The following is a 72,089-nucleotide window of genomic DNA, read 5'->3' on the forward strand; positions in this document are numbered from 1 at the left end:
CTTACGACTCAATCTGAAAAACATCGGAAGAAATTCAATCTCATTTAAGCCGTTAGTCTGAAAATAAGAATTATGCCTCATTTGTTTAAGAGTGAGCAGGATTTTAATGAATTTCATCTCAGAAATGATCGATTTCAAATATTCTATGTGATTAGACTCAGAGTGCATTGTGTAAATATTTAATTCAGTTTGAAATCTGAAGTACTGCATTTTGGAAAGCACTTAAAAATTATGGTTCCAGGAAGAACCAAAAGAACCATTTTATTTTTTGCTTCCAAAAAAGTTTTTCTGTCAGAACCTTCCGTTAGTTCTTAAATGATGCATATTTTCTACTACAAAGAATCTTTTGTGGAGTGGAAAGTTGAACAAATGTAAAAGTGTCTTCATAGAACCATACTCCCTGAGAAAAATCCACTTTAGCATCGTTATTTTTAAGAGCATATGGCAACGTCTGCTGACATAAGTGACCGTGACTAGGTGTGGACGTGTCCGGCGATGTGACACGGTGCGGTGACTACCAGTGGAAGTGAAGACTTTAGAGAACATGTGATCTGTGACAAAAAGCACACACCACTTTTTCGTCATCTCATATGATATGATTCAGATAAACACTAATGAATCTTATAAACAAACTCAACTTCACCCTTTAGAATATTTCATTTTAACAACAAGCAAAATGATTTGTTGTCATTTTGAATGCTACTGTAGTTGCTCCACCCACTGATAACTGTTATTATTATGGCCTCCAATAGTAGGAAATAAACACAAACCGGCGACCTCATTGTACAGCGACTGCCGACTTGCAGAGATACAACTGTTGTACGTGTGAACGTGGCTTAAGAAGGAAGGAAAAAGAAATTTGAGCTAAAGCGACGTGATAAGGGTTTTTCTTCTTTTCTTGTAATAAAGCAATACTACTTTTCCTTTATATGAAAACCCAGTGTTGTTGTATTAATCAGAGATAGAAGGGCTGTTCCGCTTTGGCTAAAACCTTCCAATGTTTTTCAGATTGAGTCGTAATGTTTTCATCAATAACACACAGCATGCAGCGGCGTCTCTTATGCCCGCTTTTCATCCTGTACTCAAACCTAGTCATAGCTGTAGTGAAGTAGCCCACTCAAGTGTGCATTCTGATGACCTCCACATACATATATATATTCAAGGGTACATAAGTCTTCTCTGCAAAAATGTGAAGAGCTCGTGTTCGTTTTACTTTTATCGATTTTATGCTTGGGTATTTTCCCAGCTGACTCCTATTCTAGGCTCGTCCTTAACCAGCATACTCCACTCTACAGCTTCATCAACTATACCAGCCTGACTACACACACACACACACACACACACACACAGTACAGAACAATGTGACCTATGGGTAGAGAGAAAAAAAACTGAAACTAACTTCATTTTAAAGATAGATAGATAGATAGATAGATAGATAGATAGATAGATAGATAGAACTTTATTGTCCTCATAGAACAGGTACAAAGCAGTGAAAGGCTAATTTGTAATGCAGAATTAACCATTTAACAATTACAATTGAATTCTCATTCCGATTGGTCAGAAAGTTATATTTTCGTAACAGCAGCTCTAATATTAAAATAATATTAATATTCTCACTCACTCACTCATTTTCTACCGCTTATCCGAACTACCTCGGGTCACGGGGAGCCTGTGACTATCTCAGGCATCATCGGGCATCAAGGATACACCCTGGACAGAGTGCCAACCCATTGCAGGGCACACACACTCTCATTCACTTACGCAATCACACACTACGGACAATTTTCCAGAGATGCCAATCAACCTACCATGCATGTCTTTGGACCAGGGGAGGAACCGGAGTACCCGGAGGAAACCCCGAGGCACGGGGAGAACATGCAAACTCCACACACACAAGGCGGAGGCGGGACTCGAACCCCCAACCCTGGAGGTGTAAGGCGAACGTGCTAACCACTAAGCCACCGTGCCCCCCTAATATTAATATTAATGCACTTATTTTAATATGTTATCATTACTACATAATTTAGTTCCCAAGGCATAAACAAACAAACAAACAAACAAACAAATAAATAAATAACATTACTACTGTTGTACTTACGTTGAAGTTCATTTATGATTATAACTGCTGTATAACTGAGGAATCCTGTTTGTTAGTTATAAAGTGTAACCAGAGTGTAGCCTATTTCCAACAGAAATCACTGCAAGCTCTCTTAAGTTGCCACTCCCCACCCATCAGATCTATAGATGATATACGCAGCAGGATAGCGTGAGCTGAAAGTTCCATCTGCTGAACGGGAAATCGATGCAACAGATAGCGGACGAGCAGAGGATGGACGGGATTTAGCACCAGCATGTAAAGTAAGCGGCCAGTGATGTCAAGGAGATGCTTTTAAAGCAGCGGTAATGAATACAAATCTGACTCTTGAATGCAAGATCCAGCTCTGTGTGTGTGTGTTTGTGTGTGTGTGTGTGTGTGTGTGTGTGTGTGTGTGTGTGTGTGTGTGTGTGTGTGTGTGTGAAAGGGCGAGAGAGAGAGAGCATAGTATAATGTATGTATAATTTTTATCTTTAATTTTAGTGTGCATGCATTTTAAAATCAAGGTGGGATGTAATGTTTAATCAAAGAGAAGATGGTATCTTTCCTCTCTCTCTCTCTCTCTCTCTCTCTCTCTCTCTCTCTTTCTCCATCTCAAATTTTCTTTACTTAGCTTCTGTATTTCTCCATCTATGAGTCTATGAGCCTACTTGCAGACTGCATTACCACAGTAATGACTTTGCCATCGTGTTTGATTAAAATTCTGTTTACAGAAGGCTTCTATTACTCACTGATCAAGGATACAACTAAAGTGCCGATATCAAGCACTAGAAAGCAAGCAGTACAAATCAGGTATATTATCAACACTAAATCTTGGGCCTTGGCCGGGAAATCTCTGTCCACATCAGTGTAAAAAGATCTCTGTGGCTAAAAACGCTAATCTTATTCTGAGCTTTCTAATACTTTCCAAATTACTGGATAAGATCTTTTTAATGAGACTTTTCTGTAAATCATACTCTAAATCAGCCAGCGTGACCAGTCAGGGTTAACACCGAGAACAAACCGCAGAAAATCTTATTATTGTCTGCCTACGGATTACATGGCAATGAAACAGTGTCTTTCAGTCCATATATGGAAATGCATGAGGCTCTGAGTGGGGGTGTCTTTATGACCGTACATGAGACCATATATGGAAGTAGAAGTTATTTACACTATCAGTGAGCTATCGTGAGCTAACCTGACAGGATTTCTCAGAGTTTGTAACTGATATTTATAATTATCATAATATTCACTGCTGATATTAGCCATCTTTTTAAGATGAGCTAACATGACAAGATTTCTGAAAGGATTTAAGTCATATTCCTTAAATATCTATAATATTCACTATTATTGTTAGCCCACTTTGCTAAGATGAGCTAACCTGACAAGATTTCTGAAAGGATTTAAGTCATATTCCTTAAATATCTATAATATTCACTATTATTGTTAGCCCACTTTGCTAAGATGAGCTAACCTGACAAGATTTCTGAAAGGATTTAAGTCATATTCCTTAAATATCTATAATATTCACTATTATTGTTAGCCCACTTTGCTAAGATGAGCTAACCTGACAAGATTTCTGAAAGGATTTAAGTCATATTCCTTAAATATCTATAATATTCACTATTATTGTTAGCCCACTTTGCTAAGATGAGCTAACCTGACAAGATTTCTGAAAGGATTTAAGTCATATTCCTTAAATATCTATAATATTCACTATTATTGTTAGCCCACTTTGCTAAGATGAGCTAACCTGACAAGATTTCTGAAAGGATTTAAGTAATGTTGTCATAGTACGGGGGTGTCTCAATGGATAAAAAGACCCAAATGCAGGATAGCAAAAAAAAAAAAAAAAAAAAGATTTATTAAACATAACCAACAAAACCGAACCTCAAAAATAACGACACAAACCACGAAGACAGTACAGATACAAAACAAAAGACAAGGATCCTGACAAATGTTTTTAAGAAAAATAATAATGGTCTTCTCATTAAGAAGAGGAAACTTGACAGTATTTCTGAAAGGATTTAGTCATATTCCATTGTTTGAATATTAAAACCTAATAATTGGAGTTGTCTTGTTAGTAAATTCTAATATTTGGCACGGAACCTAATTGAACATATTGTGCAACTAATTGGCTACTGTGTCATCATGAAGTGGAACAGGAAGTTGAAATCATCAACATTTTAATCAGCTAAGATCAATGTACAAAAGACGAAGATGAAGTTAAAATACGGGCTGGAACATGTTAAGCTAATAATCAGATCAAAACTTGAGTATAAAAGCAAAAGTGCCAACTGGCTTCCTCTCTGTGCTGTTTGTATAGATCAGAACACATGCAAATGAACAAACGCTGGCCCTGATAAAGGAAATCCCAGGATACATAGTGCCTGGTTGCTTTGGGCATTTTCCTGGGCACATCAGATTACATGATTCAACTGCTCTGTGTTGACATATCTGTGTTTTTTTTTCTCTCAACCATCATTTGTAAGTAGGTAGAATAGGTTTAGGTTTAAAATGATGTAAATTGTGTGTGTGTGTGTGTGTGTGTGTGTGTGTCTGTGCAGGTCAGAAGACCACATCAGGTTTAACATGCTAAGATGCTGAGATGCATGAAGTGGAACTTCATGACTGCCCTTTCACTGACCCTATAAGGCCCTGACAAACTCTGTTATCAATCAGTCACAGAATGTAGCAATCATTAGACTGAGAAAAAGATGCACACAATGCTGCCATTCAGTGTGAAAAATGCTTCTGTATGTCATAACAACTCTTTACATCTTCTATTCATCACACTTTTGTTTGCTTGCTGTCCCTGTCTTTCTTACATCAACAAAACCAATTACATTACATTGTCCCGGTCGCAACATGTCTGCAGCCCTCAAGTACGACTCGCATACCGAGCCTCACCCCAGAAAAGCCATATTTAAAGTCAATGCAAACACGATCAATCAAAATCATAAAAACAAAAGGACTAAAATGCATTGATCCATATCATTCTGCCGTCTCCAAAGCCACCTAAAGTAATTGTGCCTTAGGACAGAACTTCTCAAGTCAATTAATGTTATGGCTCAGCTGATGGCTGGCCCAGTTAAACAATGATTGGTGGCTGCCATTAGGCACTCGCAAATGCTGTTTGCTTTCTACTTTGATGCACATGTGAAAGGGATGAGTGATGACTTTCGTTGGCAGTAGATATGAACTAATAAACAGCGACAGGGAGGAGAGAGATCTGCATGATCTGCAGTAGGTAACGGCAGAAGTCATTCTTTATTAGCATTAAAAGCAGCCATGTGATACGTGTCAATATACGTCAAATAAATAAATAGCAAAATTAATTCTATTAAATAAAGAAAACTCCTTGGGGACATGTGGCGCAAAGCCTAATTGACAGGAAGCTAAAAATGAGATCTGAATTGTTGTTGGTGGTGATGAATTATCTCAGGTGAAACTGAATAAAAAACCATGAGCTATAAAAAGAGAAAGTCAAGAAAACTCGAATATAATAAACATATTCATTCCTCTGCAGGAAGTGATTTATCCCGGTCAGTGTCGGAATGGAGCCGGAGCCTGTTCCTAGAACACTGCATGTAAAGCAGGAAAACATCCACCACAGGGCACCATTCACTTGTTCACACACTCATTTATACCTCAGGGCAATGCAGTACCACTTACCGGTATGTATTTAACATTTTTGGGTGGCAAGATGATCAAAATGAGTATCCTGGAAAGCAGCAGCACTTTTACTCTAATTTACAGTCTTAAAACTCTTAATAATCATTCTATGTGGAATCATCTGCTCTGGGGTATTCCTTAAAATCTTTAAAGTTTTTTTTTGTTAAAGGCTCCATTAGGAAACACTGGGGCTTCTGTTAGGTGTCATTTTCTTTTAAAAACCTTACCATGATGGTTCCTGGAGAAACCTTGAAAAAAAAAGACCCAAAAGAACCTCTTAAAGTATAGCTAACCTCCCATAGTATGGATATACCAAGAAAAATTAAATACAGATTCATATTCATACTCCGAAAACACAAAAAGATCAGACTTTATACTCATTATAAAAAGAACTTGTAACAGGAGCTACAAGTGATCAAGGACACAAGGTCATAGGGCTGAGAAATATATCACAGACCCATGAAAAATCACACAGCAGGCAAGAATGTATAAATCAATTAGTGTTAACAGGATATAGTGAAAACGATCAATTATTGAGCTCAAGATCGAAAGCGGAACACACTGTTGCTAGGGTAACACAGAAAACACAGAATAATACAAAGATTAAAATGATATTCAATTGACTGGCTTTATGTAGCTCCTATAATGGTAATATCTGACTACTTCTGCCTTGCTTATGGCCTTCTTTATGTGTGTGTGTGTGTGTGCGTGTGAGAGAGAGAGAGAGAGAGAGAGAGAGAGAGAGAGAGAGAGAGAGAGAGTACCCTTAATTGGAGAAGTCAAAAGCAACTGAAAACAATTACCTGTGTGGATGTGACGTCAAATTTTTGGTTTCTAATGTTAGGCTGAAAGTGTGTCGAGGGCCAGGGATGCTCTGCAGTCAGCTTGTACTGTGGAATCCCTTTGCATTTAAATCATACCTTCTTGGAAAGCACTTTACAAAATGAACCTGCTTCAGGAAAGAGTGAAGAACCGCAACATGTCTAAACATCCGACCCGACGAGTTATAAATCAAGATTAAGCAGCAGATTTTATAGGGAAGGTGCTTTACTGTCAGTCAAGACTGTTACATGAATACAGTTAATCAGTGGTACAGAATAAAGACAGAGTGATTTACATCTACTCACTAACAGGCAGCCTTGTTCAGCCAGCGACCCTCAGGATAAACTCCGTCCATTTCAATTAGCCATACAAAACCGCTATGTAATTGAAATATACCACCGAGTTGTTGAATTCGTGATTCTGATTGAGTCTGAAAGTGTTGAGAAACAGACTCTGTGCATAATGTATGAGTAATAATGAGTAAAACATGTTATTTCACGAAGAAAATGATTCATACACATGGTGAGGTTTTCTGTAAGAAGGCTGAATTTGTGCATTATCTTATTTTGTTCTATTAACATCACGAGAGAGAGAGAGAGAGAGAGAGAGAGAGAGAGAGAGAGAGAGAGATATGCAGGTGAAGGAATAAATGCATATAGCTACTATAATGTAAGTGATAACTCACCTTCACAAGCAGTGCAGAACCTCATACTACATTTATATGACATATTCTATAAGATTGTATACAGTCATGTATTTTAAATGTTTAGACTTACTGTAAATCAACAATTTTAATTTTTATACTTTTAATTAGCATTTTAAGAAACATTCTCCTTAATGACATGCATTTTTTTTTTTTCAAAATCTGTTCACAGAAGTCGCAGAAAGTGATGCAATACAAAAGGCAGATCCATGTTACATCCTTACATCATGGCACATGGCATCACACGGCATCAGAGTACACACACAAGTCCTGGGTTGTATGTGACCGCATGTGAGAAACGTTTCATAAAGAGAAGAAAGATGAATACAGGGTTCTGCCTTAATAGTGAATTTGTATTAATGCCCACATGTGTTAGACATTCCATATTTCATATGGAGTCCACTTGTTCCTTCAATTTCCAGGTAAAGCACACAATATGGGATCTGAAATTCAATCTGGTGCCATTTTATACTCTTGAGAGAAGGTACACATTAAAAGGTTTTTTTTTTGGGGAACAATAAATACACGTATTAATTCTCAACATATTCTAAGGCTGATAACAGACAGAAAACATGTTGTTATATAAATAAAGAAAACCATTCTGAGGATGCGTTTAGTCAATGTTTTTTCATTACATTTTCCACCATTTGGAAGCTTCTTAGTTTATATGTACCATTATATATTCAGTTTTCACCTTGTTAAGATAAAAGGAAACACATGAAACACTCTTTAAAGCTGCTATAACATAAGTAACTTGTTTCACTAGCGTTGCACCACGTTAAACATACTGTAACTATAAACAGATAGAAACTATTATGTTCTTTAAGGGAAAATGAAAATTTTCCCTTAAAGAAAATTGCTATTGTATAAGAAAAAAAAATAATAAATAAGAAACATGCTAGCATGATGCTATAGGAAAATAACACCACTGCACTACACCACTGTCAGTGATTATTTTTCTTTAACAGCATGGCAAAATCAAAGCAGCTTTGTCTGTTAGCTAGTTTACATCTCACTATTTAGCTGATAAAAGTATGATTAAAATATGTGGAAAAAGAAAAGTTCATTTAGTATATTTTCAAATATTTTAAACACGTAATACACATGAAAGAGCAAATCCTGTTTTCCAACATGCTAGAAATAGTAAAACTAGTTAAAAGTTAGCATATTGCTACATCTCCTTTTCCTACCTGCAATTGAAAGAATAAATACAACCCCCCAAAAAATGTTATTATAGCTTCCAATATGAAACACGTGATATTATAAACAATGAGTTTATAATGTCATTCAAACCTCAATCAAAGTGATATAGAAAATGACTAATTCTATACTCCATATAAATTCCACCTCCTTTTTCATTTCCTAGTGTAAACATATACTTCCTCGTTTTCTTCCCTTCCATTTAACAGGCAGCTTGGTCTGTAATTAAAAATCAGGAGAAGCCACAGCGAGTGCTGAGTGCTGTAATCACAATTATTATCATTAGAGAAGATAGGAGAGCGCTTTTACATTTGAAGCATGCAGACCTCCATCTGGTTAATTATTATGAAGGATCGTATGTGTGCACGTGCTCGTGTCACAGCTACACGTACATGCACACCCCTTCGGTCTCTGTCATCTTCAAGAAGGATGGCTGTCACATGCTTTACCAGCTCTTAATATGCGCTGCTGGTCACATGTTGATTCCTCCTGCCAGTCTCTCGTATACTACACCAAAGCTAACCATCACACAATCTCATGATTACTTTATGACTTCTGTCTTATCGAGGCACCATGTGGCCCACATTCCAGCATTCAGACCTGTGATTTCCCCCAAGTCTGCACTTTTCCCCACACGTTCCAGCGTCTTTCTCTATTACTAAAGCTCACCTTGGGCTTCAGAGAAATTCGAAGGCACCGCTATAGCTTCATTTCCGCACGACTTCTGCGAACGGGAGATATGGAGGCAGACCTTATCGTTTCCCTTTCTTCCCAGTCAGTTTAGATTGCAATTGATTTCCCGCAGCCTTGATATGAATGTCAGGAGTTAGATGAACTAATAGATCATGGTTTGAATGTTGAAATCTCCCAGACTGCAAAAGAGCAAGAGCAATACTAAGATCTTATTCTACATCAATCATTAATTATTACTTAAAAATTAATTATTATAAATAGTCTAAGTCAGATGAGTTACTGTATACACCAATATAGTTTATTATCTCCTTACAATGGTACTTGTCAAGGCTTGGGATATATTAGGCAGGCAATAAACCGTCAGTGCCTCATTGTACCACCAAACTGAACACTGTTGTAGACCAAGTACACCCTTTTATTTCATGGCAATGGTATTTACTAATAGCAGTAGTCTCTTTTAGCAAGATAATGTTCCCTGCCATACTGCAAAAATTGTTTCAGGAATGGTTTGAAGAACTTGATGAGTTTAAGGTGTTGACTTGGCCTATTTATCAGGTCTAAATCCAGTCGAGCATTTGTGAGATGTGCTAGCAAACAAGGCCGACCAATGTAAGCCTCACCTCACACCTTACAGAATCTGCTGTTAACACCACACATTCCTTATGAAGCCGAGAGAATGTCATTCTGTAATCTGGGGACACTTTAACCAAAATTTAATTTATACAAATAGTTTTCATTTATTTATTTTCATATTCTGGTCACTGTAAAATTCCATGTTTCATCATGATATGTTCGGTATTTTTTGGAAATAATGGAAAATTGCAGTAAAGTAAAAATGTTTGTCAGATACTAAAAATTATATTTATTTAAACCGAATTAGGAGTTAATGTTTTACTTCAGGTAGCCTGCCACCGCTTGCTGGAAGTTAAATAAAAACTGGCACAAGCCACCAGGATAAATGTAATCTTCCCTCTTCACTCTGGTGGCTCAGAGCTCTGCTTGCTTGTCTGAAATCCTGCTTAGTAATTCAGGTTCGGTCCAGGCGGCGGATTTGAATATTGAGTGTTTTTGTAGCCTGATGAAATGAAAAGCATGCCTTAACGGTGAAAAGTGTGCCTTTTTAATTGGAGCTCCAGTTAGTTTGTGTGAGTTAACTTAGACTGTGTGTGTGAGAGAGATGGAGAGAGAGAGAGAGAGAGAGAGAGAGAGAGAGAGAGAGAGTTCTCCATTTTCCTGATGCCTTTTAAAGAGGCTTATCTTTATTTGAGAGAACACAAAGCCTCTGAATTAAGTGGACAGGGGAATAGCAATATCCTGAATTTATACTAGACTGGCACGTAACCTGAATAGCTGAGGTAAATGATTCACACTGAAAGCATATTCTGTTACAGCCATAGTTTGGGCAAATGTCTAAAAAGTTGCCAGCAGTCTAGACTCTTTTTACAGATGCTCAACTTGCAGAAAAAACGTCTTTCTAATAGGATAAACATAATATAAACAAAGTCCACTCATGTCTAGTGCTGCTTTCAAACCTAGGGTTCAGTCTTGAGCTGTCTGTGTTGAGTTCTTGCAGGTTCATGTAGGTTCCATTTGAGCACTCATCAATTCAACTCAAATAGTGAAACTTGTTTATTATATTAATTCAGTACACACAGACTGAAGTAGATTAAGTCTTTGGTTCTTTCAATTGTGATAATTTTGGCTAACATAGGGATGTGGTAGCCTAGTGGATAAGGCGTTGGACTACTGATCAGCGGGTCATGAGTTCGACTCACTGGTCCACCAAGCTGCCACTGCCAGGCCCCTGAGCAAGGCCCTCAGCTGTATAAATTAACCCTCAGTTGTATAAATTAAAATAAAATGTAAGTCACTCTGGATAAGGGTGTCTGTTAAATGCTAGAAATGTAATGTACATTTATCAAACGCCCACCAATTCACTTTTTCAAAAAATTAGAATAATTTATAAAACCAATAAAAAATATTTTTAATAAATTGTTGGCCTTCTGGGAAATATGTTCATTTACTGTATATGTACTCAGTATTTGGTTGGGGCTCCTTTTGCTTTAATTACTGACTCAATTCGGTGTGGCATGGAAGTGATCAGTCTGTGGCACTGCTGAGGTGGTATGGAAGCCCAGGTTTCTTTGAATGTGGCCTTCAGCTCATCTGCATTTTTTGGTCTCTTGTTTCTCATTTTCCGCTTTGGTTTTCAAAAAACACAGTGAACCTAAACCGGCAGATGACATTGCACCCCAAATCATAACAGACTATGGAAACTTAACACTGGACTTCAAGCAACTTGGGCTATGAGCTTCTCTGCCCTTCCTCCAGACTCTAGGACCTTGGTTTCCAAATGAAATACAAAACATGCTCAATACAAAACTCTGACGTTGTCTGTGGTTCAGTAAAGGCTTATCAAGAGGAATACGACAACCGTAGCAAAATTCCTTGACCCCAGCCTCAGTCTATTCCTTGTGAAGTTCACCCAAATTCTAGAATCGATTTTGCTTGACAAACCTCTCAAGGCTGCGGTACTCTCGGTTTGTTGGTCTTTTTCTTCCACACTTTTTCCTTCCACTTAACCTTCTTTTAACATGCTCGGATACAGCACTCTGTGAACAGCAATCTTCTTTGGCAATGAATGTTTATGGCTTACTCTCCTTGTGAAGAGTGTTCAATGAGGGTCTCCTGGACAACTTTTAGATCAGCAGTCTTCCCCATGATCGTGTAGCCTAGTGAACCAAATTGAGAGATCATTTCGATGGCTCAGGAAACCTTTGCAGTTGTTTTGAGTTGATTAGCTGATTGGCATGTCACCATATTCTAATTTTTTTAAACTACTTCAGTCTGTATGTACTGAATTTATATAATACATGAGTTTCATTAATTGAGTTGAATTACTGAAATAAGTGAACTTTTTCATGACATTCTAATTCATTTACCTTAGCCTTTCCATGTGTTGGTGTGTTCTTGGAGAACCCAAGGGAAAACTGCAGAGACACAGGCAGAGCATCCAACACTCCACACAGACAAGATCCCAAGCTCAGGACCCTTGAAACATGAGGCAGGAGCACTTTGCAATGCCCCATAACTTCACTCATGTTTAATGTCTATAATATCACACTTAAAGCTACATAATGGTGATTAGGCTGTCATTTCCAAATATTATTACAGTACAATCTTTATAAGGCTGAAAGCCAAAATAAACAAATATACAGTCAATGTTGTTATATCTCTCTTTCTCTCTCTCTCTCTCTCTCTCTCTCTCTCTCTCTCTCTCTCTCTCTCTCTCTCTCTCACACTCCAACACAGATAAATCTTCTCTCCCAGTGCCCCACTGCATTGACCCACACTACAGAATCTCTTTCCTTGCACTTCTTCTCGCTTCTAAAGCGTGATTGCTAATACCTCTCAAGCCTAAAAATAATTGCCAAAGCGATGATACCAATCAGCTCCTCAAATTAGCGAGCTCATTTGCATCACATAAATAGTTCAGATGTTAATTGCCTTCCGTTTGCATAAGAGGAATGGTGTTGGTAAAAAGAGTTTCGTTGTTTGCTCAGCGATAGCAGATGCATTATGAATATTTCATGTGGGATACATTAATATCCTCTTTTTTCCTCCAAAAACAATTGTCTGTTGTCATTGACTGATGTAAAATAGTCACGGGCTGAATTGCGATGAGCAGAATTGGGTTGTGTTCCAGTGCTTTTTTTTTTTTCATTTGCTTTTACAGACTTGTCCTTGATGCTTTGCCTTCCAAGGATATTCATCACAATCTTAAGGCCTCTACTAATACTTCATCAGCTCAAGCTGGTCGTTAGGTTGCCATTTGCAATTTTTGCCTCAGAGAACAGGGGGAATGTGTTAATATGTATAGACATCTGATTTTTTTTTTTTCAAACCACACTGTCAATTCACATTATTAATTAGACCAGAGAGGGTAAATAAAATAAAAAAAATCTATGAAAGACCGTAAGCTATTTCTAGCCCTGTAGCTAGTCTCTGGTCTAATGAGCTGCCTTCAGCGAACCCATTTACATAAATGCCGTGTGATAGGATAAACAGTATCAGAGGACCTGCTACATTAGCCGACCTTTTTCACGTTTAGAAAACTAAAATCTTTTTTTGAATACAATTATCTGTGTTCTTTTCCAAGATCGATATGTTCAGACTGCTGAAATACTTCTGCATCCTGACTGTGATCCTCCAGCCGATGACCCCTTTAGGAGTTTGAGCTTTCTTTTAATTCCTGATGTAATCATTTGAAAATGTACCTGCTATTTTGTGTCAACTTTCTAAGTGTAGATTTCCTGTTCTTGATGGACAGCCAAGCTCTTCAGCTGCAAGACGTGGTATGTTGTGCCTTCTGGAGATGCTTTTCTCCTCATCGTGGTTATAAAGAGTAGTTAGATGAGGTAGAGGAACCTTTTAGGCATTCTCCTCTGGTCTCTCAGGTGTTTCAGTCTGTGGAACTGCCAATTGCTGGTTGTTTTTAGGACCATTTTATACTAATTCTAGAGACCACTGTTTGCAAAAATCCCACACAGCAAATTTCTGGAGTTAAATAGTCTGGTGTTAGATGTAAACTTGGGTAAGATGTAGCTTTTGGGAGTTTATTTTTTAACTTAAACTACAGCCGGTGTTTAAGGGTACTCTAAAGCAGTGGTCCCCAACCTTTTTATCGCCGCGGACCGTTGAAAGTTTGCTAATTTTCCCGTGTTGATTGTTTATATTTTAGATTGTTTTCATTCATTCATCTTCTACCGCTTATCCGAACTACCTCGGGTCACGGGGAGCCTGTGCCTATCTCAGGCGTCATCGGGCATCAAGGCAGGATACACCCTGGACGTAGTGCCAACCCATCGCAGGGCACACACACACACTCTCATTCACACACTAGGGACAATTTTCCAGAGATGCCAATCAACCTACCATGCATGTCTTTGGACCGGGGGAGGAAACCCCCGAGGCACGGGGAGAACATGCAAACTCCACACACACAAGGTGGAGGCGGGAATCGAACCCCGACCCTGGAGGTGTGAGGCGAACGTGCTAACCACTAAGCCACCGTGCCCCCTTTAGATTGTTTTAATAATTTAAATTTAATTGTATTTAAGCATGCCTTCAAAATAAAATACATTAACACCAAAAAATGAATATAAAGTGATTTAACATTTTAACTCACTAGAACGCTAAATCAATGAGAACCCTGAGCTTGTTTCCTTGCAACAAAACGGTTCCATCTGGGGGTAATAGGAGACATTGACACCCGAAGTGTGTTGCTTATGTCCAGTTTATTCCGTTGTTTTGTTTTGGTTGCTGTCACTGCAGAAAACCCTGCTTCACACAGGTAGCATGTCAGAAATGGCAATAGGGATTTTTAGTGCTGTGGTGGCAATCTCAGGGTATTCCGCCATGACTTTAATCCAGAACACCGGCAGAGTTTCTAACTTTCTAACGACGTCTGTTTCGTACTCATTTTTGCTAATTTGTGGGTTAAATTTGAGCAAACACAATATACACGTACACCAAGTACCGTTAAACATGAGAAAGTACTGGTGAACAGAGAGAAGAGCGATACACACCTTCTCTCCACCAAAGCTACAACGCCACTGCCGCTTGCAGCCGCTCAGCTCCAGACGTCACCTAAAACCGCCCCGATATTTTGCAAATGCACGGTATTGGTGAGGCTTTAGGTGACGTCTCTCAGCTCCCGGTTAACCTCTCGTCCATGGAATGTCGCAAAAAACCCAAGAGAAATACACCACAGTAAATAAAATGGAAATAATTTAATGTTTATTGGGCGGCCCGGTACCATTTGATCCGCGGACCGGTACCGGTCCGCGGATCAAATGGTACCGGGGGTTGGGGGTTGGCCCGGGGGTTGGCCCGGGGGTTGGGGACCACTGCTTTAAAGCACAGTACTCTTGGTACTCTTTAAGGGTTAAGGGTACTCTAAAGCAGTGTAATATATTGGTGTTCATTCACTGGGGATTTTCAGAGAATACTGCGGTCACTTTTTCATTTTTACATCGCCAGTCAGACACAATTACAGGACCAGATTCCTTGCTTGAATTTAACATAGAACACTTAACATGGCATAACTTAAGCATAATACAAAATAAACACACCAATACCATAAACAAGACATGCAACAATCTCTAACAAAGACAGATACAAAAGGGCAGGTATACAGTATATACACAGCAACACATTAGGAACAATGAGAAACAGGTGACAATACTTATGGGAAAGCAAGCAAACCTTCAGCAAGCAAAACCCTTCTGGTGGTTCTGTCAGGGACTTGCCGTAATATTCCCAAACAACTGCTCTTTGAGTTTAGCTTGAACTACTGAAAAGAGCTGAAACTCCCAGAAAACAGTTAATTTAACTTGGTGCTAGAGCATATTCCATGGTCACGCATGTACACTCAAATGTAGAACACCAAGCTGCCACTGCTGAGCCTTTGAGCAAAGCCCTCAACTGCACATGTGTATAATGTCATACATTTAAGTTGCTCTGGATAGCATATGCCCCGTTGCCACATCTTTTTTCTATGACCCTTCTCTGCTTTAATTTTTTGCAACTATTCCTCAGTTCCATGCATTTTCCTTCAGGCATCTGTCAGAAATGTCCTGAATGTATCTGATTCTTGCATGTGAGTGTGCTGATGGCAACCTCAGACTATGACAGTGTACATCTGGGCTGTTTGTGTCAACTGTAAGCCGCCATCTCCTGCCTCTTCTCCACTCCCCAGAATCAGCATTTGATCTGAAGGAATAATTTATAAATCAAAAATTTAAAAAAATTGTGGTTTAATTATGATGTGGCATCTGTGATCTTTTTATCTTGTGCATTGGGTTGTATACAAAGCTAGGAGAATGTTTACTGTACAGTATATTGAAATATTTGCCATGGGTTTCATGGTTCTGGTGCAAATTGCTGCTGTATTTTCTGCCCGATTTTCCTGTCAGACCTTCAACATCATGTAATATGTAATCCAGCGTAGACGTAGTGAAGGCAGCAGACGTCAGATGCATTTGAACCGAGGTACAGCAGAGACATCGCTCAGCTTCTTGCCGATCTTTGAGACAAAGAGATGACAAGCGTGAGAAGTTGATGCAAAACATTAGTGTGAACGGTCAAGCTTTCTGGATCATTTTGATTCAAGTCAAAATAGAACAAATTGTTATTTCAGCAGTATTTAATTACAAAATAAATCCTAGAATGAAAGAACCAAATTGATAAGACTTCAAATGTCTTTGAAGTCTCTAGCTGTAATATTTACAAAACTCTTTGAATGACGCACAAAGAACAAGACGATCGAGATAAAGCTGATTCGATGCTATTTTTTTCATTTGAACGTATTTCAGTAATCACTTTATTTGTAGATAAATAATAAGATACAACATAACTTTATCCTGAATAACAGATTATATACACTGAAAAAAAAAAGGAATATGTAATCATTATGATATAAGAAAGAAAATTTACATAGTTTATTTTTTTCGAGTAAAATGAATGAGCAATGTGTTTTCATTGTTTCTAGTTAACACTGTGTAAACAAGTTATTAATGACCGGGTTGATTTATGTAGCGCAAATGTGATTGATTCAAGTCGTAAAAAAGTAAACCAGTTACAGTTTGAATCACACAAGGACGTTGGTGCTGATCGAAATACACTATAACTACAGTGTTAAAACACTCACGGTAGAACAGCACTGTGGTAATGAGTGTGTTACAAAACACCAGAATTGTGGTTTGATTCTCAGCTTAGATGGAAGTTTAGTGTTTGATTTTATTCAGAGCTTTAAAAATAGACACTCAAATCATGTTTGATGATTCAATATTTTTCCATTGTGATCTTATTTTACTGCAATTTGGTGAAAGACGACCAAGAAACGTAATCAGGAGCAATCAAATACATATTTAATTTGCTGTGTCAAGCTAGTTAATATAGACTATTAGCTAGATTGAGAGATAAAAGAATTCTTGGGAAAAAGTTCTTCTGATGTGACAGGAAGTCGATTGGGCGTTCTGAAAACTTGCCATGGCTTTTTGTAACTCACAATAAACATCAATGCTCCAAATCTGATTATCTGCTTGATTTGGCTGGTATAAAAGTCAACAGCCAGATTCAGTCTTCATTACTTATTCAAAAGATTAAGGAAAGCACTTCTACATGAGCTGTGCAAATTAGCCATGTTAGCTTCACCTCAGTCAACATTGTCTATTGACTGTGGATAGCCGGGTAGGTTTCAGTAACGATTTAGTCAAACATGCTAATGATTAAGTTTAATATGCCTTGTACACCGATCAAGGTCAGTGTTCGGAGGCTTCCTGGAATCAGTCTAAATTAGATGGTAATTCTCATCCGGCCCAGCCGAGCGGATCGACAGATTTATCTGTTTGTTATAAGACCGAGCGTGTAATTAATCACAACAGAAAGAGACGCCTTCTGCATACGATCCGACTTCGACATTGAAAGTTGAGCAGCACAAGCCATGTACAAACATCAAAGTCCCCTCGAGCAGGCTTTTAATAAAGAACGCTTGTGCTTAACAGACAAATCATATACATCACTCAGTTCAGTTCAGTTCAATGTTATTTGTACAGAGCTTTTAACAAGACATTGTCTCGAAGCAGATTTACAGAAACAGAACAGTTTTGAATAGAAAAGGAAATCGACAAGGATAAAAAAAAAAATCATGTGAAAATAAACTGTGTAAGAATTACATTTAAAAAAAAACTTGAAAATAAATGAACTGTGTGTAAAGTAATTGTGTCTAATATCCATGGAGGGGAAAAATTACATGTAAAAAATGATATTAAAAAAGCGAGTGAAAATAAATGAATTATGGAAAATGTCTGATGTTAAATAAAAAAATTAAGAATAAATGAATCATATGAAGAAAATCATGTGAAAATGAATGAATTGAGTGTGGAAAAAGTTGAATGCAGACATTGGTCTAAAGTATTTAAAAGTTGCATAAAGACTGATATTATTAATGTTATTAACTATGAAGGACTGATGAAGATCACAAGAGTTTCCCATATTAGAATTCCACTTCATATAAATATGGCAGCATTACTAACACACACACACACACACACACACACAAACAGGTTAGCGTCACACAAAGATGGTTCAAACGATTATATTGACCTCTGCATGCAAAAGAAGTACAAAACCTCAAATCCTCACCATCGTGAAGGGAACACGGTAAGAGAGTAAGGTCGAAGGCTGAAACTAGAGATAGATAGGCCGTGGCTGTGGAAAAAGAAGTTCTAGCATGAGCACACCACAAATAGCACTCGGTATCGAAATACTGTAAAGGGACGTGTCAAAACACAAGCCATTCTCTCTCCATCTCTGGAAACGCAGAGTCAGCACGGTGAAGCTACAGCCAGAAATAGATTCCCAGAGAAAAAAAAACAGTTTTCCTGGAAGGAATCATGAAGTCTACAGCTGAATTATATATATATATATATATAATTATATATATATATATATATATATATATATATATATATATATATATATATATTTTTTTTTTACACTATCACAAAATGGGTATGAGTTGGACATTTGTGAAGCAATTTATTGTCAAATGAAATTGACTAAACTTGGTTTGTGCCACACGATTAATTTTGTCGAGTCGAGTATTGAGTGCAAGTCAAACAGTTCACTTGCTGATCATGACATGAAAAAAAAATTTACTAAATTAAAGGTTTGGTGCCGTGAATTTCCCCCTCGTGCAGAGCGCGGTGAGCTGAGCCGAGCTGCACGGCACACACAGCAACTCTACAGCAGCCGCTCCAACGCTCGTGTCTGCTCTGTGGCATGTTTTCATGTGTTTTCTGTTTTATGTCACATCTTCGCCCCTGGATTGTTGCCGCTTGTTGCTCTAAAGTGGCTCTCACCTGCTTTGTGTTTTTCTATTAAATAACAGTCCACGTCCACAGTTACCTATTAATGATTCTTGCTACAAATTGCCTCTGTTTTAATCTTGCCTACCCTTGTATAACCTGTTCGTTGTTCTTCTGACCTACTTCCTGTTTTTCTTTAAGATTTAGCCGAACATCATTTGGACTGTCTTGATTATATTAAATATTCTCTATCTCCACTTTCATCTACTGGAAATCCCCAACATTCCTCGCTTTATATTTACATACAACACTAAAACACATAATAAAGTGAAGTGAAGGATATACGGCTAAGTATGGTGACCCATACTCGGAATTCGTTCTCTGCATTTAACCCATCCAAGGTGCACACACACCCGGAGCAGTGGGCAGCCATTTATGCTGCGGCGCCCAGGGAGCAGTCGGGGGGTTCGGTCCCTTGCTCAAGGGCACCTCAGTCGTGACCGGCCCGAGATTCGAACCCCCAACCTTCGGGTTACGCGTCAGACTCTCTAACCATTAGGCCACGACTAATAACCATTATAATACAACATAGACAACATGTAAAGACCTGGAAACCAAAACACAACATGCAACAAAGATGGACAGAAACAGATACAAAAGAGCAGGTATAAATCGGGCAACACTTTAGGGATAACGAGAAACAAGTGGAACACATGACCTTAAACAAAGAGCAAAAATGCCTGCCAGCACCCCCCTGTTGGTCAGACAGGGAATTGTCCCAGTAGTTCCTAACAGTAACTTTTATATATTTGTACGTATTGATATATTTCTGAAAATAATTACAGAATTTTTTTGCCAATTCAAAACATAAAATAGAATTTTGCAACAAAACAATGTATTTGTATAATTTATAAAATGTAAAAAAAAATAGGTAAAAACTTTCATTTGTTTGTTTTTTATTTTGTATTTGTTTTAGAAAATGCAATGAGTGCAGCATTGTGTGACTGTCGTGTCAAAGGTAAAATAAGTAAGTAATAAAATATTCAGTTAATTAGTTTAGTAATCAATTCAATTCAAATGTATTTGTACAAAGCATAACAATAGGCATTGTCAAAAAGTAGCTTTACGGAAATTGACAAAATTATAAAAATATATCTTTAATGAACAGAGGTGAGGATTGCAATGAAATCTCAGTTGAGTTTTACCACAAAGTTTTTTTTCTTCTCTTAATCTTCGCCAAGTCTTCATTCATAACGATGTATTTATTATTAACGTACAATACATAGCTTATTAATCCATTTCTAGTCACTTGTGAAGCATCCAGGAAACAGGTTAGATCCTGTTGTTACTTATGCTACAGCATCCTGAAAAAGTCAAGACTAGCTTTCCTAGAATTTATATATTAACGGATTGAAATGTTACTTTTACTTAGTCCCATAAATAACTTGATATTTTTGTGACGTTTGTTTACAAACATATCCGTAGCAAGTCCAGAGGATTGAACCAATCAGGTTCAAGCTTTTAGACATCCATGTCTTTATGCTATTATAAGCTGTAAATTATCGGCTGAATAAATCACAGCGTTAGCATTTGACAGGTTTATATGTCAAAGCAATAATTTTCTGTCTGTTTTTTTTCTGTCATAAGTCCCTCGAATGCTGAGGTGTTTTTCTTTTCATTAAGCCACATTCAATTCATGCCTATTTTAATGAGCCATTGTGAACCTTATATGCTGCTGGTCAGGTATTAAAGACCCATTTACTCTCAAACACATTCAAATACATACATACATACACATACATACACAGGCTTGTTTTATGAGGACCTGCCTAGACCTAAATCTATCTCTAAACTTAAACTCGGTTACCAGTTACCACAAATAAACCTTTGAGCGCTTTTAGTTTGATTCAATAACCATCACAAACATCATTTTATCTTCCCAACCAACTATCACTCCATCATTCCTCTGCTTCACCAAACCCTATTTCCTCCAGTCCAAAAAAGGAGCGATTCCTTTTTTCCTCTACACCATCACTTCATCTTTCCTCCACAGTATTTTTGTCATTTTTCTCCTCACCTGCACTCCACCAGTCAATCTTTCCTCCACTCCACTATTCCACTGCACCACCAATCCATCTTTCCTCCACTCCACCATTCCTCTGAACTATCACTCTATTTGTCCTCCAATTTACAATTCCTCCGCATCATAACTCCATCTTTCCTCCACTCCAACATTCCTCTGCACCATCAATCCATCTTTCCTCTTCACCATCACTCCATCTTTTCTCCACTCCAACATTCCTCTGCACCATCAATCCATCTTTCCTCTTCACCATCACGCCATCTTTTCTCCATTCCAACATTCCTCTGTACCATCACGCCATCTTTTCTCCATTCCAACATTACTCTGCACCACCACTCCATCTTTCCTCCACTGCATCACTCAAATCATATCTTCCACTGACAGTTATATGAGTGCTGCATTTCTGCATTATCTATCACAGCCTCCCCAATTAGATGTAGAATCCAGAGCCTCATTAGCTACTCCATGTAGGACGATTCCTCCCGTTCCCCAGACGTAGCCATTCCCCCTCCCTCGTCCCATTAATGAGACACACTCCGTTTACACTGCGCTCCCAATTACCCAGCGGAAACATGATGAAGTACAGAATGGGGTCTGTCAGGTTTGTTGGCAGAACCTCAGAAAAAAAGAAAACTTTTCCCCTGACCGTGACGCAACCAGGGGAATTCTGAGTAGGTGAGTGTGACACAGAGCTTCTGCTGACCGAGTTACACATCAGTGTCAGAGCAGAACCCTGAAAGCACAACACAAGCTCCATGTTTTCTTCCGTTACAGTGAGGAAATTAGCAGGTATCTGTTTAGGCCTCAAGTGGAAAGAGCTTAATGTTCTCGGTGGCCACTGATTATGGATGAAGAGCTGGGTGTTTATGCTAGGAAATGATTAACAATAATTATTACAGGAAGCTGACTAACACACATCTATGTTTATATATAATTATTAATTAAGACTCTTTTGTTTGTTTGGACTGAATGCAACAGCCCAGTGTTGATATATGCATTTTTGAACAATCTCACAATCTTATTATGCAGGTATTTAATGTATGTATTGTATATATGTATTCAAATTAAACTAACAAACAAAACAAAGAACAAAAAATTTTTCGTTTAGCATTTTATGTATTTGAGATATTCAGTTTCCTTCTACGTATAAGAAGGGGACTGCTGCAACTACATTTCCCATAATCCACTGTGGGGAAAAAATGTTGGACCACTGAAAATATCTCAGTGTTTCGTACAGACTTTTAGTTCTGTTTAAACTAGACATATTTTTTAACTTATATGGTTAGGTTATAGGATTCAAAAGAAAACCGCAATGACCTGAAAATGAATTGATTTGTTACTATTCATCCAATTGATAACAAATTATAGCTTAAACTAGACATTTTTTGACCCGCGTTAAGTTTTGTTTGGCCAACACATTTTCGGTACAATGGATCTCGCGCGCATTTCCTATGAGCTTGTATACGATTAGAACCGCTTCTACGTTTTTGTGCGTGAAAAACAAAGTTTACTGCTTTACAATGGCATCTTATAAACCGGTCTCGCATGTGCTTTTCGACATGGACGGGTTGTTGTTAGGTGGGTGAAGTGTTTGTTTAGTTTCTGTGTTTTTGACGCCGTGTATTTGGGCTGTATCCTAAATGACTCACTACGTCCGGAACACGTGCACTACGTCCCTTATGACGTCACCATATCTAGTGCATTTCGTGTCTGATAGGATTGGATTCAGCCTAGAATTTCTTGGCTGAATTTTTGTACTAGATTTTAACCTGCTCCACAGGTTTACCAGGTTTTGTGTGTGTGTGTGTGTGTGTGTGTGTGTGTGTGTGTGTGTGTGTGTGTGTGTGAAGAACACTTCAGATATGCAGTGTAAGTGTGCCACAGGGCAGGCACATGCACTGATGGATGTCCTCTGCCATTTTTGCCCATAAACTACCATGTGCTGTCTTGGCTGGTGTGTATAATAATTGTATTTCATTTAGGCTACAGGTGGCACACAGAGTAAAGTCATTTGCCCAGAGTGCAGTTGCGTGTCCTGTCACTGGGGTCTTGCCCTAGCCTGGGCCGTTTTCCAAGAACTGCTTCGGTGAGGCACAAGAGTAATATAGCCGATGATCAATGGGTTTGAGTGGGCGAGAGGAGAACCTTTGGTGCAGTACATGGGGTGTGTGTGGAATTCACCTCAGCAGCGTTGCTGAGTCTTTTCAAGGGGAAGCAACTAGAAGCAGCTAGAAGTCACCAGATGACAGCTCAGAATAATCTGCATATTAGTTGACTCATCATGGTCTTTTGCATATCAAGAGGTGTTACGTGAAGGATGTTTTTTTTCTAAGACACTTTAAATAGAATAGAGTTTGATCAGAATATACTATTTAGAAATATACAATATATGAATATATTTACGTAATACTACAAAAGACTATCAAGAAAGCAGGCAAAAACACACAGGAAATAGATACCAAGGAAAATGGTTTTAGTAAAAATTGACTTGTTTAAAATTGACTGGTTTAAAACGGAGAGCAAAGACATGTGAGAGAGAAAAACTATGGTGATCGGTGATTAGTCATTAGGAACAATTTGGATCAGTGGCTTGTCTTTTAGGAACAATGTTGGCTAATGATTAGTTGTTGGGGAAAATGGTACCCAGTGATTGGTCGTTAGGAGCATTTGTGATAAATGATTAGTCATCAAGGACAGTAGTGATAAGTGATTTATCTTTGGGAGTAATGGTGGTCAGTGATTGGTCTTTGGAATCAATGGGTAATCATTGGGAACAATGCTGATCTGTGAGTGGTTGGTAAGAACTCTGTAGATCAGTGATTGGTTGGTGAGAGCTGTGGTGATCAGTGATTGGTTGGTGAGAGCTGTGGTGATCAGTGATTGGTTGGTGAGAACTCTGGAGATCAGTGATTGGTTGGTGAGAACTCTGGAGATCAGTGATTGGTTAGTGAGAACTGTGGTGATTAGTGATTGGTTGGTGAGATCTGTGGTGATCAATGATTGGATTTTGGGACAGTCATGTGTGTGAAAGAGTCGCTATGTTCCTAGGCTCTCTTTTTAAATAAAGTTACTTATTTAGCCTAATTGCTATTTTTTTAGTAATAATATAAAGTTAAAGGACATACAAAAATGAACAATTGTCTTGTTTAATCTGCGTAAAATGTTAAAAAAAAAAAAAAAAAATCGTAAACAGCTTTTAAAGACAAAACCTTATCAACTCTTGTTAATTCAGTGACTCTCCAGTTTTCCTGTTGAAGGTCTGTAGTTAAATTTTGAATAACTTGTAAGATTTCAAAACTGAGGTTTGTGGCCAAATAAATGTTTGTTTGTTTTTCCTTTCTGACACCTTTTTTTTTTTTACAATATCAGCAAGGTTTATTGACCATGCTTCTCTTACTCTGCAGATACAGAGAGGTTGTACACGCTGTCGTTCCAGGAGATCTGTGATCGGTTTGGGAAATTATACACCTGGGAGATCAAGTCCACCGTGATGGGAAAGAAGTCACTGGATGCAGCCAGGATCATCCGAGACGCTCTGGAGCTGCCCATGACGAGCGAGGAGTTGCTGGAAGAGAGCAGAGCAATTCAGGAACGTCTTTTCCCCTCTGCTTCCCTGATGCCAGGTACTTGACAGGAGATTTTTTTTCCTTTGCTAATGGCTGGAAGGATATGAATTCAAATCCCTGTACTACCATAGAGCCATTTTTAGCCACGTGAGCGAGACCTTTAACCATCACTGCTCAGCTAGATGCTTCACGTTGGATAAAAATGAATAAATGTAAATGGAATGTAAATGCGACATGGTCTTTCTTCCCTTCTTGCTTTCAGGATCTCATCCACCGCTTCGCAATTATACATGCCGAGAAACTCGCATTTGATGAATGAGTGTAAAACCAGCCCAATCGGAGAGGCTGCTGAAATAATTGGGAAAGGTCATGACAATCGCTGATTCTAGTGCTCGTGCTTTCTTAATTAGCTCTTAACTAACTTTTGATAAAGCGGTGTGCGTTATGCAGAGCGCTTTCGTGCTCCAGCAGCCACTTTGACCTTTTCTGCGATTTTGGGCAGGCACCCCAGAGCTAGCTGATTTTACCTTTTGTTCATCGAGCATGAATTTCCGAGGAAGAAAAAAAATAAAGGGACTCCGTGACCGGTCTAGGCTAATGTGTATTCCAAGAACATTGGAGCAGAACAAAGCAATCTTAAAAAGCCATTGTCATCAGTTCAGTGTATATGATAATTAAAAATGGGTCAAAGAGCCCTTCTGATTTAGTGACAGTTTTTAAATCCATTCGGATCAGACGCCATCTGTTTAGGGCCTCTGGTGTCCGTCCTGAGTCCTGATCGTCCCATTTCTAACAGGCCATGCCTCCATTTCAATCACTAGGTGTGGAGAAGCTGATCACACATCTCCACAAGCACAAAATCCCCATCGCCGTGGCCACCAGCTCCGCCGGTGTGACCTTCGAGATGAAGACAAGCCGCCATAAAGACTTCTTCAGCTTGTTCAGTCATGTCGTTCTTGGAGATGACCCAGAAGTGAAAAACGGGAAGCCTCAGCCCGACTCCTTCCTGGTGTGCGCGAGCAGGTTTGACCCCCCAGCTAATCCAGAACAGGTATGACATTCACAACTGTCACAATAATTTAAATCTATCTCACAGCCTAGCTGTGTTCTTGATTCTGTCCAGTCACAAGGTGGGGATTTTTCTATCACTGTAGCTCTGTCCGAGTTTCCCACTGCAAGACAAACAACAGGTTTATCCCGAGACATGTGCTCATTCTAACACATTGCTGTTTCTATACTAACAGTTCATTCACAGGGCTTTGTTTAGCAGATGTAGTATATTATTAATATTATTGTATATTAGTCTTAATAATAAACAGATTTAAAACGTGTTATATTAAACAGGAAAAAAAAACTCAGAAGATTTGACTTCACTTTTTGAAGTCTAATCTACAGTAAGTGTTTAAGATGGAAAGGTTTCCTGAACTTTTTTGGAAGGAGGCTCCAATATCAGCACTTGTAATAGTACTAAACTCTGGTTAAACACAATTCTGGGATATCTAGTTTTTACGTTACAAACTGCTCAGACTTCTTAAACCCTAGCTTAAGGTTCTTATTTGCAAATTTGTGGCGTTAATACAACCATTTTAAATAAACCAATTGACCTGAGCAGGTATCGTTATCTTTTACAGGTTTTTAAACTTTATTGGCCTTTTTAAATGTGTCGTGGTGTTGGTGTTTTGCTTATATCTGGCTTCTGCTAATTTTTCAGTGTCTGTTTTTTCAGTGTTATTATGAACTCGGTTTTTCTCACATACAGTAGCAGTGGTGGAGAAATTAAGAAATCAGACTGAATTTAGCAATAAGACAAAATTGTTTTTGAATTGTTTAATCGACTTTTGGTAAATTAAACAGATTCAGTGCTTTATTTCTAATTACATCTGACTTGATTTTCTCACCGTATCATCTGTAATAACGAACCCACCATTTTAAGGTAACACTCCAACACAAGAGCAGAATTTGTTGAAGGTAATTGGTTAAAGTTTAGTGGTTGTGTTGTTTAATTTAGCCCACTACATGGGTAACTGAGAGGGGGAGGGGGGGCTGCTGATTTATTCTGCTCGGAGCCTCTATTTTTCTCTATTTTAATTGCCTTGTATAAATGCGCTAAGAAAGTCTGACAGGAAAGTCATCTGCAGATGGGGATTAACAAGACACACGTTTCAATTTACAATGCTGTAAAACCCAATAAAAAAAGGAAAAATTCACCACCGTGAGAGGAGTAAAAGAGAGCAATAACTGTAACAGTAATGTCAAACTCGTTCTCTCTCTCTCTTGCCGTCTTTATGATAATTATGTCGTAGTAACACGTAATAATTCAACATTCATTCAACATTGTGACACTGAGTCCAGATCAGAGGAAAAGATCTGCTAGCAATATATTTCTCTCAGAATGGGCTCACTTGAGGTATTCAGACCAACTGAGTTTTCACCACAGATTTCTAAGCTAACGCTTTTAAAACGTTACTGCTTACCGTTTCCCTTCAAGTCCTTTTTATTACCATGTAAGAAAAATGGAAACAGAATTCATTAAACTAGCTGTGTGCTAAGAAATGAGACTTCCCAATGGCTAAATCATTTCAGGATTCTCAAGTATATTCAATCATTTCTGTTCCTAGTACAGTGATGCATTTTCCTTTTTTTTCAATGTCAGTATCTCATTTTCAAAGCACAGATTTTTAGCAGACTTTCCACCACAGATCATTCAGGCTAAACAAGCTAGCTACACACATGCTAAACTAGCCAGTTAGTCAGCTTATGTAATGGCAGTTTCTATGTCTTCTCTTAAATAAACTAAGAAATATATGATACTGAAATGATATTTGTGTTTTCCTGTGACAGATTTGACCTAATTTGCTAACTGGGTAGCTCTGTGCTAGCAATACAGACAGTAGAAAATATAATAATAGTAAAGTTAAATAAAATTTAGAAAATTAAAATGGTTAACTGTCCTTATAATTCCCTGATGTTAGTAAACAGCTCTTATGAGTGTTAGAGGTTCATAAATATAGAGGCAAGTTTTCCCAATATTGCAAATATTGTCTTATTCTAACAGCATAGCATACAGTCATGTAACCAGGTCGGTGGGAGTAGGCTACAGTGCCACAATACCATAAGCACACTGAGTTGATGGTTATTCTACAAAAACAGCTTGATGTATGTTATTTTTCTGTATTAAATAGTGGTAGCTCAGTGGTGTGAGGTGAAAGCTACCTATCTTGAAGGTCTAGAGTTCAAATCCCAGAATTTCCAAGTGCCCCAGTTGGTTTTTTAAGCAGTTGTGCAGAGGTACTTCCAATCCATCAACCAAGGGAGTGGAAGTGTAAAATTATATACTATATAATAGTACTATATAATACTATATAATATTGCTTGGACTTTTCCACTCTTTATCTGTCCAGTATCAGTGATCATGTGCACACTTTAGCCTCAGTTTCCCATTCATGGATGACTGAAGTGGACCCCAATGTGATGTCCTGCTGTAGCCTGTCCATGACAAGGTTCTGTTTTCTGAGATGCTTTCTCCACAGCACAGTTGTTATGAGTGGTAGTGGTTAGATAGAGTGGTTAGACTAGCCATTTTCCTTTAAGGTCTCTTATAAACAACCTGTTGCAGGAGATCAACAGTTTCTTTACTTAAACCAGCCCATCTGGCACAGCCATGCTATCGACAAATATCTGAAGAGAAGCGTGTAGAAAATTTATAAACATTTTTCTTTAAAAAAAATAACAGAATAACGCAGTAATCTACGGCATACCTGTAGTGAATAATGAAGATGGCACATTACTGTGAGAGATAAAGGAGTAGCACACTGTGTATTTTTTTACATTTATAATGTTCTTGGTCAACAGGTTTTGGTCAAATTGCTCATTTCCTCTTAATTGTGCAGTTTTCTTTGTTTGTAGCACTGCGAACTGTCATTTTGAACTCAATAAAAAGTGTAGCCCTCTTTAGGCCACTTTGTTCTTTCTGCCATTAGTGAGTCTTCTGCGTCAGTGTAGATGTTCTGTGAAAGAGTGTGTGTGTGTGCGCGCAAATGTACATAACTATCCACTTATTGAGAAAGGGAAAGAGAGACAGAGAGAGATTGTTGAGGTTTAATAAATCTTTTTTGTTACAAGTTACAAGTAAACATTACCAAAAATATCTCAGGATAGATAAAATTAAAAATCAACAGACCGTCATCAATTACAGATGAAACATCACTGACACACCAAATGTCAAAAAACACATCTTATCATTTATATGACCTTAATATGCATATTCTGCATGTAGCTTTCCAGCTACCAGACTCCTTAAAGATTCTTTCAGCATCAGTACTAACCAGTTGCAGTCCCTTATTCTTCTGTTATTCATATAACTATCTTTGCACTTCCTATCAGGTAATTTAACACTTTCCTTCTAGCTAAAGAAAACCCTGAACTTCACTCTTCCAGTAAATCCTTTTTTCCTGGGAATTCCACCTCGAATTCCTGAAACCAATTATTAACTTTTGCATTAAAAGATCTTCAACATCTTAAAATGCTCAAAATCTTCGACCCTTCCAAAGAACCTACAATTTACAATGTCTGTCCATAGCTACTGCCTCATAAATAATCCTCCACTGTAGATCAGCTGTTTGCTTTTCCACCAGAGGTTTAAACATGGTCCTTCAACTTCAAAAATCCAGACCATCCTAGAAACTTTTTGCCTTCGGAGTAAGTCTGGACATATTGCTTTCTTAGATGGGGTTCTAAAATATTTTGACTGAGAGGTCTTAAAAAGATAAGTTTGAACCCACAACTGCACCTTCTTGCTTCTTATTTATAACAGACCTTTTAATTCTTGGAAATTCCTGCTCACTTCTCATGTCTGGCATGTGTTGCTTTCTGATGTACTTCCTATAACCACTTGTTAATGTGTTATAAAACTCCTCCTCCAATTTAAGCCTTTTGCTGTAAGGCAGAAAGACTTCAGGCCTGTCACCACTTTAAGGGCCTCCACCAATCTCCACTTAACCCTATCCAAGGCATGGGGCAAGCTCAGACAATTTAAACTCCCCCTTCTTATTAAAAAGAGATGCCTGTACAATTTAAGATCACCTTCTGCGGATTCACTCTTGCAGTCTAGTCCAAGTCCAAGTCAAGTCCTTTTGGTACAAGAACCATGGTTCTTCTTGTATTCTTAAAGTACAGATGCAACTCTTCACATCCACCAAGGCTGGTCCATCCTGGACTGGGTGATAAAGTCCTGCCATATAAATCTAATGTTCTCCACTCCACTCTAAAGTCCACGACTTCTTTGTTTATTGGATCTCATAAAACAGTTTATCAGGTGGCTCCAAGACTATAGTGGATAACCTGGTTGTGTACAGCCAGAGGCCTCATTCTGTACAGCAACTGTGGTAATAACCTCTTCTATTTAGACAATCAAGCAGATACCTTTAGCAATCCCTCCCAAAATGCCTTAAATTTTCATCCCCCTCTACCCCTTCCACGACAATCCATCGTGCAGCTGCGAACGTCATGTCCTGTCCCACTGACCAACAATAAAACCTTCGATTTTTCTTCAGGTTTCTTGTTCATATTGTTCACTAGCTTCCGATAAAGCCATAGCATTGTTTAGACCTGTAATACTCTCCAAACCTAGTACCAGGAATTACAATTTCACTGAGGTCACTTCTTGTCCTACACAGCAATGACTCAATAAACAGACTATATAACTGCTCAGAAAATGGACAGCCATGTCTAATACCCCTTAATACAGGTATTTGTGCACCTAATCGTCCACTCGCATTAACAATCACAAAGGATTTCAAATAGAACTCTTTTATATAGGATCTAAATTCATCCCCAAACCCAACATGCTTTAAAATTATGAGGAGATTTGTGTGGCCATGTAGATCAAATGCTTTCTTCTGGTCCCATGAAAGAATACCAAGGTTAAAATGATTAAGCTGATTAAAATGAATTACATCCCGGAGACTGTCCGTAATTGATCTATTAGGAGTACAGCATGTCTGGTCATTCTGAACCAATACATCCAGACACCATTTGATCCTATTAGTCCTAGATCTCCATTCTTTAGGAGACAGACAACATTTAATATTTTTTTCTGAAGCATGTAATTTATCCTTTCTTAGCTTCATTAATATCTTCTTCAGGCTGAACCTTTTCTGCTTGCTTAGAGACTTTTAGTTACAGTTTTGGGTTTTTTTGGAACATCAACATTGTGAATTTGTGTGTACAATTTATTCACATTTTTTTTTTCTGCCAGCGTCAACGAGTCCTGCAGAGAGTGTATCATCATCTCTGATCTCTGCATCATCAAACATTTTAACACATCGTGACCTTCTAGGATGTTTAGCAGAAGCCACTTCAACATTATCCTATTCATTCAACTCATCATCATCATCATCATCATCATCAATAATCACATTGTCTTTACAGATTTCTGATGCATCATTTTTTTTCCACTGGAATTCACCGTTTCTTCCGTATCCTCATTCTGATTCTCAGCGATGCCATCAATCAGTTCAGCATTATGAGCATCTCTCTCGTCTCTACCCTGAGGTTTCTCACAGCTTGAGTCATTATTATTCAACTCAACAGCAGCAAAACTAGGCTCCGCAGTCTCCTCTCTAGCCGAGGCCTTACGTGGACAGGCCGATGTCTTATGTAGGACATCCCCACACTCAACGCATTTCATGCCACCAATATTTGTGCACACCGTGTGCACCTCTTCTTCACATCACACACTAAACACATCCAGTTCCGACACGGTCAGACACACAAACACCTGCCTCCTTTTTCAAGGTTTCAAGGCCATGTTTTTACATCCCAAGGGTTTGATCTTTATCCCCCTATGTTTTCTGTATCGAGCTAGCCCCCATTTTCTATCATCATAATGGTGGATGGAACATTAGAAATTGTTTAACTAGATCACAATTAAATTACAAATTTTTAATACTGATTTTTGGTTTCTTTTTTAAAAAAAAAAAGCAAAAAAAAAAACATTTATAATTATATTTAAGGTTGGGAAACAAAACATTGCTGCTGTGTTTATCACTAAGTCATCTATCCACACACACACACACACACACACACACACACACAGTCACTCTCTCTCTCTCTCTCACACTCACACAGACATACACACCATTTCTCTCTCTCTCACACACACACAGACACACACATACATACATACACACGTATGCACACCCTCCCTCTCTCTCTCTCTCTCTCTCTCTCTCTCTCTCTCTCTCATGCACACACACAAACACACACACATATGCACACCCTCTCTCTCTCACACACACACACACACACACACATACACACACCCAGTTTGATCAAAACTTTATAGATTGTTTGTTTTTCTGTGTGAACATTTTGATGTAAAGGCTGGAGCTCTGCCACTGATTCCGCCTTCTGCCACGTCAGTATTGAAAGATTGATAAATTGTACTCACTTCTTTAATGACTGACGCTTCCTAAAGGTCTAGGAAGGAAGATGAGCACCCAGGTGTTAACTAGTGCTGTGTTTCTCCTGATGAGATATAAATGTGGTGCAGAGAGAGAGAGAGAAAGAGAGAGACTCCAAATGGTGCTATGCCCCTTGATCTGACGTGAGAGCAAGAGACAAGCATAAGAGTAGATTTAGATGAAAAAAGGAAGAACAAGAAAGAGACAAAAGACTAGAGGTAGTCACAGGAGAAAAGGAAACGAGACATTTAGATGGATAAAAGGATTTCTTTTTTTTATAGTATTTAGGCAAGGAGCTAAGTGTCTCACCAGGGGGTTCTCACAGAAGCCGAAGCTCCCAGAGGGCTTAAAAAGTCATAATCGGTACCCATTGATCCTGGATCTCTTTTTGTCTTGCTGCTGTTCATCCGTCTTAGGAGACGTTGTGTCGCACACGCACAGCTCCAGCACTTTGTTTTTCTGTGTCTTTCTTTTCCTTGTTTTAACTAAGGTGAGATGCTCAGGAATTCAGGTGAACTACAGAAGCACCTCAGAGAGAGAGAGAGAGAGAGAGAGAGAAAACAGGAAAGTTGGTCACAACATGCACATGTGACAGACGATGACAGAAGGAGGCCGAACATGACAGAGAGAGAAAGAGAGCCACAAAGGGAGAGAGATAAAAGGCAGACGTGCACGAACACTTAGTGTGAATCCTGTCATTCTGCACCACTCCGTCTTATCGAATTCTTTATCTCCGCATTTCAGAGCTTTCCTGTAAAACCTGGCTGGAATGATGCAAGAATGCATGCTCTCTTTCTCCGTTTCCTTCTCCTTCTTCTTCTACTTCCGTTTTAAACAATCCATCTGACATCTCATGTCCGACATGTTCATAGCAGCGCTTGTTTAAACCTGTTGAATAATTAAAGCCAGATTTGAGTTATTCCCCAGCCTCTAGTACAGGTACACGTACACATACACCAGAACACGATCCACCGGGTGGGTAAAGATATCAGGTAGTCTAAAAACCGCAAGCTGTGTTTTGTGAAAAATATGTAGCAGACATTCGACAGCACCTTCCATCTTACCTGCTAAAACATCAAAAATATATAACTCAGCACAGGAAAATCATTTTGAGAAACATTTATATTTACATTTCCGACACATGGCAGACACCTTAAACCAGAACTGCTCAGAAATCTCTATTATAGCAACAAACCCTGGCCAGGACAAAAAGAATGATTCTTGATTCTCATGAAGCTTATTGTGCCCCGGTAAGAAGGATCTAGAAGGATCTAGTGACACCACTGGATTTTACCCAGTATGTTGTCATGATGTGATTTTTTTTGGCAACGTCAAATAAAACTAAATGAAGCTAAATCTAACCAGTATCAAACCTGTAACAGTGAGTTCTGTAACTGGTGGCTGTGAATATTACATTGTACAGTGACGTATATTTCATTCATAGAACGAAAAATTCGACAACGGATTTGAAGAATTTCAGAGCGGATATTCCATACCATCGTGTTACCATAGTGACGCCAAGTCGAGGAATCTTAACTGCAACAACAACATCATAATAGTTCAACCCCGTTCATTTCACTTGAACCACTCTCTGAGATGCTAATATAGAAATTTAATAAGAAAAAATTAAGCGTAGTTTTACGAACAACTTAAAATAGATACGGATTAGCATTAAGTTTCAAGTAAACAGGTTTTTTATTCGTAACAGTAATCATTCATACGCTTCAGTAGATATTGCACTTTAAATATTCCAAATCCTTTCTTTTTTAAAGAACGGATTTTCTTCAAACAAGACAAAGCATCACATACGCTTGTCCCAAGTGAAACAAACGATCTGTAATCGCTAATAACCAAGAGCAGTTAAGACTTTTCACATTTCATGTGCTGTAGACGAAGATGTTTATTGTATCACCGGCAAAAAAAAAAAAGCAATTAACTCCCCATTAACGTAACTAAGAACAGATCACATTAACCAGGTCTATATATTGACATGTTTTTAATTGCTTCCAAATGCCTAATTTAACACATTTATTGAAGCGTTCTGAAGCAGACTTTTTGTTTTAAAGCTAAAAATTAAAATTGCTTGTATGCGGTTGCTGTTTCTCTTTGTTCTATGAAACACAATCTTGTGTCTTTTCAGAAAATATTCTTCAGTCTGTGTTGGAAATATAACACAAGCAAGAGTTTCAGAACGCTTCTTTGGCTTTAAAACAATCATTAATCAATTCATTTTAGCAAAGATGAAAAAAAAAATGCTAGTAAGTGGAAAAAAAGGATGTAATGGTGGCTGAAAAAAATCCCAGCAGGGTTTTCCAGATGCTGCAATTTTTAACCATCTTAGCCGCACATAACGTATTTCAGTACATACTGTGCTGATCCCATTTTTATCATATCATCCATGAAAACACAAACAGTTTGTAAAGTACACATGTTCAAAACATTTATTTCCAGGTCGACGAGGTTCATGCTGAAATGTACCGCAGTGGGCTGTGGTATGTTTTCATATCCGGATTCATGAATATTTGATGTCCAGTCTTTGTGTGGTGAAACAAGTAAAAACAGTTAACAGTTTGTTTGTTTTTTTAGTAAACAATTTTATGGATTTTGTATTTCATATCTTGGTTTGTGCCAAGAAAACTCCTCAGATTCTGGTTTCTTGTGTTCTAGCTTGTGCTAGCTGATTCAGCTCTTGTTCAGCTTTTTCTTCAAATGGTGCCTTAGATCCAAATGAAATGTCTGATCATTATACAAGCATACGTCTCAACCGTGATCAGCGTGTGGCGCTGATCAGGGAAAACTAAGATCTGACCTACCTCCGTCTGACTGGTTTGCGATAGCAACATGACTATTGGTACGAGCGGAGAATGAGGACGGCGATGTCTGGCCTCCTTTTGATTCATGGGAAGATGTTAGATAGGGTTACTGATAATGAATACCAAGTAGGCTTTCTTTCCCGAGGTACGGAAGCACCAGCTCACAGGTGAGTAATGAACGAACACCAGCTCGTTCATCTCTATTCTGACCGGAGGCTAGGAAATGGACCCCCTCCTTCCAAGAGAGGACGACATTTTTTTCTTTTTCTTTCTTTCTTTTTTTTTTTCGTTCTCGTCAACACCTAGTTGAAAATGGCCTGAAGGGAGCTGCACTTTGCAAAAGGTGGGTTCCATATGGATTAATGTGAAAAGTGAGAGTTTGTGTACACAGGTCCAAGTTATGTTCTGCTGCCATCGTTCATAAAGATGGCAAATTGCATTCCGACACCATCTATTGGAATTCCAGGATAGTTAGTAATATGGAATAGGTAAGAAGCAGTCAACATGTGCAAAAAAAAACGCTTTTCAGTCAACTTAAAATGTGCCATTAATGCATTTGCTTTGGATGTGTAACACTCTCTACAGTGAGAGGAACACAGAGAATGGCACGGAGTCAGGAATCCAAGGAAAATGAGTGCTCTTTTTTTATTACTCGAAAAATATGGTGCAGGTGATGTAAAAATCAAAAGAAACAAACATAACTGAGTCAAGATTGCAGCAGTGGCGGTGATGAAGGCTTTGGCTTGAGCAGGAGGTCTGCGGGTGAAGTGGTTTGCCAGCGAGGTAGCAAGGCGGGCCCCAGGAGCGTGGATATTCTGTTCGGCAGAATGGGAAGCGTCGTTCTGTTTAAGCTGCAAACTATAAGGGTGCTGAAACATCGAAAAAACCCAGAACTCTGTGTCTTACCTCCCTCTAATGCTGAGAAAGGCCTCTTTTAGGAATATTTTCCCAGAGATTGGAGAGTTCCTTATTGGCTCGTCGGTATTTGAGATGCTTTCAGCCGCCCCACCTCACAGTTGCTGTTAGAAGAAATGTCTTTGGTGCTGGATCGTTGCCGTTTCTTCGGTACCGCTGTTTCAAAGGGGCACAGAGCGGTTTAAATTTGCTTGCGTGCAGTGGTGCTGAGGAGCAGAATCAGCCTTTTGTGGAAGGGATGGCATCTTCTCTCTCCCTTGAGTGACACCAATCAAGGCCACTTATGAATGCGGAAGAGGACAGATAACGCTTTCCTCTTAGTGTGTAACACTGCTCTGGACTCTGGCCATGTGTGCCACAGTTTGGTAGAAAAGATGAGGAGGACGAGGAAGGCAGAAGCACATGCTATTCCTACCTCTTCCCAACTGGTTTCTGTAGTAATGAAAGCTTTTTGGTTTGCCTGAGATTGGTGAGAGCTGCTTTGACCAAATTGCTGTGAAAAGGCAGGAAAAACAATGTCTATAAGCAAAAAAAAAAGATTTCTCAAAACTGGCTGAGGCTAATTAATAAAATTTTTATATAATTTCTCACTTCTCCACCAGTTTATGTAGTCAATTCTCTGTCGTCAAATGCAGTCATCATGTAGACAAGTACATTTTGCAGGTTTCCATGTTTGGTAAATTTAGCAGCATTGTCCAACAGGCCCAGTGTCCTTCAATATCTTGTCTGGACTTGATGGAGGTGCTGGGTTTATATGGGGTTACATCTCTGATTCCTTTTACCACAATGAGGAAACCGCATAAACAGTCTGTGAGTCAATGCACCCCGGGGACACAGAGGGAAATTTAACCTACATTCCTGACCTGCCAAAAGCAATTTGGATCCACTTTGTCTTATGTGTTCCACAGAACGTGTTTGTTAAAGTAGATAAATATATACGCTAGACTTATCTGTTAGCTGGCAAACTTTGGGTTCAACCTACAGTTACGGAATAATACACAGACCTGACTCGATTGAGCGCTTCCGAAAGGTGCTGCCCTAGCAAACGACTCTGGTTACCTCTAGATTCAGATTGATACAGTATTTTATAACACATAGTTGAGTGAAAACCTTAAAGCTACTGTAGTTTACTAGAAACCTCTCCAAGGTTTGCTTGAAGAGCACCTAAGCAAAGCAAATAAATGATGACAGGTCAGTTATTAATATATTCAGAGTAAATGTCACTAAATATCATGGCTGTTTTAGATCGTGTAGGGACGATTAAATCATTCTATTGCACAAGCCTATTTGTTAACCTTATCAGCAACATAACTATGGCAGACATTATTATGTTATGTGTGCAAGAACCTGACAGAAACATAGTCTGTTTTGTTCCACCTGCTTCAGATGAAGCAAGTTTCTTTGTATGTGACCGTTAAACATTAAAGCAGCTGGCTTGTTGAACTAAGGCTGCAGTATATTTTCTATATGGGATATAAAGACACTTTGTCACCGAAACCTCAGTGGGCAGTTTGTATAATCGGTTGAGCTATTAAAGTAAGGTCAGAATCATGATTGTGTAGTTCACAAGGGCATGCGTTCTTTTACGGTCGGTTTCTTTCAGAAACTATTTTGTCAGAAGCTGCATAGGTGTGTGCGCTTATGCATGTGTGTGTGTTTTCATCTATTTGTACAACAGCCCAATAGAGGGATTTTCCTCATTCGAGCTTTACTGCTCAAATCTCTGTTGGGTACTTTATCAAACCTGCAGCTTGAGTGGGGAGTCTTTACAGAGTTTACAACCTCTTGAAAAATGTGTGGGCTGCAGAACTCAAGTATGTTTGTGTGTATGTGTTTACTGAGAAGCTTTGCAGTATTGATCATACTCCTAACCTCATCTAGGGGAAAGGCCAACCAAGTTCTGGGAAATGAGATCTAAAACAAAAGATTAATTGGTACACAGCATGCCAATCTCTTTTTTATGTGTCTTTTTTTTTTTTTTTCTGTGAGTATTTACATAAAACGTCTTGAGTTAGATTAATTATTCAAGCCATTTTCTTTAACATAGAACTGCTCGAAAGGCCAAAGGTGCATTTATGGTGGTTTTGATTGCTTCTTGAACCACATGGCCACAAGATTCACACTTTCACACAGATCTATGATAACAGTATTACTCATTGTGCGGCTCGCAAGCCTCCTGCGGCTCGCCAAGCTTTAATATGCAGCTCGCATGGCAGTAAATAATACGATGATATGATCATGTGGTTAAAATTTAATTTTCATTTAAATAACATTAAAAACAATCAGGGAAGCATAGAAAAACGAATGTGCTCTATTACAAATAATAATATATATTTATATATATTATTTGACTCGTCACTGACTCACTGCGTTCTGCGCAATAGCCAGTTTTTGGCGGCCTGCCAGAAGCTAGTTTGTGTTTCATGCTAGTTAACAACTTGTGTTTACTGTACACACACGGACTAAAAAATGGATCGATTTCTTATCAAACAATCCCGCGCACAAAATGAACAGCAACAAAGCAATGTGACAGTGACAAATACAACATGAGAAAAGTCAAAGAAATGCATGCGTGCTTCCGCTCATCTCAGCATTAAGGTAATCCTACTTATTATCATTAAGAGAAATCATCTTGTCTCAGTTACCAATTTGACAGGTGCATAATAAAGAATGATTTTTAAGTAATTATTGTATCACAATATTGTACATTGTATTTAAGCAGATAAGCTATTTAAGACTGAATAACTTGGCATACTTTGCGGTGAAAGTGGCTCTCCTATTGACTTTGTCCTATCAGTGTGGCTCACATGAAAAAAATAGTGAAGACCACTGTGTGATAAGGATAAGCATGAATGGCAAAAATTCCTTGTATTTGCTGGACTTTCTTGGTCTTCTTTGTTGCTCCTTGCCTTGGACATCCATGGTCTTTTCCCTCCTGTTTTTCTTTGGCTTTCCTTTGCTTGGTTTTGTTTGCTATTAATTTCCTTGGTTTTCCCTGTTGTTCCATTCCTTGATCTTAAATCAGTGAGGTATAAGTCAAACACAGAGCTTGATTGCTTTGCTTTCGATCTGTGTGTTGTTTTCTCTGTTTCGCATTTTGGACTGTTGAATTTGTTTGCGTCACTGCTCTTGTTGATGTGGTCGAGACTTTGTTCTGCTGTGGCCCTTCACCTCTCTGTAGATGTAGATTGTTGTCATTGTTCTCCAAGCTGGTTAGCTTCAAAATCTGTTTAGAACTTGTGTCTAACTACATTAATGACATCCTCAGCCATAATCCAATGTTATTCAACTTTTTGTTCAAACTAATTTACAATTCTACTTGATAAATTGTGTCTTTGCCCCACCATCAAGTACTAGCCAAGCCGACACTAATGAGACTTTGTGTCGTCTTTCAAACACAACTGTAAAACTGCATCTGTGTCTGGGCAGGTTACCAGCGGAAATCGACCGCCTCGCCTCTGATTATCAGACTGCCTTCCTACTCATCATCAGAATGAATAACCAGTTTCCTATTGGCCAGTGTCCACCTGATTCCCTCGATTTACAAAAGCTGGGCATTAAATAATGGAACTGAAGCTGTGATGGCTTGATATTGAACTAGATTGTTTTTAACTCACAGCGTTTAAAGACCGTGACCATCTGTTCACATCTCGAAGCCTAAATAAACCGACTTATTCTTTGCTCTTGTCTCTCTGCGCTGCCTTTCCTTTGCAACAGATAATAACCATTCCACACCATCCCCTCTCAGGGTTGTCCCCAGGCATGGTGATCATTTAAAAATGCAGCCTGTGCAATCTGTTATTGTCTTGAGAATAGGTCTTATAATCTTCTTTACAGATATTCTCACACACACACATATATGATGACTGTTTGGCTTCTAATGTATCCTGTGCTTTAGACTGTGTGTGGTCTTAGCATTAAGAGATAAACGAAACAATTTTACGTAAGCGTTTCCCAGCACGCTTATGTTTCTTCTCCTTTTTTTTTTTTGTATGGTTGATTTAGATTTTTACATTAATATAAACATAAATGTATATATTTAGAATGTATTCTACCAGAAGAAGTAATTAGCAGATATCAGGAGTTAGAGAGAACCTTGAGATTGTCCTCGCTGGTCTTATCTGAGTTGCAAAGCCTTCATAAAGTGTGCATGTATAAATCCGTTCCCCAGGGCTACATTATGCAGTGCTCCATATGAGAGTTTGTGCCATGTTTTCTAGGCTTGCCTTCCTTCACTGGCACTGACAGGAATAGGTAATTTTAATGAGATTTTTCTTCACCTGACAGAACTCGGAGTACTTTTTCCTATATTATGCGATACCGAATGAGTGTGTCTTTATGATGTAGACTGTTTTATGCAACATAGCTGTTTGCTTACACCTTACGTGCCAGAGCCGTAAGTCATAGGGACACATGCTGGTCATCTAGCATGTGACATTTTCCCAGAGCGTCGAAGCACAGATGGACTCCGATGTGTCAGGTCACGTCTGTATCATCATACACGGCTGCCAGCAGTTCATGGTAAGCGTTAAGGGCTCGTATGTGGGCGAAGTCTGTTCGACAAGGACAGACAGATCAAGCGTTAAATGTCACTCTCGGTACGTCTCACACATCTACCTTGTTTTAATAGACTCCAAGTGCTACATGTCAGTCCATTGAGAAGGTTTGATTCTGCCCAGGGATTAAGATGGAAACATGACTTTCAGTGTAGTGCGGTGTGTCTGTTACCTCCACAGATATTTTATATCTCATATTCTTTTCTTTTATCTTTTAAAAAAACTCTTTTTTTTCTGATCTCAGCAATCCTGTACTTTTACAAAGGATGCACACACATTTTCTAGCATCATTTTCCATCCCACACAAGCCAGTTTTAAGATGATCACTTTGTACTCAGTGACTCATTGCAGAATTCTGCAAGTGGCTTTAGATGTGTGTGAGGTAGGGAGGTAGGAAGGCGTCCATTTAACCTGGTGGAGTGCTGACAGAGAGGGGAAAATACCTCCCCTAAATAATTATTTGTCGCTATTCTGGAAGCTTCTGGCAGGTAAGGGATGGGGTAGAAGCTGAGGATCAGGAACACTGGGAAGAAGAACCTGGAGAACTTGAAGGAAACCCACTCAGCTTAGGATCGAATTGGGGAGCTTTCAAGTGCCAACAGTGGTCCATGAAGACAAAACAATCCCTAATAAACATAACACAATTGCAAAACTGCAAACATCCATCTGTTTTTTTTGCTTTTGCAGTTATGTTTTGTTGAAGTTACTTTTCAGTGTTTTTATTTATGCTGTTTTTATTTATGTTTTTTCGAATTCCAATTGTTTTAGTTGGCTTAATGTTAGTTTTTGATCTTTGCTGTTGTGTTTCTGAATGTTTATTTTTTCTGTCTTGTTCTTGTTGAATGTATGTTTCTAGTTGGAGTTTACTATTTTGTTTAGTTGGGTGTCTAGCTTGGCCTTCTCCGAGCTCGTCACCCTCAAAATTTGTCTTGAAACTTGAAAATAATTACATTACATTATTTAATTCCATCCTACTGAATTATATACTATTTTCCCTAGTTGTGTTTTTTCTTTAGTATCTTTTCCTATTATGGGACAATGTACAAGATAAATATATAACATGGATAATGCATTAAGCCCATTAAAATGTCACTGACATCAGGAAATATTCTTCTGATCCATTCTCCACCGCCGAGCCGCTCTCGATTGTTAAAGTTTTGAAGAAGCGCCTCGTCGTCGTCTTCTCCGTAGCTCTGACTTACCGTCTTTCTCTGAGACGGCTCTCGCTGTCATAATTAGTGGTGTTTGGGTGAACGTCCCTGTCTTTTTCACTCTTCAGCTGCCAGCGTGATTGACACGCATTCTGCAGCTGATTCCCACAGAAGCCATGACTAATTACCGTCTCTTTCCTGTCGTCCTTTACCATCCCTAATACGAAGAGAGCGATGCCGCTTCACTTCAAACGTCAGACACGGGCAAAACCGATATTAGCTTTTGCTGCACAATGTTGTTCTTTTGTGTTTTACCCCCAGCCCACCCCTCCCAGTTTTTCACTCTCACAATATAAGGATTAGTGATAATAGGTCATTTGTAGGGCTCTTTTGTGTAATTAGGAGATTTAATTGAGGCCCTCAGCACAATAGAATTAGCTACACTTCCTTTTCTGAAGTGTCCCACGTTTCCGCTGACCTTTGTACGTGACAATTCTACTCCGAAGTGACATCACACAAAAGCAATTAGGTCTATTTATGTGGAAGTCCAGCGGGTTCATTTATTTTACCCTTTTTTTAATTCTTCTTTAGTCCAGTTTTAAGTCCCTCTGCAAAACAGTATTTCAATAAAGACTTCTTAGTTTTTCATTTTAACAGTTAACTCACACCTTCTGTGTGGAGTTTCTGAGCAGGAACGCCTGTCAAGAGGAAACTCGTCCTATAAGAGATAACTAGTAGAAGTTATTGAACTGGCACCATGGGGCATCTGGATCTTGATGGGTCGAAGGGGTAACTCACGGCTTGACGTCCCGAAGAAGCATGAAGGCCAGAAAGAGAAAGAAGAGGGCGGAAAGTAAACGTACGTTTAGATCCACAGCTAAGAGCAATCATGCCCATTTTTTCAATGTTTTCTTAGAAAACAGAGATAAATAAAGTGCATGCTGTTACAAATGCATGGAAACTTTACTGACCTTTTTATAATACCTTTTCCTCCTGAGTGGATTACATGGAACTCAGATTTATTTTCATCCAAAATGCAGTTCAGATAAATCCTGCTGTTCTGTTAGTTTAATAGTAAAACTTTTTTTTTTTCTAAAAGTAAATTTATCCAATGTATATTTCATCCTGGCTTAGTGGTTAGCATGTTCGCCTCACACCTCCAGAGTTGGGGGTTCGATTCCCGCCTCCGCCTTGTGTGTGTTGAGTTTGCATGTTCTCCCCGTGCCTCGGGGGTTTCCTCCGGGTACTCCGGTTTCCTCCCCCGGTCCAAAGACATGAATGGGAGGTTGATTGGCATCTCTGGAAAATTGTCCTGAGTGTGTGAGTGAAGGAGAGTGTGTGTGTGCCCTGTGATGGGTTGGCACTCCGTCCAGGGTGTATCCTGCCTTGATGCCCGATGAAGCCTGAGATAGGCACAGGCTCCCCATGACCCGAGGTAGTTCGGATAAGCGGTAGAAAATGAATGAATGATGAATATTTCATCCTTGTGCCCAACATGGAGACGTGGCAGCTTAGTGTTTAAGGTGTTGGACTACTGATACGAAGGTTGTGAGTTCGAATGCCTGGTCCACCAAGCTGTGACTGCTTGGGCCCCTGAGCAAGGCCCTTGAAACGCAACTGCTCCATTGTATAAAAGTGAGATAAAGAATGTAATTTAGTCAGGATAAGAGTATCTGCTAAATGCCATAAATGTAAACATTATCAATAATGTCATCTTTAGGCAGACTGAGCATTTTTACAAACCTTTTGTTAAACTGGTGCCTTATACATCATGATCTTTACATGAAGACTAGGTTAGACTTAGGTTGGTTAAAATAAAAACATGAAAATATTTCCAAGTTTTGTTGACGTATATTTGTGTATATGAGTTGCTAAACATACTTAGGAAAAAAAGGTATTTCAAATTTGTTGCAAATCATGTATATATAAACATATATGTACAAAATATATAAAATATATATAAAATATGGTTTCACTTTGGTAATTCCAAAAAAAAAAAGCCTACCTATTTGAGAGTTAAATTAAATGATAAATAATAAATAAATATTAATAAATGGCTAAAAACTAAATGGCTAATGGCTAAAGGCTAATGGCTAATGGCTGTTTAATGGCTAAAACAAGGACACTTTATTTGTTTGTTTGTTTGTTCATTTATTTGTTCATTTTTATTTATTTTTTTGTTTTGTACATTTTTTTTCATCACATTAAATGCTCAAAAACAAATATTCCCGATCCATATGTGATAAACAACACGTTGTCTGTTCTACAGAACGTTCTGGGGTTAAGCTGCATGCTCAGGAACCGTATTCAGTTTTCATAAAAAAGATCAATATGTGCAGAAATAATTCAAGAAGATTCATTAATTTTCTTTTCCAGAATGAATCTGATATGATACAGAAAACAAGCAAAGGAGAAACGCGAGCTTTTGTGCATCTCATTTGCATATGTATTTCAGTCCCCAATGAATATGACTGGATTCATTTGACACATCTTCAAGGTTAAGACTTTAATTTAATGGCAAACTTGTATTTGTTTCTACAGTGTCTGGTTTTCGAAGACGCACCAAACGGAGTGAAAGCAGGCTTGGCTGCTGGCATGCAAGTGGTCATGATTCCCGATCTGAACCTGGACCGCAGACTTACGCAGGAGGCCATGCTGGTGCTTGAAAGCATGGAGGACTTCAGACCTGAGCTCTTCGGCCTTCCTGCTTACGATTAAACCCTGATTCACACCACAGTTTTCCTTTAATCATCAATCAGTCAATCTAAAATGATATTAAATTAAAGCTCAGTTCTTATGAGCCACAGCGAAAAGTAATTAATACCGAATTTATGCCCATATAAGGCTTGATATGTTTTACTTGGAAATGTTTTAAGGGATGAACCAAAAAGAAGAGACACTACAATGTGTGCTTCAGTCTTTTAATCAATATAAAGAAAAAGAAAACAGCGCTGTGTTTGTCTGTCATGGTTCAGTGTTCTAGCTCGGCCACGATCGTGAAGCTCTGCAGGATATTGAATTGATCGCAAGCTTAATCTGATTGGTGCAGCTCAGTGAGCCAATCACAAGCCACGATCTCTCAGCACACCCATTATGCAATCTCAAGCGCCGACGGCTCGAACAGCACCCAAACCGATTTTGATTACGCCGCTCAATTAGGCGCAATCAAGCCATTAGGCCACACGTTTTTTTCTTGCATCGACGTTTTCCTTGCAAACCCCCCCCCCATTTTTTTAGATAAATTAGTCACACTAATGGTTTACTTCTATATTTAACACACCAGTGATATGGTGTCCAACGGCAGTGTAAAATCCTCGATTATCACACTATTAACCTCGTTTCCTTTTTTAGCGCTTAATTTTGTTTTCGTTGTGTCAGGTAAAGTGCTAACAAGGCAGTCCTTATTTTTTATCTGTGCCTTTTTTTTTTCTCTTAAAATGCTTTTCCACCTATTCGACACACAGCCACAAACCCAGAGGGTTTTATTAAAATGCCAAAGACATTTTAAAGTTCCATGCAGCGTAATCCAATAAAAAAAGGATCTGAGCGAGCAGGCGTCTTTCAGCTGGTACCTGCGTAAGTCTGCTGTACTTCTCCCATCGGTGCTGTCCGAGACAACGGCTGCTGTCTTTGTGAAGCCCTGAGGGATCAAACACATTTGCATCTTCTTGTTTTTTTTTGTTTTGTTTTTTTTTACACTGTGTAGGTTTTGGGTCTTTCTTCTTTTCATCTTTAAAGACGAACGGATTGGTGTGGTGGGGGACAAGTCTGGCTTGTGCTTCAGTGTGACTCTTTTCCAACGAGTATTTTACATGCTGTTTATCAGCACAGGAAACCTGAAGGCAGGGGTTTGGAGTGTGATATCTGGCTAAGCGTATGTGTGTGTGTGTTTGTGTGTTTCTGTCTGTGTTTCTGTGTGTGAAATGAACAAAAAGGCTTGGCTCTAAAGGTGTTTGAAACAATTGCAGTCGCAGTGCATGCGTTACTCAGATGAACAAGCACATAACACAAAAAACAAGGCTGGTTAGAACAAAGAACTATTTGTATGTTACGGTTTGGGTGAGCGATGAAAAAAAAAAAGTGAAGAAAAGGACTTAGCAGGTGGTGTGACAAATTAAGCCGATGCGTGGGAGAGCACCTAAACAACTGCTTTTCTCAACCCAGAAATGTGTGAATTGAACCATCGGTTGTTGTGATCACCTGCTTGAGGAGGAAAATGAAACTGACACTCACGATAAGAATAAATCTCACTCACACATTGGCCAGTTTAAAAGAAACCCCTTTACCTCACGCTTGTTCATGCAATGATCAAATCAGCCAGTAATGTGGCAGCAGTTCAGTGCAGTGCACACAAACATGCAGATGGAAAGTCAGGAGATTCAGTTAATGTTTGGGTCGAATGTCAGAATAGAGTCATGAAGAGCTCAGTGACTCAGTGAACATGGCATGGATCATTAACCGGGTTGAGGATTTCACAAGCTGCTGCGTTCATTGGATTTTCACATGGAACAATTACAGAAAAAAAAAAATAATGGGTTATTTTGAAATTCTGTTTGGTCTTGTCAGAGACTCTTCTATGTACAAATCAGTATTAGTAGCTTAAAAATACTTAAATAATCCAGTCTGGCTTCAACAACTACAACTTTGGTTACTGTGTTCTATGTACTTTGATTCATTTAATTCCTGCTTCTTGTCCTTTTTTTTTTTACACGTTGGGCCCCACATATAGTATTAGTCTTACTGTAAGTCTGGAAAAATCACATTTATTCATTTGGCAGAAAAAACTTGCACATTGCCAGAGCTACCCCGGATAATTCCCCACCAGACCACCAGAGGGAAACTACCATTGTTAATACAGGGGCGGAGTCACGGCATGAATCATAACAAAAACGTGGCAACAAAACAAAAACATGTGGCAACGTAAACAAAACAAACACTTAGAAACATGGAGAGTGCCAAGTATTGCTGCAGGCTGCTAGACGTGCCGCATGGCTCGGCTCACAGCGCTCGTCACCAGGAGAGGATTTATGACACTTGTGATGTCTAATGTAATCGGGAGCAACGTTAGTGTATCTGGATCAGTACCAAAATGTAAAATCACTCTCTTGGATAATTTTCTCCATTGTAATAAATTTTACTTTACGTTTAAAAAGTATAAATAAATGTCTTAATATTGCTACCATTTTAATAAAAATTATTTTAAAAAAAGGTTCAAACTCATAACCTTCTAATCAGCAGTCCAGCACCTTAACCACTGAACTGCCAATTTTCCCCACCAAAAGGGGGAACAAGATAGAAGAAGATGTGTCCCCAACCCAGCAAAGGGAACAGTACAAAGACACTTCAAGGGCATTTTTGTTGTTTCCTGATTGTGTGAAGCCCATGAACAGTATGACTGCAAATGTTCTCTCATAATGGTGACTCCATGATATCTTGAGCTTCCAAACCAAAGAACAAACCAGGTTTGGAAAATAAATGCATTTATTTGCTCGAGAGAACAAAGACGAGATGCTTCGCAATTGTAGTAGACGATGGGAAATCAGACCCGTAGCAGCTGAGTGCTATTCATTCGAGAGCGATTAAAGAATGAACGCTTTTATCCGAGCAGGTGGGAGGCAAAAAAACGAGAGATTTGAAGAACAAAAGATGATAAAGACACGCACATGCAGCCGCACCCCTCCGGATGAAATAGCAGCAATATTAGCTATTTACACCCCCACACAGACATACATAACAGCTCTATGTCAAGCTTCCTTAACAAAATGGAGCTGTGATGAGGAGGCCTCTGTAATACACAAAGCCATACACGCCTAATCATATTAAACATCCAGTGGTCTCAATTACATCTTATATAATCGTAATTACTGCAGGGTGGAACGCAGATTCATTCATTATTCAGCATCGATCTGGCTCGAGTGTCCTTGAGCTCTTGAAAGCACTTAAAAATTTGGAAGGTAAGTGCCATAACAGGTGGAAATGCAAAGAAAAGAATTAACAGCTTCAACAATGGCAAATCATTTATTTATATACTTGTTTATTTATTTCTAATCACGTATCGGCAAAAGCCGTACGAAGCTTTCCTTTATAGAGCTTTGCTTCGAGTTCCGCACCGCAGCGAGGGCAGTCGGGAGTACTATAGTGTGAAATACTACATCATAACGCAGCCTCCTAAGAAATAATGCGTAGGGGGTGAATTTTCCGAGTAGACTGGGAGGTTCGGCGACCCAGTGCAATTAGTGTGCTTTATGTAGGGGCGTTAAAAATAAATAAATAAAAAAACCTATCAGTGAGCACTTCAATGAAGAAGGATCCTGTCGTATTGGGCTTTGAAGCGTCAAGTCGAGAGGAGTTGTCATCCAGCTTCAAAAATGCTTAGGCAGTTTAACTTGCAATTTACTCCCTCTGTCTCTTTTTTATTCTCTCTCTCTCACACACACACACACACACTGCTTCAATGTCTCTTCCCCCATAACTGAACACACATACACACACAATATCCTGACACACAACCCACGTGTCGAATAACGTCTGTAGCACCTGAGAAGCATCGCGTCGACGTAAGCCAATGGAATCCGAATGCATTTGGTGAGCAGCAGTTATCTTTAGAGTGCTGGCATTTTTGCTACAGCGATACCAGAGATCCCTGATAACGCTACACTTTTCTGCCTTTTCAGATAAAGCAGCAGTCAGATGAAACACAAATATAATTCACATGGATGGAAAGGCAATTCATGGAACAGTTATAGGATGCGGGATGTGAAAGAAAGTTTGCTTAGTGTATAGATATTTGCCTCAGACCTCCAGGGTTGTGCGTTTGATTCCTGCCTCCTCTCTTGCATCTCATCTCCACATACTTCAGGAGTTTCCTCCTCCAGTCCAAAAACGTGCTATAGGCTGACTGACATGTCTAAACTCTCTGTAGCATGTGTATGTATGTGTATGTACATTATGTGTACGTATGTGTGGGGGTAGTCGTGGCCTAATGGTTAGAGAGTTTGTCTCCTAACCCTAAGGTTGTGGGTTCGAGTCTCGGGCCGGCAATACCACGACTGAGGTGCAAGGCACCGAACCCCTCCCAACTGCTCCCCGGCGCCACAGCATAAATGGCTGCCCACTGCTCCGGGAGTGTGTTCACGGTGTGTGTGTGTGTGTGTTCACTGCTGTGTGTGTGCACTTTGGATGGGTTAAATGCAGAGAATGAGAACTGTCACGTCACTTTCACTTTTCACTCTGATTTTGCCCTACGATTGGTTGGCACATCATCCAGGGTGTATCCTGCCTGTCTCACCTATTCTAAGTGCCATGGTATTTGTTGTAAAATTCTGTTCTTGTTCTCTTAACCTAACCTCTTCTTAAGAATATAAACACCTCTGATCTAGCATGGTTACTTGGAGTGATGGATCAGAGGTTAAGGTTCGGTGGTAGTGATTGTATGGTAGCACAATTCGTATGTCTGCTGAAGATGGGGTTCTTCAGAATCTCTGAACTGCTCATCCCAGAGGTTGGGCTGAACATTGTCAATCAAATGTGTAAATAAATGTATTCCAAATGATCCTCCACAGGAATCACTGATCTGTTTTTTTTTTCAATTCAGTCATTCATCTTCAGTAACTGCTTTATCGACCCTGCACAACAGTATGCTGCTATCTACAAAAGCAATTTTGAACAACATTAATAGCTTCTAGATGACTTACATTCTTCCTAATATTTGCATTTCATGTAAATATATCTCGCAATATGTTTTTCGAAAAGTAAGGCGTGCTTCGTTTTGTTAAATAAAGGCATGTTTACATATACAAAACGGGAGAATGGAAGCAGATGGTCCAGACAAAATCTGTCTTAAATCACAATTTCTTTGGTATCCACATCGCTGGGCTATTACATTAGCGGCCACGGCACCACGTTATGCCTTCTTAATCCGACAACTGTTATTAGAGTGAATTACCCAGCAATCATTTCACATTTCGAATTTCAGCCTGGCTTTCTTGACTTGACTGTCTGAGCACTTAACATTGTTCCCTGTAGAATGACGACTATTCTTACATGCTCTTTTATACGTCAGTTTGCACTGACCCGCTTATGCATCTTCGACACGTCTCCTTCCACCACACAAATACTATTATTTTCTCTCTGTCGGGGGTTTATTTGTTTTATTTACGCATGACTGTTGAACAAGGCTTTTATAATGCTTTTATAAGGCTTTTATCTATAATAAAATATTTATAATAAAATAAAATAATAAATTATTTATAATAAAATAATAATTTATAATTGTTATCAATTATTGGATGTAAATGCATTCTTAAAATTTGTGTCTCGCTTGTTTTCAATTCCCTAAATATTTATATTTAAACTATTGCTGTTCTTTAAAAAGAAAAGATAAAGATAAACTAAAATATTGCCCCTTTTCCACCGAGGCAGTTTGAGTGCTGGTTCGGAGCCAGAGCCTAATTTAGAACCAGTTCTTTCTTTTTCTACACTGGCTCTGAACCAGGAAAAGTGGTTCTTAAGTAGCACCAAAACATTGCTGGTCTAGACTTAAGAACCGCTTGCATCAGGGGCTGTGGGCGGGGCTACTGTTAGCACATTTGTTAATGTACCTTAAGTATACTAATGTTTAATACACTTTTACTTTACTGCGATATGATACATTATCAGCACACATGATAGTAAGTAGGTACATGCTAAGGCTAACTTTTTTCTGTGTTAATAATAAAATAATGTTATGTACTTTCTCGATTACAACCTCCGTTTATACAGATTACATGGAGCTGCACGTACACATTGGATTCGCCGCATTTGGATGTTAATGTAGGTTCACAAAGCCATGAGCATTAACAGTAAAGCAACATCCGCCATTGTTGATGTGTTTGTGTTTGCCGCTGCTGTGCTAACGTTGCTGAGACACGTGACACGTATACAGTGACGTCAGACTCGGCTCTGTGTGATGGCTCTCTAGCCGGTGGAAAGGCAAACCGGTTCTTAGAAGGTTCACCAGTGGAACCAACTTTGAACCAGCACCAGTGCTAGCTCTGAACCTGCACCCAGTTCTTTTTGGTGGAAAAGGGGTATAAAGTGTTTTCAATACACTGGAATTATATGTTGTCTCGGTTTAATTGTGATGCTAAGGCTATCAACTCTAATGCTATATTTAATCATTAAGCTAGCTACAGGAACAGGAGATCATTAGATTAGATAGTTGCGGGAAGTTATAGCTTTGAAGCTGACTGTTCATTTGTTAGAAATTCAGAGGAAAGTTACATCCTACTTTTGGAATACAGAAAAAAAATACAGCAGGAGAATCTATCCACTTCTTCAAAACAGACTAAAGATATAATTTGCTTTTGTTAACACAGAAGTCGCTACTGGAAATGCTAGCACCTCAAACCACAATTTTAGAAAACACACTGTGGAAAACTAACAAATTCCAGCCTCAGTTCATGGTGTAAAAGATTCTTGCAGTTATCACTACTGTACAGCTCCATATGCTTTTGTTTAATTTGACTATGTTTAGTTGTCTCCACCCCTTTCCTGTCATTGGTCTCTTACAGAATGTGTTCACCCGTTTGCTGTTAGCCGTTAATTACTTTCATTACTTTAGAACTTTAATTCTTTGTTTTAACCCTGTTGTTTCTTTATTTTGTGAGATTCCCAAAGGCTTTTGTTTTCTACTTTTGTGTTTATTTGTTTGCTATTCTAATTTGTGAATATAGATTATGTTAGTTTGTTGCTTACTGCTTCACTGAATTTTTTTTTAAATATACATATAGTTTACATAAAAATGTTTTCTCATCAAAATATGTCATTTCTTGTCCTTAGACTGCCTGCAATAAAAAATCTACTTGTATCCTGCTTCTTACTCCTGCACAAAAACAAAGAAAACCACTAAAGCAGAGCATCATTCAGCTTCAGTGAGAACATGACCATAGAGACGCTTATGTACTGTATGTTTAAATACATATGTGTGTGTGTGTGTGTGTGTGTGTGTGTGTGTGTGTGTGTGTGTGTGTTTGTGTGTGTCTTGCTTCTAGCATCCACTCCTGGGTCTGAACCACTGGAAGTCACTGGCTTTCCGAGTAATAACTACCCACAGGTTCACTTATGGTCGAGAGACCCTTGATCAAATTCTTTGACCTTCTAACCTTCCAAACGATTCCATCTTCTCTTTTCCTTTTTCCTTAAGCCCCTGGGATCCCAGAATGCCCTATCTATCACTCCATGACCCCAGCTTAGGGCAGGCCGATGGATTTGTCTCTTGCTGAGATGGCAATAAATTTGAGAGCCTACGAGTCAGTGAATGGACATGACCACTACCTTTCTGGCTTTTCAAACAAATCCTGTTGGAGCGTTGGAGAGAAATCATTAGACAAAACCTGGCAAAACTGCAGCCTTTAATAATTAGTATTAATCTACATGTGGTCTGGATTTATTAAATTAAATAGAACTGATACTTAGCAAAAATAGTGTAACAGAGTCGATAAACAAATGTCAAATATGTTGTTTTAACTGAAAGATGATTTAACATTGGTTAAGACCAACTCAAACCCTAACTTTGAGTTGGGATATGTGAAGAAAGGAATTCTATTGTTCTGTAATGTAGGCTTGTTCTTTATTCTGTATCTCAAACTCAAAACAGTCTGTGGTGCTAGTTTTAGCTAGCTGTGTTATAGTTAGCTATAATTTAATCATGGTAATCATGCTTGAGGATTAACAGGTACTATGCTAATTACTTACCAGGACCTATTGCAAGTAAGGGATTCTATGTAACTGGACCAATATTTCAGCTGAATACCCATACAATCGAGGATCTATCCAGCTATTTTCTGTAGCGCTTATCCGACACAGGGCCACTAGGACCCTGGAGCCTATCCCAGGGTACTCGGGGCAAGTCAGGGGAAACCCTGGACAGGGTACCAACTCATCATAGCTCTGGAGGATTCTTTTCCTTCCACACTATATAGCAAAATACAGTTCACTGTTTTAACCCAGGAATGTGCTTGGACATCTTTATTTGTAGAGACCCCAGTCTGCACTGCTGCCTTTTTACCCCTTGAGTAAATAACTTCGCAATCTTGAAGAGAGATCTCATTTAGTGATACAGATGGATGGCAGTCCCTAATCATGAACCTTGCCAAGAACTGCATGCGTTAATGTGATTTGTGTGCCTGTTGTGCCAATCTCTAACCAAGTTAGATGCCTATGATGCAAGACAGATGCGAAGGCAGCTGAAGTGTGTAATGCACTACAGTGGTCTCATAAGGGTCTGGCCTCACAGCTTGTACAATAAGAAACATGGAGGGTGTTTAGTACTTGGTGGGTGTAGGTGTGTGATTGAGTGAAGACTTGTCAGGGCTAATCAGCAGAGGTGTGTGTGTGTATGTGTGTATGAGACGAGTTTCACCTGGTGTTATTATCAGTACTCAGTGAGCCTGATGGGATCCCCATGAATTCAAAGCAGCCTGCTAATCAATGTCATGAAGAAGTGAAGGGGTGGTACAGTGGGTGTAGACACACTTGCAGGGATAAAGGCACATCTCTCTCAAACACATACACACACATACACACACGCACACACAATGTACAGTGATCTGATGACAATTAATTCATTTAAGAAGATGATCTGTACAGTGGAGTACATGTGGAATTATCCTACATGTTATTTTTTACAAAATGTAACTGACGGTGTTGCAAATGTTTCTTTAACTCTACGTTTTGGCAACTGGACAATTGGACGTTTTCACAAAAAAGACCCAAAATCGATTTTCAGTAAACGTTACAGCAGTCTATTTACCACAGAAACACCAGCATTGTTGTCACCTTCACATGCAGCAGAAAGATTTTTTTTGTCACATTTTTGGTTAACATGTGTCTAGAGAAGATGTTGGAGTAGATGGAGAACTCACAATGAAGGATTCCAAGCTGAACAAAAGACGGAAATTCTATGATATTTCAAACAATTCTTTTCAACCTGTAGATTTATTTCCCAACCACAATGGATCCTTGAAAGATTGAAAAGGTTTTTCTCAAAAGCTACACCTTGAAGCTGGAGGTGACCTTAAAGTACTGCAACAATTATCATGGCCTAATATTATTTAAATTTGTAAATTTGGTATTTAGGCCTCAAAACATATAAAAGTTGTGTTATTAATTGTGTTAATTTGTGTAGATTCTCTTCAGGAACAAAGTGTGTAAGAATCATAAACATTGCTCCAAGCCAGTCGAAAAGTCCTATTCGCTTTTTTTTGGGGTTTACTTACAAAAATCTTCCCTGCAGCACCCTGTTTTATATTCTCTGCTGTCCATGGGAATCGTATATAAATCTGCATGAGAATCAAGGTGTCTATTGGAGAAGAATGTTGACTAACACAAACTCAGAGCCTAGCACATTTGGTGATGGTGTTCAAGAGTCTAGAAATCACTTACAATTAATTAGAATGCCAATTAAAGTGTATCTAGACTTTGTTTTGCTACTGTCACTGTTGATGAGTTATACCCTCTAGCTCTTTGTAACTCCTGTTGGCTTTGATCGGTACCGACCCACTGTCAGCTGTAATTAGTCATCGTGCCAACTGATGTGATGTGAAACGTTCAGCTCTTGTGTGAGGCCCTGATGGTTGGAAGACTAAATTTCTAGGAACACCTTTGAGTGTACCAAACCATTATACTGACAAGGCACTTCACTCAACTCACTTCCTTTATTCCTTCCTCTTCTAACCGGTTGTCCGCCTCTCACTATATGCTATGTTTCACTATATTCCTTGCAATCGTTGTTACATTCACAGGAGAAAATGCAGACATCCACAGTTGCTGTCATCATCCTTCATTGTTGGTCTATGGAACTGCCACTTCGCTGACTCCATCCCCGCCTTTACCATCCAGTCATTATTTCATCTCCCAACTCTTAGTGAGACATGGGTTTACAAGAAGAATACACCAACCCCAGCTAGCATTTGTCATCATCATCTCAGCTTACTCTACATACAGTACCTTAAGAGCAAGGACATAGGTATATACTGATGTCTACTGTAAGAGTACATTTAAATAAAACACTAATGCTTTTACAGATCCTATTAAATCATACACTAAATTGCAGTCAACCGGTTTGACTTGGAAGTGAGGTCATTGGTTAGTTGGATTCTGCTATCTTCTAGTGCAATAGAGTACAGATCAGTCATTGTTTAGATGGGAGAACTATTCACGCAGAACTTCCTTCCTCCGTGTAGGTTCTAGTCCCTGGTCACACGTCCCTTCACCTAATATATTTTGTTACTTGATGAATGATGAAGGGGGGGCACGGTGGCTTAGTGGTTAGCACGTTCGCCTCACACCTCCAGGATTGGGGGTTCGATTCCCGCCTCTGCCTTGTGTGTGTGGAGTTTGCATGTTCTCCCCGTGCCTCGGGGGTTTCCTTCGGGTACTCCGGTTTCCTCCCCCGGTCCAAAGACATGCATGGTAGGTTGATTGGCATCTCTGGAAAATTGTCCCTAGTGTGTGATTGCGTGAGTGAATGAGTGTGTGTGTGTGTGTGTGTGTGTGTGTGTGTGCCCTGCGATGGGTTGGCACTCCGTCCAGGGTGTATCCTGCCTTGATGCCCAATGACGCCTGAGATAGGCACAGGCTCCCCGTGACCCGAGGTAGTTCGGATAAGCGGTAGAAGATGAATGAATGAATGAATGATGACCAGATTAACATGGACCATTTTGCTGTAAAGTGCTCGTTCATAAGCAACTAAATTTGAAGGTGTTTATCTTCAACCACTGACTCATTTGAGTCAGACTTGCAGGTAGAAAATAACTCGTTTGTTTATACTGATTGAAAGTGTCTCATTATTCGAGACATTCTGCTGCTATAAAGGAACACCAGTATACCGACAAAAAGGGCTTCAGAAAACAGCATTTTCTCAGCATTTTCTAGCTCCTTTTTGTTTGAATTTTGCTGGGTGTAAAGGCAAGACCTTGTTAAAGTGGTGGAACTGACACTTCTAATTAAGAAAAGTCTAGCAAACTTGGAATCGTTGTCTGATCCTAATATTTATATGCCTAATTCCTTATTACACGATGACAATGTCATGAAGTAATGTAAAGAAATGAGGTTTTCCTTTTCTTGCTTCCACCACTTTCCAATTTTTCCTGTAAATGAAACATGTCCCTGTAGCATCTGCGTTAAAGATACCACTTGCCATGCTTGGATTATGCTCGTGTCCGGATACAAGCATCTACTAAACCCATAAATGTGAATGTAAATGGAAATCTGCTGTTCAACCCATTTAACATCAAGTGTCATGTATTACCAGCAAGTGCAGTCAGTATTTGTTAGTAAAAAAATAATAGATTTGCAAGAAAGCTAGACAAAAGAGAGCTGCTCAGTTTTTTATTTCTCTTTTCGTGCAGTTTATTTTGAACGTATTTTATTTAATCTAAAGGAAATTCAAGATTGCAAAGCAGGACTCGGGAATTGTACGAATCGTTCAGAGCAAGAGAAAAGACGATTGCATTAAGCACGGAAGGACACATAAATCTGCACACCAATGATGGTGAATCGTGAGAATTTATATGAGCGTTGAAATATGAATTAGCTCTCATGATGAAAAAGAACAAAAGGCTTTGAGGTGTGGCGAGATATGGAGAGGCTGCAGTGATGGCCTGGAGAGGATGAGAAAACAGATACAGAGCATAGTAGGATAATTGCCTCTTTTGCTGTGTGGGGTTTAGGACAGGGCTTAAAGGACATTGTTTTGTCCCTGCCCTTTTGTATTATACTCCAAAGCAGGCTTGTCGAAGTACAACACCAATGATACTAAACACTAAAGCAAGCTCTTGTGGCTCTATTGGACGCCGGGCCCTGGTGTGGGTGACAATGGTAGCCAAAGCTACTTTGTCATACATGAGTGAAGGGATCGAAGGCAAGCTAATGGGCATCGACGTGCTTGTGTAATGTGTATCTTCTAGCCGCAGAGTTCTGCAAATAACCGTCAGAGACCGTTTTAAGCAATGAGCGATGGCGACGAGTGCGCTGACGCCGAACACTAAATGCAGGATGAGTAATACCAGCAGCACTGACAAAGCCAGTTTGATACTGCAAATTCAGAGGAACAATGGCCTGGTTGAAAAATGAGATAAGGCGGTATTTAACATTTCAACTCATTTATATCTCTGACTATTAATCATAAATGCACACCTATGACGCTGCATTATGAATTAAGCACTCCGGCGTTAAATGGTGATAAACTTCTTCAATGGCTTTTTTTTTTTTTTTTTTTACCTTTTTTTCCCCCAAAGGCTCACAGATCATATTTAAGGATAAACGCACCCCACGGCGTTACATTTAATCACAAAGCTGTTTAGCACAAGCTATATGAATAGTTTGCACTTCATTTTGTAATAAGGTTTTAAAGGAAGAAACAAGGTTGGAGACGATGTTGCAGTTCATATTATTCATGATTATTCAGCCTACATATTTGTGGGAAAGAAAGTTCAGAGGTAATAAAAGCAGGCTGTGCAGCTTGGTCTCCAAAGACTATCTCAAGTGGTTGCTAATGTTGTACAACCCAAAGAAAAAAACGTTTCCTGCAGAGAAGGAAATGGCTGAACACTGTTTGTAATATTCTAGCTTTGATTCACAGACTCCAGACCTGGCCTCCGAGGATGCCAGGGGATGCGGACAAATCGGAACTAGCAGAGGGATAAATTAGCGGTGCCCCATGTGGGACAGATGTTTTTAAAATGCCGCCCTTTTATTTGGCCCCCGGACGAGCGAAGGTACTCGTACTGAATCTTCTATCCTCCCATCAGAATACAAGCAACAAGGTATCTGGAGAAAAAAAGGCACGGGCCCATAACCCACCTTTGTCACCATGTATCTCCCTTTTTCCCAGAACCTTATTTTCCCAGCAGGAGTGTCTATAGGTTCACAAGGCTTTAGACAGAATGGCTTTTAATGAGCCATCAGATGTATTAAGGCTTGGAGGGAGAAAAAAAGAGAGCCATATCCCCCATTTTCCCTTCATTAATTAGACGGAAGCCAGACTCATTAAAAGCATCCAGGGAGCCACTGCACATTGGGAGTGGTGTGTGAAGAGAGGCTAAGAAGCAGCCAATTGGTTCCTTTGTGCTTTAAAGGTTGTCCGTGGGATATTTTACCCCCAGTAGGTTCCTGTAGAGAAAGAGAGACACAGAGATAAAGAGAAAGTCTGTGTTTCTGCAGAGAAGGTCACTTGAGGACAGGCATTAGTGCATGTAGTTGTTTATTTTAAAGAGTCGAAATACGATTTAAGATAGAAATCCTAAAAATCTTTGTACATATTATATGTGAAGGAAACTAACGCGATCCGAATGCTCGGGAAAAAAGAAAATTCCTATAACGTCTTGACCTTAAAACTTAAAAAGTTAATAGTTAAAATGTACCGTTAGACTTTGTTGTTTGGTTTGCTGCAATTGTGTAGGCAATAATTTATGAAAAGGGCATAGTGTGATGATAAACATCGCCGCCTCCACATCAAGCATGCATTATGGGAAAAACTGAAGTGCTGCCTTCACTGTGAATTCAAAATCAGTTGCAAGGACTGATTACACCATTAAGAACACATCCGTATTTCACTGATTATTTTTTTTGTTGTTGTTTTAATATATATAATAATCTTGGTGTTGATGTGTACTCCACCACTTTTAAGATCAAAAGGTATTAAGTAATAACTAGCCTGAGTTTTCAGATATATGTAAGATAATGTGGAATTTTTTTAAAAGTTATTTGTGAAAATAGGCTGGAGATTCTCATGAATCATTACTGAAACTCAATCAAAAAGACTTCAAGCATCACTTGTTCATCTAAACTGCAATGTGGATATGCGTGATCTTGTTTGAGCTGTACAAGCAATATGTCACCAGGAAGTGTCCTGGCCCACTTTACAAAATCAGCAACATAACCAGGCTTTCTATAGTGGAAGCATCTAGATTAACTTTATTCAATTTGAAGCTGGAAACCGAATCACCCTAGAGGCCGAGCTGAGGGTTTGAACTTTAGCTTCACCTCATTTATGCTTTACTGCCACTTAACAGGAAGAAGCACAAATCGTTCAAGTAGAGACACATCACTGCTTCAAATACCAGCTGTATTTTGTAAGCCCCATCCCTTTTTGGTTGAAGCAAAATTTGATTTGCCTGGAAGCTGACATGGGGGCACGGTGGCTTAGTGGTTAGCACAATCGCCTCACACCTCCAGGGTTGGGTGTTCGATTCCTGCCTCCACCTTGTGTGTGTGGAGTTTGCATGTTCTCCCCGTGCCTCGGGGGTTTCCTCCGGGTACTCCGGTTTCCTCCCCGTTCCAAAGACATGCATGGTAGGTTGATTGGCATCTCTGGAAAATTGTCCGTAGTGTCTGATTGTGTGAGTGAATGAGAGTGTGTGTGTGTACCCTGTGATGGGTTGGCACTCCGTCCAGGGTGTATCCTGCCTTGATGCCCGATGACGCATGAGATAGGCACAGGCTCCCCGTGACCCGAGGTAGTTCGGATAAGCGGTAGAAAATGAGTGAGAGAGAGTGAGTGGAAGCTGACATGTCGACCCACCTCGGTGCTGAACCCGAGTCTAGCTGTAGGAGGTGGTGTGAGTTTTGTTGCACTGGAACTGTGCCACGATTCCCATGAACATGAACGCCACTGATCTTCGGGTCCACACTTCTTCAGGAAGTAAAGTAAGCTGGAGATGTTTTTCACACGTGAATGATAAGTCATAGATAGATAGATGGATGGATAGATAGATGGGTAGATAGATACTTCTGCATGTGTGTTTGTCACATAAGATGATTCAAATGCACTGGGGTTTGGCAGAATCAAGTAAATCTTAAACAAGACCAACTCTTCAGAGCCATCACACTCGGAACCATCACACTCGGATTCGGAACACAGAAAACGTGTCCAGTGTGAAAAGCCCCAGATTGAAATCAAGGTGCACTGGCAAGATGGACAGACTTTAACTATAGTTAAATATTTGAGTTTGTGTAGTGGAATCTTCTACACCTGGTCTACGCACTCAGGAAAGAAGAAAAAAATCATAAGAAATAAAACTCAAAATTTACACTTTAGCTTCAGGTGTCCTAAATTTATCTCAAGCATAGCTGAGTCCTATTTCTTCTTCTAGGAATGTGGTAAAATGAAGGACATGACCAAAACCTGTCAATAGCTTCACAAACAGCGCTTGGATGTTTATTCTGCTGTTGTGGGATCAAAATCAATGGCTGAAATTAAAACAATGTTAGGTTCAAGAGGAAGCAACAGATTCATGGACTGCATGGGAGAAGGTGGTCTTTGTCTTGGTGGATGTAGGACCATAGGTTTCACACACACTTTTAAATGTAGAAAATACACAGCGGTGGAAGGAAACCAGACGACCTGGATGAAAGTCACAGAATATGAAGAGAAAAGCAAAAGAAATTCAGGATCAATAATTTGGGGCAATTTTACTTAGGATAAGAGGCGGGGTTTGTGTTCATATTGTTTTAATTCAACAGTTCATATGAATATTGATCAGAACATACAGTAGTGATGTTGTGTATAAAGTGCTTTCCGGAGCTCTGAGCACAAATAATTTAAAAACCAAACAGAACTTGGGATATAATTTATCTCGGGACATTAATACAGCTATAAAAACTGAAACACTACAAAATGAATGACTTTTTATGGCTCGGGTCAGTTGCTGAATAAAATATAAAGTAGTCTATGCTTCTGGGGTCAATAAATAAATGTGTACAATATATGTCAAAAAACAATATATAATATATAATATACTGTCGCTTGCTATCTGAGGCCTAATAACGACAGTTTTATATTCCTGTGCTCTTCTTTTTCTGTATTTTTCTCATTTCTTTATAGCTTTGTTTTCTTCTGTTTGTAGCAGAAAACTCTTGACAGAATCTGATGAAATGAATATTCGGTAAAAATGATGTAAAAGACACCAGAGTGCAGAGGCAGGGATTGGAGTTGCCTGTGTGAAATATGTTGCCCACCGTTCTTCATGAATTCCAAATCAGCAGGAATTAATTAATGTCCAAAGTGCACCGCAAATAGAAATCCGTTAGCAGGAGCGAGCGAGTTCTGCAGCTGCCGAGGGAGTATTTTTCAGCGTCGGCTCGAGTCCGTGGGCGCAGACCTACTTTAAGAACTTTGATTGTAGTTTTTGGTGCATGGAAGGCACTGACAGGCAAGAACACAATCTGAGGGAGAAACACAGAGAAAAAGAGACATCCAGAAGAGAGACTAAGTGGACACACTGGGACAAGGAAGTGTTTTTTTTTTTTTTTTTTGGTTGTTGTTGTTTTTAGTGATGGTTTCTTCTAAAATTTCAGTGCATGACACAACAACTGGCCTACATTTTAGACAATCACAACAAAAAAAGGACAGAAAAAAATAAAAATAATGATGGAGGGATTGGTGGAGCAGAGAGAGAGAATGAATGACATAATGTATGAAATAAATGAAGGAAGTAATAGAGAGGGGGGGGGGAATGAAGAATAGAACAAAACAAATGTAAATTATGGAAAAACGAAAGGAAAATGTTAGCTGAAGGATAAAATGAAGAAAAAAATGATTATAAGGGATAATAAAAGAGAAAAATACAAGCAGGAATTAATTAATTAACTAGGAAAGAAAGAAAGAAAGAAAGAAAGAAAGAAAGAAAGAAAGAAAGAAAGAAAGAAAGAAAAATCAGATTAAATGACTAACTGATTGATTTGAGCAGTTATTTTTTTTAATGAAGATAAATTAAAAATTTTCTGAAAGCTAAATTAACAACAAATTAGACAGCAATAAAATAACAGACAAAATAAGACAAACACTATTTTTGTTTTGTAATTTCAAATGCTCTCGATTTTGGAGTGAATCCTAGCCGAAGATATGCATGAACTCTAGATGCTCTTCTGCCTCGTATCTTTTCATTTTTCAATACTTTTCATAGCACAACCCTGAGCATTAAGGGATCTAATAGCACAAACCCACGTAATTAAAAAAAACAATCACAGGGTCACCAGCAGGCCATGCGCTGGGTTTCTCAGTGGCTTTTTTATGCAAATGTCCCTCTGAAGCATTACATTATTATTACAGAAACTGACCAGGTTTCCCCTTGGGTCTAATATTCATATTGGAACTTCCTTTACCCTTGTCTGGGAAAAAAAAAAAATTAATCGACTGTTTCCATGCAGGAGCAAAACAACAGCAAAGCAACGAGAGCAGAAGCGAAAAAGAAGGTTAAAAAAAGAAGAAGAAATCACGCCACTGGGACCTGAGCAGAAAATAACACAGTGTGGCTAATAGAGAGTAAAAAAAAAAAAAGACAGAGGAAAAAAAGACATATCTAGGTGTTGCTGGATATCTTTTCTGTGCTGCCTTAGGGATGAATTTGTGAGCTATTAAGATGTGAGAACATGCTCGGAAAGAAAAAACAAAAGAGTTGCTCAGGAGTATTATAGCAGATGGGAACATTATGTCTCATTAGAAATACTGGGATATGATGCTTTAATATTACTTAATGAACTCCTGGAGTAAGAAAGCGGTTCGACCTATAGCGCATCCCAAATGTACACTTGACAGATGTGCTCTGATTATAATTAACCTTTCAGATCAGTAGCACAATTTGAACCAGTAAACATACACGAGTCTCTTCTAAATTGCTGAGAGAAGTGTTACATACAGCTAGAGAACCTCTTCTCAATATTATGAACTCCTCGTTATCTTTAGGTCACCTCCCTAAAACCTTCAAGTTGGCAGTTATTAAGCCCCTTATTAAGAAACGTAATTTAGGTCCTAATGAACTATCAAATTACAGACTCATTTAAAAAAACCTTCTGTTTAGGTTTAAATACTAGAAAATGTCATGTCTGATCAATTATGCTCCTTCTTGCAAGAGACCAAGATCTCTGAAGAGTTTCAGTCAGGTTTCAGGCCCCATCGTAGCACAGAAACTGCACTTGTTTGAGTTACAAATGAATTATTATTAGCTTCGGACCAAGACTGCATGTCACTATTAGTTCTACTTGACCTTAGTGCTGCATTTGACACAGTAGATCACAACATTCTCCTAGATCGTTTACAAAATTATACAGGTATTCAGTGACAGACTGTAAGTTGGTTTAGATTCTATCTGTCTGATCGATACCATTTTGTAGATTTAAATAGAGAACTATACAGTTTAATGCCAGTTAACTATGGGGTTAACTACTGGACCTCTGCTTTTCTCAATAAACATGCTTTTCTTGGGAAACGTCATTATAAGGCATGGGATTAGTTTCCATTGTTATGCTGACGATACCTAGTTATATATCTCATAAAACCAGAAGTCATGGCCTAGTGGTTAGAGAGTTTGACTCCTAACCCTAATGTTGTGGGTTCGAGTCTCGGGCCGGCAATACCACGACTGAGGTGCCCTTGAGCAAGGCACCGAGCCCCCCCAACTGCTCCCCGGGCGCCGCAGCATAAATGGCTGCCCACTGCTCTGGGTGTGTGTGTTCACGGTGTGTGTGTTTTCACTGCTGTGTGTGTGCACTTTGGATGGGTTAAATGCAGAGAACGAATTCTGAGTATGGGCGTCATCGGGCATCAAGGCAGGATACACCCTGGACGGAGTGCCAACCCATCGCAGGGCACACACACACTCTCATTCACTCACACACTCACACACTACGGACAATTTTCCAGAGATGCCAATCAACCTACCATGCATATCTTTGGACCGGGGGAGGAAACCGGAGTACCCGGAGGAAACCCCCGAGGCACGGGGAGAACATGCAAACTCCACACACACAAGGCGGAGGCGGGAATCGAACCCCCAACCCTGGAGGTGTGAGGTGAACGTGCTAACCACTAAGCCACCATGCCCCCTGTCACGTATCTAAATTGTCTAAATTAACAAATTGCGTTAAAGAGATAAAAGATTATATGACCTGTAATTTTCTATTGTTATATTCTGATGACGGAAATATTACTTATTAGTCCAAAAACCAGTGCACAGAAGCTCTCACACTTCAACTTCCATTTAGAGGGATGTCATGTTACTACCAGGAAACCCCCGAGGCACGGGGAGAACATGCAAAATCCACACACACAAGGCGGAGGCGGGAATCGAACCCCCGACCCCGGAGGTGTGAGGCAAACGCACTAACCACGTGAGTCTGATCTGAAACGAGTCCGGACTCCGTTGGCTTTCAGTGTGAGTCCCTCTGTTGATAACCTCACACAGAATATTTTAGTGATTCAAGATAATGTCTTTAAACATTTTAGAGACATTTATTGTATTGTATTCATATTATACATGTAGCTTTGATTTTCTTATCCCTTAAAGAATTACTCATTCAGGAATATCTGACAAGATGCATACAATATCTGAGTAATCGTATTCGTTACTGTACTGAAGTACAGGCTTTAAACTACTATTTGATTTCAATTCTTATTCGATAATAATTTCAAGTGCTTTTCACACTTTGTTTATCATCATAAAAAACCTTGCCTTTAACCTCATCTACAGGAACATTTCACACTTATGATGGTTGAATGTTTCCGTTCCGTCTATTTTGATTCCTGTGTCTTTTTTTTCAACTCATTACAAACATCTTTTTATGAAACTTGCAAACTCAGCCATTACTGAGACAATTTATTTTACTGCTCTTTTTTATTATTATTATTTTATATATACTCTGTTATTAGCTGTGTTTAACCAACATGTTATTTTTTTCTAACCACTATGATTACTGGAAAAATCAAATAAAGACACAGTGGATGTACATCGTACTGCCTTTTACACCCACGTCTTTCAGGTACATAAGGCTTTGTGTCTGGCTTTGTAGCTTTGGCTATGTGATCGCTGATAGATCTAGGATCTGTGTGCATGCACACACACACACACACACACACACACACACACACAAATCAATTGTCTATTCTTTTTAATAAGAAATGAAACCGGTGTCTTTTTAATTTTCCTTGTCTCATGGAACAGAAATATAATATACATGTGTAACTGGTCAACACTTAGCACTGAGCCGGCATAAAAATAAATAAATAAATAAATAAATAAAGCAACCGTTTTCTGAGCCTACTGCTGCCTGTAATGTGAATTGCATTTGACAATATTGCTTCTGTTACAGTATACTGCTGGAGTGTAATGTCTGGAACCTGTACCTGTGTCTGTTTAGTGCTCCAAATAAAATAAAATAAAATTCTTTTCTGTTTTTTTCTCTCCTTTTCTTTTTTTTTCCTTTAAATTAAATATTAAACATTTCAATATGACCCTATATCATTCGAGTTCAAAATTGATCTCAAAAAGAGTTTTTTATTATTATTATTATATTATTATTATTATTCTTATTATTCTTCTTATTATTATTATTACTAATATATTGCACCTATACTGTTTGCAACTCCATTTTCTAATGAATTAAGCTGGCTCTGTTTATGAAAATACACAATAGTAGCCTAATTTAAGTCACTGTAAATACGCACACACACACGCACACACACACACACACACACACACACACACACACACACACAAAGAAAAAATCAAATCAACAGCAAACAAAAACCATAGATAGTGCATCTCTATGGAGGCATTCCCTACTGTCTAAAACAAATCGAACACTGAATCTCCCGGCCTGTATACTTCACACCAAAATGGTTTTGTACCCAATATAACCTCTTGCTGTCAGCAGAGACGGACTAGACCTCAGCTGAACACTGTGTCCTCTGTTGGCTGCTGCAGTATTGCAAATAAAACATATCACCCATAAAATCTCTGCTTCCTGAACTTTACTGCAGAGTTCCTGGGATATATCCACCCGCAAGAAATCATTGATCTAACACCCACCACGCGGCCATTCCCGGAAACCGCCGGCTGAAACAGGAAACTGCCATGTTTGCTTTTAGAATTGTCTTTCAAGGAAAAAAGCATAGCAGATCTGAGAAGAACAGGAATTAGCGAAATGAATGACACGACTGTGCTAGAAATCAATGTTTCTACGATTTCTAAACTATATTAGGAAATTCTACGATCGCCGTAGGAAGAGTTAAACATTACAAGCCGCACCTTTAACAAGTACAAGGAATATGATAAGTAACAAAAAGAGATATTATAAGTTATAATTATAAAAAAATGCAAGAAATAGGAGGTTATGAATAATTTGACAGCATACAGTAGAAACGCTTAAGAGCTGGCCATAATACAGGGATTACTTAGAGACACGATGAACTCATGCACTTTCTGATCATTTACTATTTAGTATATGTGCATAAGAACAAAAGAGAAAAGCGAGGGTCCATATGACTCATTATATTCTTTTTTATATATTTTTGCTGCTGTAACAGAGAAATTTCCCCATTGTCGGACGAATAAAGGAATATCTTTTCTTATCTTATCTTATCTTATCTTATCTTATATTACACTGTACTTTACCACGTATATTATCACATACAATACTCAGTTCAGCAAGCGTAATATTTTACACAGATTCATACCAACGAGATTTAACAGTCACGTGATGGATCTTTTTTGTCACGGATGACCTAAAAATGTCAAAATGACATTTGATGACGTTTCATTTAGACGTTTTGGTCATTTTTTTATGTGCATTGTGGATTTGTATCTGTCCCAGGTTTTGCCATGGTATCATATGTAAGTATGCAATAATTACTCCCAAAGTTATGTTTACACAGACAGCAATAAGAGATAGCTGTACTACATAGTTGTAACTGTTTCTTTCCTACATAGTAATAACGTTTAACAGCGGGTGGCACAAGCAGCATCCAACTTTTAAAAACAAAAATTCAACTAAAAATTGACTAAAATTCAACATTCCGGAGGGACAGTTTAAGATTTTTGTATAAAATTCAATTCGGTGTATATCTGCATCATACAGTATCATAAGAGATGAAGGAGAAGCAGTGTGTGCTGTTTGTCACAGATGAAATGCACTCTAATGTCTGTCTTCACTAACAAAACGCCAAGTCAATTCATATTTGTATAAAGTTCAACTTTTCTCAGCTTTGTTGCATTACTGGACACACCCACATCTAATCGCCAACCATCGCTGTCACTCAGGTCGCCGGAGGTCTCCAGCTCTCACTGAAAATTAATTATCTCTGAATGCTTTATCGCTACAACTCGCTTTATGTGTGAATGTAGCATTGCTTAAAACACTGACAACTGGCAAGTTGATCATTAGTTTAGGAATCGTACCCACAGCAGAGGCTCATGACCACAGATACTGGTGTCAAGACAATTTAAATAACAACATAGCCTCGAACAAAATAAGTCAAGAAGTTATCGCACTGGACTATGCTTTAGACTACAACCTATTGAATTTTTATAGTTACTTCATGAGGCATTGTGATGCATAGACATTTCTACTGGATATAGACATTTCCCACTTTCCCTCTCTCAATATTTGCAAAATGATCTTTTCGTCATAAGACAATTTACATAAGTTTTGTCATAAAACAAGATCCTTTTTAATGAACTCCAAATAGACGTAAAAACCAAGATCCTGGCAACCCTGATATGAACTGCTCATCATATGATTATTGAACACATTTAAAGAGTCAGCATGGGGCAGCGCAATTCCTGTCCCGATGGGACTCTGAAGTTGGTGTTTTATAACAATGTTCAGTTGGACTGTTCCTTGGCCCCATGCTGAAAAAATAAAGAGCTACTTTAGCCACAGCGACACCTCGTATTCTCTCATTCCTCTTTTTAAATCTATCACCTCTGGTATCACCCTCTCTACATTCATTACATTTCCATGCCTCCTTACTCATTCCATTCCCAGCTCCATCACCCGTTTCATCCTTACCCTTGTCTTGGCACCTCGGTTATAACTTATTTAAAAGCCGATTCATTTTTAAAGCCTCCATTTGCCACAATGCAACAGGGGCTTGTTGTGTAAAGCAGGTCTCTGTGAATGTCAGAAGGTGAGAGGCAGTGCAGAGTGGTCAATAATGATGATGATGGTGGTGATGAAGTTGATGGTAGTGGTCTTGTGTTAATTTTTTGTTGGCATAAGATTAGTGCCTCATATGAAAGAAACCTCATTAGCTTTCTGAGAAGAAAGGGATAAAGTAACATAACATAAAGTAACATGTATTTGACCTGTAATTGTTTGAATAATACATGTAATGTCTTTGGTGAAAAGCTTAGTGATATATAACACCTTTTTTAATGTCTATTTGAGTACTGGCCTGTATTGTCGATACTTCGCCTAAAGACTGAGTGTGTTTATATGAAGCATGTTGGAGAATATCAGATAATGAAAAATGAGATACTGGTAAGTCAAGGTAAGGAGAAGGAAATGCAGAACAGATGATGTAGAATTGATGTATTAAAATCTATTTATCAGCAATACACAAGTATTATTCATGGTTGACTGGATGAATTGGTGGCTGGATAGCTAAATGGATGAATAGCTTGTTAAATGGATGGAGGGATGGATGGATGCATGGATGGAAGGAAGGAGGTAGGGAGGGAGGGAGGGAGGGAGGGAGGGAGGGATGACTGAATGGATGACTGGATGACTGGAATGCTGGCTGGCTGGCTGGCTGGATGGATGGATAGATGGATGGATGGATGGATGGATGGATGGATGGATGGATGGATGGATGACTGGATGGCATTCGGTATTATTTCTGAAATTAAGACATTAATTAGTGTCTTAATGGCCTAAGTTTTGTGTCTGTTTTTTATTATAATTAATGTTAAATTGTCACTATTAGCTACAAATTTAGCAAGACATTTATTTTATATTCTCTGTCTAGCTACCCGAGCTAGAAAATAGCTAATAGCTAGTTTTCCAGATAGCTTGACAGTTAAATATATTATAGCTGTATAGCAACTAGAGAGGTGCTTTAACTGAGATATAAAATACTTGGGGTTGTCTTATAACAGAAAAATAATTAATGTAGCATTGGTGAAGATACAAACTTTAATAATACATTCATTTTTTTCAAGAATATCACATCATATTTTTATCTATTTATAGGTACATGAATGAATGAATGAATGAATGAATGAATGAATCTTATAAACATGTAAATTGAATGACGTTACATTTCTTAGATTTATTTACAACTCCTACACCACAAATCCAGCACAAATCCAGGTTTTATAGTTGTTCTGCTCAAAACGTTATGCTGACTCACACTCTTATACAGTTATTCAGACAACAGCCTACCATGTGTTAGTGAGCAGTCCTTACCTCCTACCTGCACCTGTAACACACACAAACATGCCCCCCCACACTCCCATTCTCGCTCTCTCTCTCTCTCTCTCTCTCTCTCTCTCTCTCTCTCTCTCTCTCTCTCTCTCTCTCTCTCTTTCACGACTGTCTGCTTAAATCAATGGCAGCCAGCCTTGGTCCTTCCCCTAGAAACATTCAATCCTCTCTCTCTTTCTGCTTTCAAATTTTCCAATAGAAATCTAACAAATAATCTCTGCCATGTATAATTTTCCCTGATTTATGACCTTGGACTAGATACACAGCTTGGTACATTTGGCTTAAAACTCTTTGATCACTGTGACTGTGTTGTGTAGATGAACACAGGATTCTGCAAGCTAAAAAGGTCATGAAAATCAAATGAAAAACAAGGAAGGAAAGAAAGAAAGTAAGGAAAAGAAAAGGGAGAAAAAGAACAGGAAGGAAAAGAAAAGGAAGGAAGGAAGGTAATGTACTGTATGGGTAATGTCTACAGCATTCTGAAACACAACATTGCAAACATCATAAATTCATAAACATTATGTGTTCTCACGTTTTTTCTTTCAGAAAGCTTTCCAGAAAGGTTCACAAGGCATCAGAACCTATAAACCTAGACTGCAAAACAACAACAAAGTCTTATTAAGGTCATTTGATGGCAGCTCAAATCAGAAAATGTATAATGTATATATTTTTCTTTCTTCTCTTTCTCTACGTTTTCAACTTTTATAGTGTTGAAGTTCTGCCAGATACAAATAACATGAAGAAATTTAAGAAGAGCTCAGAGTTGAGTTGTCAGGCAGATTTGCAATGCAAATCCCTGACACCAGACCATCACTACAAAACACTTCTACCAGACCATCACTACAATACACTGACACCAGACCATCACTACAATACGCTGACTCCAGACCATTACTACAATACTCTGACACCAGACCATCACTACAATACGCTGACACCAGAGCATCACTACAAAACACTGACTCCAGAGCATCTGGCTAAACACAAGAGTTTAGAACACTGCTCTGTGTCTGTAGGACACCTTCTGTTTATCCATATCAAGCTGAAGCTGCCTTCACCACCAATTACATAAAGGTGTTAAAGTGCTAAAAAGCATTTTTTTCTTTGTCTTTTTTTTCTCTTTAAGTGCTGATTGCTCAACAGGTGGAAAGCACTTAGTACATGTCTAAAAAAATACTTGCAAAAAAGTGAAATGTAAAATGTATTCATTCTGTTTTGTAGTTTATTAATTTTCTGTATTTGTATGCCTTTTCAAATGCATTACGTTTGCTGTATTAACCTACAAATGTAATCATTTATGTGGTTAGGTTTTCTATTGATAGAAATCTTCTCCAGTATTAGTGCAGTCAGAGGTAAAGCTGTAAAGTTTTCTGACATAGTAAAGCTTATGAGGTTTATAAGACTTATAAAAACCATGACCATGACCTGTAAGAAATGTATATTCTGTCTCATAGCTAATGTATAGTTCGTCCTAAAATCATGCAGGTGGTATCTTTAGATTCAGTGATGCATACAGTACTGACTCAAATGATCTCAATCTTTACTTATAAATTGTGTGTTAAAATGCGATGGAGAAAGTGAGTAAGTAAATAATTAAGTAAGTAAGTTGCTAAGCTGCCACTGCTGGGCCCTTGAGCCAGGCCCTTAACTCTCAACTGCTCAGTTGTATAAATGAATTAAATATTAAACTCTGCATTAGGGCATATGCCAAATGTTATAAATGTAAGTGCTGACACACTTGCTAAATCAATCATTATATCTTTTTCCACATGCACATAAATTTCTTAAAGTGCTTCAACCCATATAATTGCTGCTTTCAGTATACTTATTTATTTATTTATTTATTTATTTATTTAGCTTATTATTTAAAAAAAAAAACTATCTGACGCTAGAATTCCGAAATCGTTTTCCAGAAATATTTGGGTTATTGTAATCTCATAACGAGAAATATTATATTCATATTCAAAATATTTTCCCTGCCTAAGATCTAATTATTCTGCTGTACAAAAGGATCTCAGAGAGGATAACTTTATTCTCATCCTTCTCTCTCAGCAATTATCGGCAGCGTTCAGTTCAGTTTAACCTGCTGACTAAGCAGTAGAAGGTCTTATGAGTGTGTTTATAAGTGTCTGTCAGTTAAATATGGATTTGGGGTCAGTGTGAGGTAGACGCTGCTCTGTGTGGCACAGCATGTACTGTATTTCTTCAGCGTCTCAGCTGTAATTGTTTGACATGGATGTGGGCTACCTGCTGAGCCTCAGACATTACTGGGCAACAAGAAAACGAATAGCCAAGGCTTTACAAACTTGTACCTTTAAATGTACCACACACACACACACACACTTCATTGACCTGTTAGCCAACCTGTAATCAGCTTTATGCTTGCCCACTCAATGCCAGAGCATTATACAAAAGAGCAGCATGGCCTTGTGAGAGAGGCAGAAGTCTGCAAGTGTTTAACCGCTGAATGATTTTTCTTCTCGTATGCCAAGTATCTTTATCTCAGCATCTCTGAATCTGGTCCATGGCATCTCTGCTGAGCATCTGTTCAGCATTACATGACCTACGGATGAATGAGGAATGGCCTGAGCGAAGTGCAACGAAGGTCATGATGTCATTCAGCAGGAAGTAGAAGAATGACAACCTTCAACAATCTCATATGTTATTCCTTTACAGTATAGGCTGAGCGATACTTATCTATACCAAATTTTGAAAAACAGATCAATTTAGAGTGTATAAATAGACAATCTGACATTATTAAATTGATGATTATTCAATTAAGTTTTCTATATTCTTGAGGATCTCCTGCTTCTTCTACTTCTCTGCTTCCTCCAGCTCATCATCCAATGCATCCATATTTTCTTCCATTGTGAGCGGGATAGCAGTTAGTGGAAGTCCAATGGATGCTTCATTGTCGCTCTGGACGGGAGGCAGGTCCGAGGCACTGAGGCTGTAAGCTTTTGTTAGCCAAATGTTAACCTTGTGCAAACTCACATTACTAATCAGGCATACAGTAAGCAATAGTTTTATCAGTATCACTTACCTGAAGCTATAAGCTGATCAGACCCAAGGATAAGGTACAGCAAATGGCATATACTCCAAACATAACACAAACAAGGACCACTCTGTGTCTTTAAATAAACATTATTTATTTGTCCTTTATTATTGTCTTATTTGTCCTTTGGCTGGATGCTCATGTCCACAGCTATTCATCTCAGCTGTTGCTCTTCTGAGCTTTATTCATATCTTTGAAATGAGAG

General features: G+C 38.8%; 1 protein-coding gene and 1 long non-coding RNA gene across 2 annotated transcripts; both read left to right on the forward strand.

Moving 5' to 3' along the window:
• The first annotated feature begins 2,297 nt into the window (after positions 1-2,297).
• Positions 2,298-7,633, forward strand: LOC132839735 (uncharacterized). The gene is made up of 3 exons (XR_009647757.1): positions 2,298-2,358; positions 2,809-2,887; positions 7,447-7,633. It is a non-coding gene; the product is annotated as an uncharacterized LOC132839735 (long non-coding RNA).
• A 14,896-nt stretch (positions 7,634-22,529) lies between these two features.
• pudp (pseudouridine 5'-phosphatase) lies at positions 22,530-45,137 on the forward strand. Its single transcript, XM_060860870.1, has 4 exons — positions 22,530-22,700; positions 24,527-24,745; positions 25,510-25,739; positions 44,128-45,137. The coding sequence occupies exons 1-4, from the start codon at positions 22,574-22,576 to the stop codon at positions 44,302-44,304; spliced, it is 753 nt and encodes a 250-aa protein (XP_060716853.1). The 5' UTR covers positions 22,530-22,573; the 3' UTR covers positions 44,305-45,137.
• Positions 45,138-72,089: the final 26,952 nt, after the last annotated feature.

The sequence above is a fragment of the Tachysurus vachellii genome, chromosome 24, assembly GCF_030014155.1.
Source record: "Tachysurus vachellii isolate PV-2020 chromosome 24, HZAU_Pvac_v1, whole genome shotgun sequence".
Lineage (NCBI taxonomy): Eukaryota > Metazoa > Chordata > Actinopteri > Siluriformes > Bagridae > Tachysurus > Tachysurus vachellii.

Coding starts and splice junctions, on each gene's coding strand:
- pudp (XM_060860870.1), top strand. CDS start 22,574: ATGAGCTTGTATACGATTAGAACCGCTTCTACGTTTTTGTGCGTGAAA. Junction 22,701..24,526: donor CATGGACGGGTTGTTGTTAG/GTGGGTGAAGTG, acceptor CTTACTCTGCAG/ATACAGAGAGGTTGTACACG. Junction 24,746..25,509: donor CTCTGCTTCCCTGATGCCAG/GTACTTGACAGG, acceptor TTCAATCACTAG/GTGTGGAGAAGCTGATCACA.